Consider the following 60,948-nt stretch of genomic DNA (forward strand, 5'->3'; position numbering starts at 1 on the left):
CCCAAGGACATCTCTTAAAGAACCAGAAGCAGTCGAAGAAAAATCATCGTCCACTCGACCATAAAGCCATGTTCCACTCGACAGTCTTGAAGACACTCGACCATACGAACAACCACTCGACTACTAGAAGACTAAGAGCCACTCACTCTGCAATGGTCGGGATTTAAGTCATAGCTTTAATGGTCATTTATGTACTTTTATTACAGGCGTTACCAGTAACGTCTCTACCTTTATGTACCTTAAACCCTTTGTAACTGAGGGCGGGAGGTGTCTGGCGAACTCTATATAAGCCACCCCCCTCCTCAGGGACAAGGGTTCGCACCCCCTGTAACTCATACGTGTATAATCCAGTCGACCGCCTCCGGGCTCCGAGACGTAGGGCTGTTACTTCCTCCGAGAAGGGCCTGAACTCGTAAAACTCGCGTGTACAACTCCTCCATAGCTAGGATCTTGCCTCTACATTCCTACCCCCCCCATTCTACTGTCAGACCTAGAACTACGACACACATTACGTCGTCTTGTCCAACATCAACCTTTTAGCATGTCATATTTTAATGAGTGCTCACAATTACAAAAGATGTCCAAGATAGTATATTTATATGTGAAATCTCTCTTCCTTCAATATTCTTTCATGAATTGTTCAAGTGACCAATACAATGTTTGCTAACCTTCAATAAATTTACCACATCTACTTCTTATATGTAAAGTCATTACTCCCCATGGGATAAGCATATGGAACATATATAATTTCAGATTTATGACATTCAAATCATTGAACCATTTACTCATAGGATATAAGTGAGGCACACGAGTAATTGACAAACTACTCCAAAAAGATATAAGTGGAGATCAATGAGTGGTTAAATAATTATGTAGCTATGTGAAGACTCTCTCTCATTTAGAATTTAAGATCTTGATATTTTATTCAAACATCAATCAAAACAAAGTAAAATGACATTCTAAGAATGGCAAACATCATGTAAAGAAGCAAAAACTTAGGATCAACCGAAACTAACCGATAGTTGTTGAAGAAGAAAGGTGGGATGCCAACCGGGGCATCCCCAAGCTAAGATGCTTGAGACTTCTTGAAATATTATATTGGGATGCCTTGGGCATCCCCAATCTTGATCTTTTGTGTCTCCTTAATTCCTCTCATATCACAGTCTCCCTAAATCTCAAAAGCTTCATCCACACAAAACTCAACAAGGACTCATGAGATAAGTTAGTATAAACCAATGCAAAAACCTTATCATAATCTACTGTAGAAAATCACTAAAATTATTATTCAACATTGAATACTAAATGCCTATGCATATTTAATAGTCCTATCCTCAAATAAAATCATTAAATAAGCAAACATATGCAAACAATGCAAACATAACAGCAATCTGCCTAAACAGGACAGTCTGTAAAGAGTGCAGCAAGATCCATACTTCCCTACCTCCAAAAATTATGAAGGAACATTCCCACTGTAGTAAATTTATCATATCTTATTATGCAAAAGGTTTCAACATTTTATCACATTCTGACTTTTCTAGGGAATTTTTGCAACAGCGGTAAACTTTCTGTTTTCAAACAGCAACATGTGGACTTGTAAAATAGGCATAGTAAAGGCTATCAATGCCGCTTTTATTGGAATAAAAGATGCAAAACATTGTTCTAAATAAGAGAAAGCAAATCCTATCAAAATAAATTGACGCTCCAAACAAAACACATATCATGTGGTGAATAAAAATATAGCTCCGAGTAAAGTTACCGATGAACGAAGACGAAAGAGGGGATGCCTTCCGGGGCATCCCCAAGCTTAGGCTCTTGGTTGTCCTTGAATATTTCCTTGGGGTGACTTGGGAATCCCCAAGAGTAGGCTCTTGCCACTCCTTATTCCATAATCCATCAAAACTTAACCCAAAACTTGAAAACTTCACAACACAAAACTCAAAATAGAAAATCTCGTGAGCTCCGTTAGCGAAACAAAACAAAACACCACTTCAAGGTACTGTAATAAACTCATTATTTATTTATGTTGGTGTTAAAACTAATGTACTCCAACTTCTCTATGGTTTATAAACTCTTTTACTAGCCATATATTCATTAAAATAAGAAAACAACACACGAAAAACAGAATCTGTCAAAAACAGAACAGTCTGTAGTAATCTATAACTAACGCAAACTTCTGGAACCCAAAAAATTCTAAAATAAATTTCTAGACGTGAGTAATTTATCTATTAATCATATGAAAAAAGAATTAACTAAATAGCACTCTCCAATAAAAAATGGCAGCAATTCTCGTGAGCGCTAAAGTTTCTGTTTCTTACAGCAAGATCAACAAGACTTTCCCCAAGTCTTCCCAACGGTTCTACTTGGCACAAACACTAATTAAAAGCATAAAACCACATAAAATAAAGGCTAGATAAATTATTTATTATTAAACAGGAGCAAAAAGCAAGTAACAAAAATAAAGTTGGGTTGCCTCCCAACAAGCGCTATCGTTTAACGCCCCTAGCTAGGCATGATGATTTCAATGATGCTCACATAAAAGATAAGAATTGTAACATAAAGAGAGCGTTATGAAGAATATGAATAGTAAATTTAAGTCTAAACCACTTCCTATGCATAGGGATTTTGTGAGCAAACAACATATAGGAACAATAATCAACTAGCATAGAAAGGCAAAATAAGCATAACTTTAAAACTTTAAGCACATAGAGAGGAAACTTGATACTATTGCAATTCCTACAAGCATATATTCCTCCCTCATAATAATTTTCAGTAGAATCATGAATGAATTCAACAATATAACCAGCACCTAAAGCATTCTTTTCATGATCTACAAGCATAGAAAATTTACTACTCTCTACATAAGCAAAATTCTTCTCAATCTGAATAGTGGGAGTGTCATAAGAGACTCGGATACTATAAATTGTTTCCACATTAAAAGAGTAATGTTCAGAAAAGGGGTAATCATAATCATGACAAGTTTTATAAATATAATCATCACTACTTTTTATGGCATAAGGATCATCACAATAATCATCATAGGTAGCAACTTTGTTCTCATCATAATCGATTGAAACCTCTTCCAAGATAGTGGAATCATTACTAAATAAAGTCATGACCTCTCCAAATCCACTTTCATAATTATCATAATAAGATCCAACATCCTCCAAAATAGTGGGATCATTACTTCCTAAATTTGACACTCTTCCAAACCCACTTTCATCAATATAATCATCTTAAGTAGGAGGCATGCTATCATCATAACAAATTTGCATATCAAAACTTGGGAGGCTAGAAATATCATCTTCATTAAACATAGCATCCCCAAGCTTGGGACAAAAATTATTTGCAGCAAATATATTCTCAAACATCTCATTCTCGTCAAACATAGCATCCCCAAGCTTGGGCCTTTTCATATCATAAGCATAATCACTCTCATCATTAATAGTATGGATAGCACCGATAGTATAACAATTATCATCCTCACAATGAGTAACAGGAGCAACATAATTTGGGAGGGATACCTTTTTACCTTTGCTTCTCCGTCTTTTCTTTTTCTTCTTCACATCATGTGTGGGTTCAACCCTCTTTTTGGAGCTCCTTATTAATGAGATTGGTTGAATAGAAGGCTCCTCCTCGTTACCTAATTCATCATAAGAAATAATAGGAGGATATTGGGAAGTCTATTCCCTTTCATTAGTATTCTCTTCATCTTCTATTTGTTTTCTTTTCTTTATGTAATTGGCAATAGAAGGATTTTCAATACAATTCACCGCACAATACATATAAATTTCCTCTAGATCAAAATCAAGAAGTTTATCACGGGCAAATACTGGAAGATAGTTAGTTATATGTTTCATTTCCTCATAACCCATGAGCAAACTAAGTTCATTATGATGTGCAAGGGAAATCAAGTCATCACAATTTTTGGAAACGATTAGATCATGAAACAATTTGCATCGGATGGTTAAATGGCCACGTTCATTGCAAAGTTCACAAGTATGGCTAAGAAATTTTAAATTTTCAGCACTAACATTTAGCCTTTCTTGCAACCATTTAGTTTCTAAATTCTTATGCCTCTTGCAATATCTATCTTCACTATTTGGTGTGTACTCGCAAACCCAATGCACTCCACAAAAATTGACATGTTTATAGGAGACATTTTCATCATAACTAGTGCAATCATCATTAGTACTATGGATATTCAAGGAGTTCATACTAACAACATTGCAATCATGCTCATCATTCAAAGATTTAGTGCCAAACATTTTATAGACTTCTTCTTCTAGCACTTGAGCACAATTTCCCCTTCCATCATTCTCATGAAAGATATTAAAAAGATGAAGCGTATGAGGCAAACTCAATTCCATTTTTTGTAATTTTCTTTTATAAACTAAACTAATGCTAAAACAAGAAACTAAAATATTCGATTGCAAGATCTAAAGATATACCTTCAAGCACTCACCTCCCCGACAACGGCGCCAGAAAAGAGCTTAATGTCTACTACACAACCTTCTTCTTGTAGACATTGTTGGGCCTCCAAGTGCAGAGGTTTGTGGGACAGTAGCAAATTTCCCTCAAGTGGATGACCTAAGATTTATCAATCCATGGGAGGCGTAGGATGAAGATGGTCTCTCTCAAGCAACCCTGCAACAAATAACAAAGAGTCTCTTGTGTCCCCAACACACCCAATACAATGGTAAATTGTATAGGTGCACTAGTTCGGCGAAGAGATGGTGATACAAGTGGTATATGGATGGTAGATAAAGGTTTTTGTAATCTGAAAATATAAAAACAGCAAGGTAACTAATGATAAAAGTGAGCGTAAATGGTATTGCAATGCTAGGAAACAAGGTCTAGGGTTCATAGTTTCACTAGTACAAGTTCTCTCAACAATAATAACATAATTGGATCATATAACTATCCCTCAACATGCAACAAAGAGTCACTCCAAAGTCACTAATAGCGGAGAACAAACGAAGAGATTATGGTAGGGTACGAAACCACCTCAAAGTTATCCTTTCACGTCGATCTATTCAAGAGTCCTTAGTAAAATAACATGAAGCTATTCTTTCCGTTCAATCTATCATAGAGTTCGTACTAGAATAACACCTTAAGACACAAATCAACCAAAACCCTAATGTCACCTAGATACTCCAATGTCACCTCAAGTATCTGTGGGTATGATTATACGATATGCATCACACGATCTCAGATTCATCTATTCAACCAACACAAAGTACCTCAAAGAGTGCCCCAAAGATTCTACCAGAGAGTCAAGACGAAAATGTGTGCCAACCCCTATGCATAGGTTCATGGGCGGAACCCACGAATTGATCACCAAAACATACATCAAGTGGATCACGTGATATCCCATTGTCACCACAGATAAGCACGTGCAAGACATACATCAGGTGTTCTAAAATCCTTAAAGACTCAATCCGATGAGATAACTTCAAAGGGAAAACTCAATCCATTACAAGAGAGTAGAGGGGAAGAAACATCATAAGATCCAACTATAATAGCAAAGCTCGCGATACATCAAGATCGTACCACCTCAAGAACACGAGAGAGAGAGAGAGATCAAACACATAGCTACTGGTACATACCCTCAGCCCTGAGGGTGAACTACTCCCTCCTTGTCATGGAGAGCGCGAGGATGATGAAGATGTTGGGGAACGTAGCAGAAATTCAAAATTTTCTACGCATCACCAAGATCAATCTATGGAGTAATCTAGCAACGAGGGGAAGGAGAGTGCATCTACATACCCTTGTAGATCGCTAAGCGGAAGCGTTCAAGTGAACGGGGTTGATGGAGTCGTACTCGTCGTGATCCAAATCACCGATGATCCTAGTGCCGAACGGACGGCACCTCCGTGTTCAACACACGTACAGCCCGGTGACGTCTCCTACGCCTTGATCCAGCAAGGGGAGAAGGAGAGGTTGGGGAATACTCCATCCAGCAGCAGCACGACGGCGTGGTGGTGGAGGAGGAGCGCGGTACTCCAGCAGGGCTTCGCCAAGCACCGCAAGAGACGAGGAGGGAGAGGGCTAGGGCTGCGCCAAGAAGGAGATTGAATCGCGTGTGTTAGGCAGCCCAAACCTCAACTATATATATAGGGGAAGGGGAGGGGCTGCGCCCCCACCTAGGGTTCCCTCCCTAGGGGTGGCGGCAGCCCCTAGATCCCATCTAGGGGGCGGCCAAGGGGGAGGGGAGAGAGGGAGGCGCACCAGGCATGGGCCCTAAGGCCCATCTGCCCTTAGGGTTTGCCCCCCCCCTCCTCCCCTTAGGCGCCTTGGGCCCTTGTGGGGGGGCGCACCAGCCCACCTGGGGCTGGTCCCCTCCCACACTTGGCCCATGCAGCCCTTTGGGGCTTGTGGCCCCACTTGGTGGACCCCCGGGACCCTCCCGGTGGTCCCGGTACGATACCGATAAAACCCGAAACTTTTCCGGTGACCAAAACAGGACTTCCCATATATAAATCTTTACCTCCGGACCATTCCGGAACTCCTCTTGACGTCCGGGATCTCATCCGGGACTCCGAACAACATTCGGTAACCACGTGTATCTATTCCCTATAACCCTAGCGTCATCGAACCTTAAGTGTGTAGACCCTACGGGTTCGGGAACCATGCAAACATGACCGAGATAACTCTCCAGTCAATAACCAACAGCGGGATCTGGATACCCATGTTGGCTCCCACATGTTCCACGATGATCTCATCGGATGAACCACGATGTCAAGGACTTAATCAATCCCGTATACAATTCCCTTTGTCTAGCGGTATGATACTTGCCCGAGTTCGATCGTCGGCATCCCGGTACCTTGTTCAATCTCGTTACTGGCAAGTCTCTTTTACTCGTTCCGTAACACATCATCCCGTGATCAACTCCTTGATCACATTGTGCACATTATGATGATGTCCTACCGAGTGGGCCCAGAGATACCTCTCCGTTTACACGGAGTGACAAATCCCAGTCTCGATTTGTGCCAACCCAGCAGACACTTTCGGAGATACCTGTAGTGTACCTTTATAGCCACCCAGTTACATTGTGACGTTTGGCACATCCAAAGTATTCCTACAGTATCCGGGAGTTGCACAATCTCATGGTCTAAGGAAATGATACTTGACATTAGAAAAGCTTCAGCATACGAACTACACGATCTTTGTGCTAGGCTTAGGATTGGGTCTTGTCCATCACATCATTCTCCTAATGATGTGATCCCGTTATCAACGACATCCAATGTCCATGGTCAGGAAACCGTAACCATCTATTGATCAACGAGCTAGTCAACTAGAGGCTTACTAGGGACATGGTGTTGTCTATGTATCCACACATGTATCTGAGTTTCCTATCAATACAATTCTAGCATGGATAATAAACGATTATCATAAACAAGGAAATATAATAATAACCAATTTATTATTGCCTCTAGGGCATATTTCCAACAGTCTCCCACTTGCACTAGAGTCAATAATCCAGTTCACATCGATATGTGATTAACACTCAAGGTCACATCCCCATGTGACTAACACCCAAAGAGTTTAGGGTTTGATCATGCTATGCTTGTGAGAGAGGTTTCAGTCAACGGGTCTGCAACATTCAGATCCGTATGTACTTCGCAAATTTCTATGTCATCTTGTAGATGCAACTACTACGCTACATTTGGAGCCATTTCAAATAACTGTTCTACTTGGAGATATACTAAATTGTTGCTCCATTATACGTATCCGGTATCTCTACTGAGAGCTATCCGGATAGGTGTTAAGCTTGCATCGACGTAACTCTTTACGTCAAACTCTTTATCACCTCCATAACCGAGAAACATATCCTTATTCCTCTAAGGATAATTTAGACCGCTATCTGGTGATCTACTCCTAGATTACCTTTGTACCCTCTTGCCAGATATGTGGCAAGGCACACATCAGGTGCGGTACTCAGCATGGCATACCGTATAGAGCCTATGACAAAAGCATAGGGGACGACCTTCGTCCTTCCTCTTTCTTCTGCCGTGGTCGAGCTTTAAGTCTTAACTTCATACCTTACAACTCAGGCAAGAACTCCTTCTTTGACTGATCCATCTTGAACACCTTCAAGATCATGTCAAGGTATGTGCTCATTTGAAAGTACCATTAAGCGTTTTGATCTATCCTTATAGATCTTGATGCTCAATGTTCAAGTAGCTTAATCCAGGCTTTCCATTGAAAAACACTTTCCAAATAACCCTATATGCTTTCCAGAAATTCTACGTCATTTCTGATCAACAATATGTCAACAACATATATTCATCAAAAATTCTATAGTGCTCCCACTCACTTCTTTGTAAATACAAGTTTCACATAAACTTTGTATACACCCAAAATCTTTGATCATCTCATCAAAGCATACATTCCAACTCCGAGATGCTTACTCCAGTCCTTAGAAGGATTGCTGGAGCTTTGCATACTTATTAGCATCTTTCAGGATTGACAAAACCTTCCGGTTGTATCACATACAACCTTTCCTCAAGATAATCGTCGAGGAAACAATGTAAATAATGCAGTAATCGCTAATATAATTCCAACAGACTCTTAGCATCGCTACGAGTGAGAAAGTCTCATCGTAGTCAACTCCTTGAACTTGTCGGAAAACATCTTAACGACAAGTCGAGCTTTCTTAATGGTGATACTTACCATCATTGTCCGTCTTCCTTTTAAAATCCATATGTACCTAACAGCCTTACGACCATCAAGTAGTTCTTCCAAAGTCTACACTATGGATCCTCTCTCGGATTATATGGCCTCGAGCCATTTTGGAATCCAGGCCCACCATCGCTTCTCCATAGCTCATAGGTTCATTGTTGTCTAGCAACACGACTTCCAAGACAGGGTTACGTACCACTCTGAAGTAGTACGCATCATTGTCATCCCACGAGGTTTGGTAGTGACTTGATCTGAAGTTTCATGATCACTATCATAAGCTTCCACTTCAATTGGTGTAGGTGCCACAGGAACAACTCCCTGTGCCCTGCCACACACTAGTTGAAGAGACGGTTCAATAACCTCATCAAGTCTCCACCATCCTCCCACTCAATTCTTTCGAGAGAAACTTTTCCTTGAGAAAGGACCCGATTCTAGAAACAATCCCTATTGCTTTCGGATCTGAATTAGGAGGTATACCCAACTGTTTTGGGTGTCCTATGAAGATGCATTTATCCGCTTTGGGTTCGAGCTTATCAGCCTGAAACTTTTCACATAAGCGTCGCAGCCCCAAACTTTTAAGAAATGACAGCTTAGGTTTCTCTAAACCATAGTTCATACGGTGTCATCTCATCGGAATTACGTGGTGCCCTATTTAAAGTGAATGTGGTTGTCTCTAATGCCTAACCCATAAACTATCGTGGTAATTCGATAAGAGACATCATGGTATGCATCATATCCAATAGGGTGCAGTTATGATGTTCAGACACACCATCACACTATGGTGTTCCAGGCTGTATTAGTTGTGAAACAATTTCCACAATGTCTTAATTCTGTGCCAAACTCGTAATTCAGATATTCATCTCTATGATCAGATCATAGATCTTTTATCCTCTTGTCACGACGATCTTTCAACTTCACCCTGAAATTACTTGAACCTTTCAATAATTCAGACTCATGATTCATCAAGTAAATATACTCAACATCTACTCAAATCATCTGTGAAGTAAGAACACAACGATATCCACCACACGCCTCAGCACTTATTGGACTGCACACATCAAAATGTATTACTTCCAACAAGTTGCTTTCTAGTTCCATTTTACTGAAAACGAGGCTTTCAGTCATCTTGCCCATGTGGTATGATTTGCATGTCTCAAGTGATTCAAAATCAAGTGAGTCCAAACGGTCCATTTGCATGGAGTTTCTTCATGCATATACACCAATAGACATGGTTCGCATGTCTCAAACTTTTCAAAAACGAGTGAGCCCAAGGATCCATCAACATGGAGCTTCTTCATGCGTTTTATACCGATATGACTTACGTGGCAGTGCCACAAGTAGGTGTTACTATCATTACTATCTTATATCTTTTGGCATGAACATGTGTATCACTACGATCGAGATTCAATAAACCATTCATTTTAGGTGCAAGACCGTTGAAGGTATTATTCAAATAAACAGAGTAACCATTATTCTCCTTAAATGAATAACCGTATTGCGATAGACATAATCCAATCATGTCTATGCTCAACGCAAGCACCAATCTCGATGGTAGAGGGAGCATGTGATGCTTGATCACATCAAGCTTGGAAAAACTTCCAACACATATTGCCAGCTCATCTTTAGCTAGTCTCTGTTTACTACGCAGCCTTTTATTTCGAGTTTACTAACATTTAGCAACCGAACCGGTATCTAATACCATGGTGCTACTAGGAGTACTAGTAAAGTACACATTAACACAATGTATATCCAATATACTTCTATCGACCTTGCCAGCCTTCTCATCTACCAAGTATCTAGGGTAATTCTGCTCCAGTGGCTGTTCCTCTTATTACAAAAGCACTTAGTTTCGGGTTTGGGTTCAACCTTGGGTTTCTTCACTAGAGCAGCAGCTGAATTGCCATTTCATGAAGTATCCCTTCTTGCCCTTGCCCTTGCCCTTCTTGAAACTAGTGGTTTCACCAACCATCAACAATTGATGCTCCTTCTTGATTTCTACTTTTGTGGTGTCAAACATCGCGAATATCTCAAGGATCATCATATATGTCCCCGATATATTATAGTTCATCACAAAGCTTTAGCAGCTTGGTGGTAATGACTTCGGAGAAACATCACTATGTCATCTGGAAGATCAACTCCCACTCGATTCAAATGATTGTTGTACTCAGACAATCTGAGCACAAGCTCAACAATTGAGCTTTTCTCCCTTAGTTTGCAGGCTAAGAAAATCGTCAGAGGAATTATACCTCTTGACGTGGGCACGAGCCTGAAATCCCAATTTCAGCCCTCGAAACATCTCATATGTTTCGCGATGTTTCAAAACGTCTTCGGTGCCTCAACTCTAAACCGTTTAACTGAACTATCATGTAGTTATCAAAATGTGTATGTCAGATGTTCGCAACATCCACAGACGACGTTCGAGGTTCAGCACACTGAGCGGTGCATTAAGGACATAAGCTTTCTACGAAGCAATGAGGACAATCCTCAGTTTACGGACCTAGTCCGCATAATAGCTACTATCAACTTTCAACTAAATTTTCTCTAGGAACATATCTAAACAGTAGAACTGAAGCGAGAGCTACGACATAATTTGCGAAGACCTTTTGACTATGTTCAGGATAATTAAGTTCATCTTATGAACTCCCACTCAGATAGACATCCCTCTAGTCATCTAAGTGATTACATGATCCGAGTCAACTAGGCCGTGTCCAATCATCACGTGAGACGGACTAGTCAACATCGGTGAACATCTTCATGTTGATCGTATCTACCATACGACTCATGCTCGACCTTTCGGTCTCTTGTGTTCCGAGGCCATGCCTGTACATGCTAGGCTCGTCAAGTCAACCTAAGTGTTTCGCATGTGTTTCGAGGCCATGTCTGTACATGCTAGGCTCGTCAACACCCATTGTATTCGAACGTAAGAATCTATCACACCCGATCATCATGTGGTGCTTCGAAACGACGAACTTTCGCAACGGTGCACAGTTAGGGGGAACACTTTCTTGAAATTTTAATGAGGGATCATCTTATTTACTACCGTCGTTCTAAGCAAATAAGATGTATAAACATGATAAACATCACATGCAATCAAATAGTGACATGATATGGCCAATATCATATTGCTCCTTTTGATCTCCATCTTCGGGGCTCCATGATCATCATCGTCACCGGCATGACACCATGATCTCCATCATCATGATCTCCATCATCGTGTCTTCATGAAGTTGTCTCGCCAACTATTACTTCTACTACTACAGCTAACGGTTAGAAATAAAGTAAAGTAATTACATGACGTTTATGTTGACACGCAGGTCATAAATAAATTAAGACAACTCCTATGGCTCCTTCCGGTTGTCATACTCATCGACATGCAAGTCGTGATTCCTATTACAAGAACATGATCATCTCATACATCACATATATCATTCATCACATCCTTTGGCCATATCACATCACATAGCATACCCTGCAAAAACAAGTTAGACGTCCTCTAATTGTTGTTTGCATGTTTTACGTGGCTGCTATGGGTTTCTAGCAAGAACGTTTCTTACCTACGCAAAACCACAACGTGATATGCCAATTGCTATTTACCCTTCATAAGGACCCTTTTCATCGAATCCGATCCGACTAAAGTGGGAGAGACAGACACCCGCTAGCCACCTTATGCAACTAGTGCATGTCAGTCGGTGGAACCAGTCTCACGTAAGAGTACGTGTAAGGTCGGTCCGGGCCGCTTCATCCCACGATGCCGCCGAATCAAGATAAGACTAGTAACGGCAAGTAAATTGACAAAATCAACGCCCACAACTGCTTTGTGTTCTACTCATGCACAGAAACTACGCATAGACCTAGCTCATGATGCCACTGTTGGGGAACGTAGCAGAAATTCAAAATTTTCTACGCATCACCAAGATCAATCTATGGAGTAATCTAGCAACGAGGGGAAGGAGAGTGCATCTACATACCCTTGTAGATCGCTAAGCGGAAGTGTTCAAGTGAACGGGGTTGATGGAGTCGTACTCGTCGTGATCCAAATCACCGATGATCCTAGTGCCGAACGGACGGCACCTCTGTGTTCAACACACGTACAGCCCGGTGACGTCTCCTACGCCTTGATCCAGCAAGGGGAGAAGGAGAGGTTGGGGAAGACTCCATCTAGCAGCAGCACGATGGCGTGGTGGTGGTGGAGGAGCGCGGTACTCCAGCAGGGCTTCGCCAAGCACCGCAAGAGACGAGGAGGGAGAGGGGTAGGGCTGCGCCAAGAAGGAGATTGAATCGCGTGTGTTAGGCAGCCCAAACCTCAAGTATATATAGGGGAACGGGAGGGGCTGCGCCCCACCTAGGGTTCCCTCCCTAGGGGTGGCGGCAGCCCCTAGATCCCATCTAGGGGGCGGCCAAGGGGGAGGGGAGAGAGGGAGGCGCACCAGGCATGGGCCCTAAGGCCCATCTGCCCTTAGGGTTTGCCCCCCTCCTCCCCTTAGGCACCTTGGGCCCTTGTGGGGGGGCGCACCAGCCCACCTGGGGCTGGTCCCCTCCCACACTTGGCCCATGCAGCCCTCCGGGGCTTGTGGCCCCACTTAGTGGACCCCCGGGACCCTCCCGGTGGTCCCGGTACGATACCGATAAAACCCAAAACTTTTCCGGTGACCAAAACAGGACTTCCCATATATAAATCTTTACCTCCGGACCATTCCGGAACTCCTCGTGACATCCGGGATCTCATCCGGGACTCCGAACAACATTCGTTAACCACGTATATCTATTCCCTATAACCCTAGCGTCATCGAACCTTAAGTGTGTAGACCCTACGGGTTCGGGAACCATGCAGACATGACCGAGATAACTCTCCGGTCAATAACCAACAGCGGGATCTGGATACCCATGTTGGCTCCCACATGTTCCACGATGATCTCATCGGATGAACCATGATGTCAAGGACTTAATCAATCTCGTATACAATTCCCTTTGTCTAGCGGTACGATACTTGCCCGAGATTCGATCGTCGGTATCCCGATACCCTGTTCAATCTCGTTACTGGCAAGTCTCTTTTACTCGTTCCATAACACATCATCCCGTGATCAACTCCTTGATCACATTGTGCACATTATGATGATGTCCTACCGAGTGGGCCCAGAGATACCTCTCTGTTTACACGGAGTGACAAATCCCAGTCTCGATTCATGCCAACCCAACAGACACTTTCGGAGATACCTGTAGTGTACCTTTATAGCCACCCAGTTACGTTGTGACGTTTGGCACACCCAAAGTATTCCTACGGTATCCGGGAGTTGCACAATCTCATGGTCTAAGGAAATGATACTTGACATTAGAAAAGCTTCAGCATACGAACTACACGATCTTTGTGCTAGGCTTAGGATTGGGTCTTGTCCATCACATCATTCTCCTAATGATGTGATCCCGTTATCAACGACATCCAATGTCCATGGTCAGGAAACCGTAACCATCTATTGATCAACGAGCTAGTCAACTAGAGGCTTACTAGGGACATGGTGTTGTCTATGTATCCACACATGTATCTGAGTTTCCTATCAATACAATTGTAGCATGGATAATAAACGATTATCATGAACAAGGAAATATAATAATAACCAATTTATTAGTGCCTCTAGGGAATATTTCCAACAGAACATGGCCACCGGAGAGGGATTCCCCCCTCCGGCAGGGTGCCGGAACGGGTCTACATTGGTTTTCGATGGCTACGGAGGCTTCTGGCGACGGAACTCCCGATCTATTCTACTCCTCGAAGTTTTTAGGGTATATGGGTATATATAGGAGGAAGAAGTATGTCGGTGGATCTCCGGGCTGTCCACGAGGCAGGGGGCGCGCCCAGGGGGGTGGGCGCGCCCCCCACCCGCGTGGGTAGCCCGGGACTCTTCTGGTCCATCTCCGATACTCCATGGGCTTCTTCTGGTCCAAAAATAAGTTCCGTGAAGTTTCAGGTCAATTGAACTCCGTTTGATTTTCCTTTTCTGCAATACTTAAAAACAAGGAAAAAACAGAAACTGGCACTGGGCTCTAGGTTAATAGGTTAGTCCCAAAAATAATATAAAAGTGCATAATGAAGCCCACAAACATCCAAAACAGATAATATAATAGCATGAATACTTCATAAATTATAGATACGTTGGAGACGTATCACATCCAAACCCCGTGATATGATACACTCTATCACACATAAACCTCCTTATATCTTCCTCAAAACAGCCACCATACCTACCTATTATGGCATTTCCATAGCCATTCCGAGATATAAGGCCATGCAACTTCCCACCGTTTCATTTATGACACGCTTCATCATTGTTATATTGCTTTGCATGATCATGTAGTTGACATCATATTTTTGGCAAAGCCACCATTCATAATTTTTCATACATGTCACTCTTGATTCATTGCCATTCCCGGTATACCGCTGGAGGCATTCATATAGAGTCATATTTTGTTCTAGTATCGAGTTGTAATCATTGAGTTGTAAAAAGATAGAAGTGTGATGATAATCATAAATAGAGCATTGTCCCAAATAAAAAGAAGAAAGGCCAAATAAAAAAAGAAAGGCCCAAAAAAGAAGAAAAGAAATAAAAAGGGGCAATGCTACTATCCTTTTTTCCAAACTTGTGCTTCAAAGTAGCACCATGATCTTTATGATAGAGAATCTCTTGTTTTTTCACTTTCATAGACTAGTGGGAATTTTTCATTATAGAACTTGGCTTGTATATTCCAATAATGGGCTTCCTCAAATGCCCTAGGTCTTCGTGAGCTTTCATACATTTATAGCTATAGTGCATCTGTTGCATGGCAATCCCTACTCCTTGCATTGACACCAATTGATGGGCATCTCCCTAGCCCGTTGATTAGCCTCGTCGATGTGAGACTTTCTCCTTTTTTTTCTTCTCCACATAACCCCCTATCATTATTCTATTCCACCCATAGTGTTATATCCATGGCTCACACTCATATATTGTGTGAAAGTTGAAAAAAGTTTGAGATTACTAAAGTATGAAACAATTGCTTGGCTTGTCATCGGGGTTGTGCAAGATGAGAGCATTCTTGTGTGACGAAAATGAAGCATGGCCAAACTATATGATTTTGTAGGTATGAAATTTCTTTTGCCATGTTATTTTGAGAAGACATGATTGCTCAGTTAGTATGCTTGAAGTATTATTATTTTTATGTCAATATTAAACTTCTGTCTAGAATCTCTCGGATCTGAACATTCATGCCACCATAAAGAAAATTACATTGAGAATTATGCTAGGTAGCATTCCACATAAAAAATTCCATTTTTATCATTTACCTACTCAAGGACGAGCAGGACTTAAGCTTGGGGATGCTTGATACGTCTCCAACGTATCTATAATTTTTAATTGTTCCATGCTATTATATTATCTGTTTTGGATGTTAATGGGATTATTTATACACTTTTATATTATTTTTGGGACTAACCTACTAACCCAAGGCCCGGTGCAAATTGCTATTTTTTGCCTATTTCAGTGTTTCGCAGAAAAGGAATATCAAACGGAATCCAAACGGAATAAAATCTTCGGGAGAGTTATTTTTGGAACAAACGTGATCCAGGGGACTTGGAGTGGACGTCAAGCAACCAACGAGGAGGCCACGAGGCAGGGGCGCGCCCTCCCCCCTCGTGGGCCCCTCGTGGCTCCACCGACCTACTTCTTCCTCCAATATATATTCATATACCCCGAAAACATCCAGGAGCACCACGAAACCCTATTTCCACCGCCGCAACCTTCTGTACCCAAGAGATCCCATCTTGGGGCCTTTTTCGGAGCTCTGTCAGAGGGGGAATCGATCATGCAGGGCCTCTACATCAACTCCATGGCCCCTCCGATGATGTGTGAGTAGTTTACCTCAGACCTTCGGGTCCATAGTTATTAGCTAGATGGCTTCTTCTCTCACTTTGGATCTTAATACAATGTTCTCCTCGATCTTCTTGGAGATCTATTTGATGTAACTCTTTTGCGGTGTGTTTGTCGAGATCCGATGAATTGTGGGTTTATGATCAAGTTTATCTATGAACAATATTTGATTCTTCTCTGAAATCTTTTATGTATGATTGGTTATCTTTACAAGTCTCTTCGAATTATCAGTTTGGTTTGGCCTACTAGATTGATCTTTCTTGCAATGGGAGAAGTGCTTAGCTTTGGATTCAATCTTGCGGTGTCCTTTCCCAGTGACAGCAGGGGCAGCAAGGCACGTATTGTATTGTTGTCATCGAGGATAAAAAGATGGGGTTTATATCATATTGCTTGAGTTTATCCCTCTACATCATGTCATCTTGCCTAATGCATTACTCTGTTCTTATGAACTTAATACTCTAGATGCATGTTGGATAGCGGTCGATGTGTGGAGTAGTAGTAGTAGATGCAGAATCATTTCGGTCTACTTGTCACGGACGTGATGCCTATATACATGATCATGCCTAGATATTCTCATAATTATGCACTTTTCTATCAATTGCTCGACAGTAATTTGTTCACCCACCGTAATACTTATGCTATCTTGAGAGAAGCCACTAGTGAAACCTATGGCCCCGGGTCTATCTCTTATCATATAACTTTCCAATCTATTTTATTTTGCAATCCTTACTTTCAATCTATATCATAAAAATACCAAAAATATTTATCTTATTATTATTGTCTCTATCAGATCTCACTCTCGTAAGTGACCGTGAAGGGATTGACAACCCCTTTATCGCGTTGATTGCGAGGTTCTTATTTGTTTGTGTAGGTACGAGGGACTTGCGTGTAGTCTCCTACTGGATTGATACCTTGGTTCTCAAAAACTGAGGGAAATACTTACGCTACTTTGCTACATCACCCTTTCCTCTTTAAGGGAAAACCAACGCAGTGCTCAAGAGGTAGCAAGCGGCGACGGGCGCCGGGGCGTCGGGGGCGTCGGGGACGGTGGTGGTCAGGGGCGGCGGGGGTGGAGTGGCAATGGGCAGCGGGGAACTAGGGCGGCGGGGGCGTCTGTTGGGGAACATAGTAATTTCAAAAAAATTCCTACGCACACACAAGATCATGGTGATGCATAGCAACGAGACGGGAGAGTGTTGTCTACGTACCCTCGTAGACCGTTCGTGGAAGCGTTATATCAACGCGGTTGATGTAGTCGTACGTCTTCACGTCCGACCGATCCAAGTACCGAAAGCACGGCACCTCCAAGTTCTGCACACGTTCGGCTCGGTGACGTCCTTGCCTTCTCGATCCAGCAAGAGGGGCGAAGTATTAGATGAGTTCCGGCAGCACGACAGCGTGGTGACGGTGTTGGTGAAGAACAATCTACGCAGGGCTTCGCCTAAGCACTACGAAAACTATGATGGAGGATAAACTAGAGGGGACGGGGTTGCCGGCACACGGCTTGGTGTTTCTTGATGTGTCTTTGGTGCTAGCCCTACCCCTCTATTTATATGTTGAGCCCTGGGGTCGAAACTTGGAGTAAAAGCCTCCTCAAAGTCGGTTTCACCCGAAAGGCAAGAGTCCTTCTTGGACTCCAGGGCTAGACGCCAGGGTTCCCGGCGTCTACCCCCTAGACGCCAGGCTTCCCGGCGTCTAGCCTCTGGTCTCCAAAAAACTTCCTTTTGCACTTTCCAAAAGCCTCGTGGGCTTTCCCCTTTGGCCCAGATAAAGTGTTCTCGTGCCCAAACATTTCGGGAAACATCCGGAACCCCTTCCGGTGAATTTCGAGACCCTTCCGGATATCAAACACTACTATCCCATATATCAAACTTTATCTCCGGACCATTCCGGAGTTCCTCGTCATGTCCGTGATCTCATCTCGGACTCCGAACAACATTCGGTCATCAACATACATAACTCATATAGTACTATATCGTCAACGAACGTTAAGCGTGCGGACCTTACGGGTTCGAGAACTATGTAGACATGACTGAGACACCTCTCTGGTCAATAACCAATAGCGGGACCTGGATGCCCATATTGGCTCCTACATATTCTACGAAGATCTTTATCGGTCAGACCGCATAACAACATACGTTGTTCCCTTTGCCATCGGTATGTTACCTGCCCGAGATTCGATCGTCGGTATCTCAATACCTAGTTCAATCTCGTTACCGGCAAGTCTCTTTACTCGTTCCTTAATACATCATCCCGCAACTAACTCATTAGTTGCAATGCTTGCAAGGCTTATAGTGATGTGCATTACCGAGTGGGCCCAGAGATACCTCTCCGACAATATGAGTGACAAATCCTAATCTCGAAATACGCCAACCCAACAAGTACCTTTGGAGACACCTGTAGAGCACCTTTATAATCACCCAGTTATGTTGTGACGTTTGGTGGCACACAAAGTGTTCCTCCAGTAAATGGGAGTTGCATAATCTCATAGTCATAGGAACATGTATAAGTCATGAATAAAGCAATAGCAACAAACTAAACGATCAAGTGCTAAGCTAACGGAATGGGTCAAGTCAATCACATCATTCTCCTAATGATGTGATCCTGTTAATCAAATGATAACTCACGTATATGGTTAGGAAACTTAACCATCTTTGATCAACGAGCTAGTCAAGTAGAGGCATACTAGTGACACTCTGTTTGTCTATGTATTCACACATGTATTATGTTTCCGGTTAATACAATTCTAGCATGAATAATAAACATTTATCATGAAATAAGGAAATAAATAATAACTTTATTATTGCCTCTAGGGCATATTTCCTTCAGCCTCCCACTTGCACTAGAGTCAATAATCTAGATTACACAGTAATGATTCTAACACCCATGGAGCCTTGGTGTTGATCATGTTTTGCTCGTTGAAGAGGCTTAGTCAACGGGTCTGCAACATTCAGATCCGTATGTATCTTGCAAATTTCTATGTCTCCCACCTGGACTAAATCCCGGATGGAATTGAAGCGTCTCTTGATGTGCTTGGCTCTCTTGTGAAATATGGATTCCTTTGCCAAGGCAATTGCACCAGTATTGTCACAAAAGATTTTCATTGGACCCGATGCACTAGGTATGACACCTAGATCGGATATGAACTCCTTCATCCAGACTCCTTCATTTGCTGCTTCCGAAGCAGCTATGTACTCCGCTTCACACGTAGATCCCGCCACGACGCTTTGTTTAGAACTGCACCAACTGACAGCTCCATCGTTTAAAATAAACACGTATCCGGTTTGCGATTTAGAATCGTCCAGATCAGTGTCAAAGCTTGCGTCAACGTAACCATTTACGATGAGCTCTTTGTCACCTCCATAAACGAGAAACATATCCTTAGTCCATTTTAGGTATTTCAGGATGTTCTTGACCGCTGTCCAGTGATCCACTCCTGGATTACTTTAGTACCTCCCTGCTAGACTTATAGCAAGGCACACATCAGGTCTGGTGCACAGCATTGCATACATGATAGAGCCTATGGATGAAGCATAGGGAACATCTTTCATCTTCTCTCTATCTTCTGCAGTGGTCGGGCATTGAGTCTTACTCAACTTCACACCTTGTAACATAGGCAAGAACCCTTTCTTTGCTTGATCCATTTTGAACCTTTTCAAAACTTTGTCAAGGTATGTGCTTTGTGAAAGTCCAATTAAGCGTCTTGATCTATCTCTATAGATCTTGATGCCCAATATGTAAGCAGATTCACCCGAGGTCTTTCGTAGAAAAACTTTTGTTCAAGATCCCTTTATGCTATCCAGAAATTCTATATCATTTCCAATTAGTAATATGTCATCCACATATAATATCAGAAATGCTACAGAGCTCCCACTCACTTTCTTGTAAATACAGGCTTCTCCAAAAGTCTGTACAAAACCAAATGCTTTGATCACACTATCAAAGCATTTATTCCAACTCCGAGAGGCTTGCACCAGTCCATAAATGGATCGCTGGAACTTGCACACTTTGTTAGCTCCCTTTGGATCGACAAAACCTTCCGGTTGCTTCATATACAACTCTTCTTCCAGAAATCCATTCAGGAATGCAGTTTTGACATCCATCTGCCAAATTACATAATCATGAAATGCGGCAATCGCTAACATGATTCAGACAGACTTAAGCATCGCTACGGGTGAGATAGTCTCATCGTAGTCAATCCCTTGAACTTGTCGAAAACCTTTTGCAACAAGTCGAGCTTTGTAGACATTAACATTACCGTCAGCGTCGGTCTTCTTCTTGAAGATCCATTTATTCTCAATTGCTTGCCGATCAACGAGCAAGTCAACCAAAGTCCACACTTTGTTCTCATACATGGATCCCATCTCAGATTTCATGGCTTCTAGCCATTTTGCGGAATCTGGGCTCACCATCGCTTCTTCATAGTTCGTAGGTTCATCATGATCTAGTAGCATGACTTCCAGAACAGGATTACCGTACCACTCTGGTGCGGATCTTACTCTGGTTGATCTATGAGGTTCAGTAATAACTTGATCTGAAGTTCCATGATCATCATCATTAACTTCCTCACTAATTGGTGTAGGTGTCACAGAAACCGGTTTCTGTGATGAACTACTTTCCAATAAGGGAGCAGGTACAGTTACCTCATCAAGTTCTACTTTCCTCCCACTCACTTCTTTCGAGAGAAACTCCTTCTCTAGAAAGGATCCATTCTTGGCAACGAATGCCTTGCCTTCGGATTTGTGATAGAAGGTGTACCCAACACTCTCCTTTGGGTATCCTATGAAGACACATTTCTCCGATTTGGGTTCGAGCTTATCAGGTTGAAGCTTTTTCACATAAGCATCGCAGCCCCAAACTTTAAGAAACGACAACTTTGGTTTCTTGCCAAACCACAGTTCATAAGGCGTCGTCTCAACGGATTTCGATGGTGCCCTATTTAACGTGAATGCGGCCGTCTCTAAAGCATAACCCTAAAACGATAGCGTTAAATCAGTAAGAGACATCATAGGTCGCACCATATCTAGTAAGGTACGATTACGACGTTCGGACACACCATTACGCTGTGGAGTTCCGGGTGGCGTGAGTTGCGAAACTATTCCGCTTTGTTTGAAATGTAGACCAAACTCGTAACTCAAATATTCTCCTCCACGATCAGATCATAGAAATTTTATTTTCTTGTTACGATGATTTTCAACTTCACTCTGAAATTCTTTGAACTTTTCAAATGTTTCAGATTTATGTTTCATTAAGTAGATATACCCATATCTGCTTAAATCATCTGTGAAGGTGAGAAAATAACGATATCCGCCACGAGCCTCAACATTCATCGGACCACATACATCTGTATGTATGATTTCCAACAAATCCGTTGCTCTCTCCATAGAACCGGAGAGCGGCGTTTTGGTCATCTTGCCCATGAGGCACGGTTCGCAAGTACCAAGTGATTCATAATCAAGTGTTCCAAAAGTCCATCAGTATGGAGTTTCTTCATGCGCTTTACACCGATATGACCTAAACGGCAGTGCCACAAATAAGTTGCACTATCATTATCAACTCTGCATATTTTGGTTTCAACATTATGAATATGTGTATCACTACTATCGAGATTCATAAAAAATAGACCACTCTTCAAGGGTGCATGACCATAAAAGATATTACTCATATAAATAGAACAACCATTATTCTATGATTTAAATGAATAGCCGTTTCGCATCAAACAAGATCCAGATATAATGTTCATGCTCAACGGTGGCACCAAATAACAATTATTTAGGTCTAAAACTAATCCCGGAGGTAGATGTAGAGGTAGCGTGCCGACCGCGATCACATCGACTTTGGAACCATTTCCCACGCGCATCGTCACCTCGTCCTTTGCCAGTGTTCGCTTAATCCGTAGTCCCTGTTTCGAGTTGCAAATATTAGCAACAGAACCAGTATCAAATACCCAGGTGCTACTGCGAGCTCTAGTAAGGTACACATCAATAACATGTATATCACATATACCTTTGTTCACCTTGCCATCCTTCTTATCTGCCAAATACTTGGTGCAGTTCCGCTTCCAGTGTCCAGTCTGCTTGCAGTAGAAGCACTCAGTTTCAGGCTTAGGTCCAGATTTGGGTTTCTTCTCCTGAGCAGCAACTTGTTTGTTGTTCTTCTTGAAGTTCCCCTTCTTCTTCCCTTTGCCCTTTTTCTTGAAACTGGCGGTCTTATTGACCATCAACACTTGATGCTCCTTCTTGATTTCTACCTCCGCAGCCTTTAGCATTGCAAAGAGCTTGGGAATCGTCTTATCCATCCCTTGCATGTTATAGTTCATCACGAAGCTCTTGTAGCTTGGTGGCAGTGATTGAAGAACTCTGTCAATGACACTATCAACAGGAAGATTAACTCCCAGTTGAGTCAAGTGATTATGATACCCAGACATTTTGAGTATATGTTCACTGACAGAACTATTCTCCTCCATCTTGCAGCTATAGAACTTATTGGAGACTTCATATCTCTCAATCCGGGCATTTGCTTGAAATATTAACTTCAACTCCTGAAACATCTCATATGCTCCATGACGTTCAAAACGTCGTTGAAGACTCGGTTCTAAGCCGTAAAGCATGGCACACTGAACTATCGAGTAGTCATTAGCTTTGCTCTGCCAGACGTTCATAACATCTGGTGTTGCTCCTGCAGCAGGCTTGGCACTTAGCGGTGCTTCCAGGACGTAATTCTTCTGTGCAGCACTTAGGATAATCCTCAAGTTGCGGACCCAGTCCATGTAATTGCTACCATCATCTTTCAACTTTGCTTTCTCAAGGAACGCATTAAAATTCAACGGAACAACAGCACGGGCCATCTATCTACAATCAACATAGACAAGCAAAATACTATCAGGTACTAAGTTCATGATAAATTTAAGTTCAATTAATCATATTACTTAAGAACTCCCACTCCGAAGCACCGTCATGATCACCATCGTCACCGGCGCGACACCTTGATCACCATCATAGCATCGTTGTCGTCTCGCCAATCTTATGCTTCCACGACTATCGCTACCGCTTAGTGATAAAGTAAAGCATTACAGCGCAATTGCATTGCATACAATAAAGCGACAACCATATGGCTCCTGCCAGTTGCCGATAACTCGGTTACAAAACATGATCATCTCATACAATAAAATTTAGCATCATGTCTTGACCATATCACATCACAACATGCCCTGCAAAAACAAGTTAGACGTCCTCTACTTTGTTGTTGCAAGTTTTACGTGGCTGCTACGGGCTTAAGCAAGAACCGTTCTTACCTATGCATCAAAACCACAATGATAGTTTGTCAAGTTGGTGTTGTTTTAACCTTCGAAAGGACCGGGCGTAGCCACACTTGGTTCAACTAAAGTTGGAGAAACTGACACCCGCCAGCCACCTGTGTGCAAAGCACGTCGGTAGAACCAGTCTCGCGTAAGCGTACGCGTAATGTCGGTCCGGGCCGCTTCATCCAACAATACCGTCGAACCAAAGTATGACATGCTGGTAAGCAGTATGACTTATATCGCCCACAACTCACTTGTGTTCTACTCGTGCACAACATCAACGCATAAAACCTAGGCTCTGATACCACTGTTGGGGAACGTAGTAATTTCAAAAAAATTCCTACGCACACGCAAGATCATGGTGATGCATAGCAACGAGAGGGGAGAGTGTTGTCTATGTACCCTCGTAGACCATTCGCGGAAGCGTTATATCAACGCGGTTGATGTAGTCGTACGTCTTCACGTCCGACCGATCCAAGTACCGAAAGCACGGCACCTCCAAGTTCTGCACACGTTCGGCTTGGTGACGTCCTCGCCTTCTCGATCCAGCAAGAGGGGCGAAGTAGTAGATGAGTTCCAGCAGCACGACGGCGTGGTGACGGTGTTGGTGAAGAACAATCTCCGTAGGGCTTCGCCTAAGCACTACGAAAACTATGACGGAGGATAAACTAGAGGGGACGGGGTTGCCGGCACACGGCTTGGTGTTTCTTGATGTGTCTTTGGTGCTAGCCCTACCCCTCTATTTATATGTTGAGCCCTGGGGTCGAAACTTGGAGTAAAAGCCTCCTCAAAGTCGGTTTCACCCGAAAGGCAAGAGTCCTTCTCGGACTCCAGGGCTAGACGCAGGGTTCCCGGCGTCTACCCCCTAGACGCCAGGGTTCCTGGCGTCTAGCCTCTGGTCTCCGCAAAACTTCCTTTTGCACTTTCCAAAAGCCTCGTGGGCTTTCCCCTTTGGCCCAGATAAAGTGTTCTCGTGCCCAAACATTTCGGGAAACATCCGGAACCCCTTCCGGTGAATTCCAGAACCCTTCCAGAGATCAAACACTACTATCCCATATCAAACTTTATCTCCGGACCATTCCGGAGTTCCTCGTCATGTCCGTGATCTCATCTCGGACTCCGAACAACATTCGGTCATCAACATACATAAATCATATAGTACTATATCGTCAACGAACGTTAAGCGTGCGGACCCTACGGGTTCGAGAACTATGTAGACATGACCGAGACACCTCTCTGGTCAATAACCAATAGCGGGACCTGGATGCCCATATTGGCTCCTACATATTCTACGAAGATCTTTATCGGTCAGACCGCATAACAACATACGTTGTTCCCTTTGTCATCGGTATGTTACTTGCCCGAGAATCGATCGTCGGTATCTCAATACCTAGTTCAATCTCGTTACCGGCAAGTCTCTTTACTCGTTCCGTAATACATCATCCCGCAACTAACTCATTATTTGCAATGCTTGCAAGGCTTATAGTGATGTGCATTACCGAGTGGGCCTAGAGATACCTCTCCGACAATCAGAGTGACAAATCCTAATCTCGAAATACGCCAACCCAACAAGTACCTTTGGAGACACCTGTAGAGCACCTTTATAATCACCCAGTTACGTTGTGACGTTTGGCGGCACACAAAGTGTTCCTCCGGTAAACGGGAGTTGCATAATCTCATAGTCATAGGAACATGTATAAGTCATGAAGAAAGCAATAGCAACAAACTAAACGATCAAGTGCTAAGCTAACGGAATGGGTCAAGTCAATCACATCATTCTCCTAATGATGTGATCCCGTTAATCAAATGACAACTCATGTATATGGTTAGGAAACTTAACCATCTTTGATCAACGAGCTAGTCAAGTAGAGGCATACTAGTGACACTCTATCTGTCTATGTATTCACACATGTATTATGTTTCCGGTTAATACAATTATAGCATGAATAATAAACATTTATCATGAAATAAGGAAATAAATAATAACTTTATTATTGCCTCTAGGACATATTTCCTTCAGCGTCGGGGGCAGTGGTGGTCGGGGGCGGCGGGCGGGGACGTGGGGCATGGGGGCGGCGTGGGTGAGGTGAGGGAGAGAGAGAGGGGAAAGAGAGGGTGGGGCGTGGGGCCGACCGTTTTTAGTTAGGTTTAATTTCTTTGTCGCCTTCTAGCAGATGGCAAAGAGCGTACCTAGTAGGGTGGGTTCGGGGGGAAACGGCCGTTAGGTTGGCTATTCTCTTTGCCGTCAGCTAGCAGACGGCAAAGAAGCTTTGTCGTCTGCTAGCAGACGGCAAAGAAGCTTTGTCGTCTGCTAGCAGACGGCAAAGAAAGTGGTCGTTAGGTGGTTCTCACTAGTGGGCCACCCTCTCTCTTTGCCGTCCGCTAGCAGATGGCAAAGCTTCTATGCCGTCTGCTAGCGGACGGCAAAGAGCTGGCTGACGGCAAACAAGATCTTTGCCGGCTGCTCTTTCTTTGCCGTCAGCTTTCTGTATGCTGATGGCAAAGACCTCCTTTGCCGTCAGCTAGCAGACGGCAAAGAACTGGCTAACGGCAAAGATCCTGATTCTAGTAGTGATAGGAAGAAATTACCTTATTGTTATGTTTTATTTTCTGTATTTCTCTCATGTTCATTTCTGACTTCTCTCTGATTTCAACCTTTTAGATATCCGCCGAGTTTACCCTAGTCTTTTTGCCGGAGTTTTTCCAGCTGGATGAGACAATTCCCTTTGATACGCAGCTGGTTCAGATCACCAGGGAGTTGAAGATTGCTCTGCCTTCTATCATCGAGACCCCTATCTTGGCACCTCTAACAGCCACTCGTTGTAGGACTGTGGTGCACATACCAGGGAGGACCTTCAGAAGCTTCTCGGTGCCCATTAACTTCCAGTTTACTTACCCCACTTGGATCCTCGGGAGGAACATGGCTATTCATTGTGCACTTGGAAACATCCGGGAGGAGTACAGGGCCGAGCTCATCGGATCAGACCTCACCATGATCTCCTACAGAACTGCAGATGGAGAGATCATGTGCATCGTGAATGATGAATCCATCCTCTCATTTGTCCAAGACTTGGAGGCTCACATTAGAACTCTGGAAGTTCAGACGCGCAAAAGCATGAAGATGGTCATGAAGCTGCTGTTCCGTGAACTGCAATCGGAGAATAAAGCACGCGAGGACCATGATGAGTATGAAGAGGAAGTCAAGGATCTTCTGGAGAGGATCCAGAACTTGAAGACTTATATTTCCATAGTGGAAGAGAAGATGGACCTAGGAGAAGACCTTTATCCAAATGGTGACAGTGGACCCCTCGTGAGCAATGATGAGGACTACGAGGAGAGCACCACTGGAGGATGCACCACCGAAAGACGCACCGCTGGAGGATGCACCACGGGAGGCTACAACATGGATATCTGAGGAGGACACTTAGTTATGACCGCCATGTTATTGTTATTTTCTCGTTGATCGGTTAGGACGATGTTTTCTATTTGTCGTAAGACTTGTATCCCGAGCTTGAACTATGATTGAGTTGAATAAATGAACGATTGGTGTGTTAATGATTGTTGCATGCATATGGGTAGTGTTATTTTCTCTTTAGACCCTTGTTCTATTCTAATTCTCATCCACTCTAAAACACCATATGCCTCCAAGACGTGACCCCGGATTCAACTTTCCACCGAAGCTCACACAGCTCATTCAGCAACAGAATGCACTGATGCACATGTTGATCCAGAACTAAGACAACAACAATAACAATCCACCGCCACCACCCCCTATCAACAATCTGGCCCATTTCTTAAGGTTGAACCCGCCGGTGTTCTCTAGCAGCACTGAGCCGATTGTTGCTGATGATTGGCTCCGCAAGATCGGATGGGAGCTAGTAACTGATGGATGCACGGATGTGGAGAAGGTGCGCTTTGCCGCATATCAGCTTGATGGACCCGCAGCCTCTTGGTGGGAAAACTACACCACCACTTATCCCATTGCAACAGTCACATGGGATCAATTTCAGCATGCCTTCCGCACCGCTCATGTCTCAGCTGGTGCCATGAGTTTGAAGAAGTGTGAGTTCTGCAACTTACGCAAGGGGAATCGTACTGTGGCACAGTACGTGGACGAGTTCAGTCAGTTAGTTCGCTATGCCCCAGATGATGTAGCCACAAATGCCGCAAAGAAGGAGAATTTTCTGGAAGGACTCAATGATGAACTGGGAATGCAACTGATGGTGGCTACCTTCAACAACTTGCAGGAGCTGGTAGACAAGGCCATCATTCTTGAAGGCAAGCAGCAGCAGATAGATAACCGCAAAAGGAAGTATGCACATGGCAAGTACAACTCTGGAGCTCAGCAGAAGCCCCGCTACACCCCATACTTGGGAAACACCGGATCAAGAAGATACACTCACCACACCCATGGAGGACATACTCATGGAGGAAATGGGAGCAATCGTCACAACCACAGCATCTCCAAGAATGGCAATGGAGGCAATGGCAGTCAGCAGTGTCCCGTCCCGGCTCAGAAGGATCTGAGTCATATTACCTGTTTCAAGTGAAAGAAGACGGGACATCATGCCACCGATTTTCCGGAGTCCAAGTAGGGAAATGGAAATGGCAATGGCAATGGAAGCTCTGCAACCAAAAATCCCAATTATTTTCCTCATGCTCACGTGAACCACATTGATGTGGAGGAGGTTTACGATCACCCAGAGACTATGGTTGGTAAATTCTTGTTAAATTCACGTCCAGTATTTGTACTTTTTGATTCTGGTGCATTGCATGCATTCATATCAAGGATAGTTGTGGAAAAGTATGGTTTGCCCACTATAACCCTTAAGAGCCCTTTTCAGGTCAGTTCCCCGGGAGGTGAGATGACGACAGGATTAGGTTGTCACTCGAACCTCAACATCGGAAATCATGAGTTTCCTGTAGAATTTAAGTACAGGGATTGGACGTAATCCTAGGCATAGATTGGTTGACGAAGTATGAAGGGAACATTGATTGTGCCCGCAAGACGATTTTACTCACCACCCCGGAGCAGAAGAGGATTAAGTATGTATCCAGGCACACACCAAAGAATAATCTGGTAAATTCCCTCACGGGAGTTGTTCAGGAGGAAGTGTCAGTTGTACAAGACTTCCCCGATGTATTTTCGAAGGAATTACCGGGCATGCCACTAGACAGAGAAATTGAGTTCCTGATTGAATTATTGCCCGGCATAGTGCCAATATCCAAGAGAGCATGTCGGATGCCCCCCTAATGATTTGAAGGAAACCAAGAAGCAGATCAAGGAGTTGTTGGAGAAAGAATATATTTGCCCAAGCTCATCACCTTGGGGAGCCCCAGTTCTTTTGGTAGAGAATAAGGACAAAACCTTGAGGATGGTTGTAGATTATTGTGCATTGAACGAGGTGACTATCAAGAACAAATATCCTCTGCATGTGATCAATGATTTGTTTGATCAACTAGTTGGAGACCGAGTATACTCCAAGATCGATCTTCGATCAGGGTATCATCAGTTGAAGATTCATGAACAGGATATACCCAAAACAACTTTCACCATAAGGTATGGTTTATATGATTGTCATGTTATTTGGATTGACTAATGCTCCTACATATTTTATGAGAATGATGAACAAGGTATTTATGGAATATCGGGACAAGTTTGTCGTGATGTTCATCAATGACATATTGATATTCTCCAAGAGCGAGGAAGAACACAAGGAACACTTGTGTCTAGTTCTGGAGAAGCTCTGAGAACATCAGTTATACGCCAAGTTTAGAAAATATGATTTTTGGTTGAAGGAAGTCAGATTTCTCGGACATATTATTTCTGGAGAAGGAATAATAGTGGATCCTTCCAAGGTTGAAGTCATCACAAAATGGAAAGCACCCACCTCAGTCAAGGGGATCCGTTGTTTTCTCAGACTTGCAGGATATTATCGAAGGTTTATCGAGAAATTCTCTAAGATTGCAAAGCCTATGACGGAGTTGTTGAAGAAAGAGACCAGGTATACTTGGACTGAGGAATGTGAAGTCGGTTTCCAGGAGTTGAAGAAACATTTGGTTACAACTCCAGTGCTGATTTTGCCGAACATCCGTAAGGATTTTCAGGTTTATTGTGACGCTTCTCGTCAAGGACTTGGAGGAGTGCTCATGCAACAAGGAAAAGTTGTAGCCTATGCATCCAGGCAGCTACGACCTCATGAGTTGAATTATGCCACACATGATTTGGAGTTAGTAGCCGTAGTGCATGCACTCAAGACCTGGAGACATTTCCTAATCGAAAATAGTTATGATGTTTACACGGATCATAAGAGCTTGAAGTATATTTTCACGCAGAAGGAATTGAACCTCAAACAGAGGAGATGGCTAGAATTGATCAAGGACTATGACATGAGATTGCATTATCATCCAAGAAAGGCTAATGTTGTAGGAGATGCTTTGAGCCACAAGAGTTTTGTGGACACCCTTATAGAAGGATGATTACCCCAGGAGTTAGCCGACGACCTCAGAGATCTCCGGTTGGAGATAGTTCCAAGAGGATATGTTGCTACACTGGAGATTCAATCCTCATTGACCGAAAGAATCAGAGAAGCCCAGAAGACGGGCAAGGAAATTGCTAAGATAAAGGAAAGGATGAGTAAAGGAAAAGCTAAAGATTTTCGTGAGTATGGACACGGAACTATGTGGTTTGAGGATCGCATCTATGTGCCCAATGCCCCAGAGCTCAGGAAGTTAATACTTCAGGACGCCCATGATTCACCGTACTCGATACACACAAACAACATCAAGATGTATCTGGACTTGAAGGAAAGTTTCTGGTGAACAGGTATGAAGAAGGATATTGCCGAGTATGTAGCAGTATGCGATGTTTTTTAGGGATAAAGGCGGAACATCAGAAGCCAGCATGGTTACTTCAGCCTTTACCAATATCCGAGTGGAAATGGGAAAAACTTGGGATGGGTTTTATCACATGATTACCCAGGACTCGTTCAGGTTATGATTCTATCTGGGTAGTGGTTGATCGTTTGACCAAGGTAGCTCACTTCATTCCTGTGAAGACCACATATACAAGTGCTAAGTTAGCCAAGATATACATGACCAGGATCGTATGTCTGCATTGAGTTCCAAGGAGTATCGTATCAGATAGAGGAACACAATTTACCTCAAAGTTTTGAAATCAGTTACACGAAACTTTGGGTACACGGCTGGAGTTAAGTACAACTTTTCATCCACAGACAGATAGATAGACCGAAGAGTCAGTGAGATTCTAGAGGACATGTTGAGAGCTTGTGTACTAGACTATGGAGCTAGCTGGGATGGTATTTTACCCTATGCAGAGTTCTCCTGCAACAACAGTTATCAGACTAGTTTGAAGATGGCCCCTTTCGAGGCTCTATACGAAAGGAGGTGCGGAACATCGTTGATGTGGGATTGTGTTGGAGACCGAAAACTTTTTGGTCCCGATCTTATCAGAGATTCCGAAGAGAAGGCAAGTTGACCCATGACAGACTCAAGATAGCTTAGTCTAGACAGAAGAGTTATGCCGATAGTAAACGCAAGGAGGTAACGTACGAAGTGGGAGACCGAGCATATCTCCGTGTGTCTCCACTTCGAGGAAGCAAGAGGTTTGGTGTTAAAGAAAGTTAGCACCCAGATTTATAGGCCCATACAAAATTCTTGAACGTAGAGGAGAAGTTGCATACAAGCTGGAATCATTTGAAGGATTGTCAGGAGTTCACGATGTCTTTCACGTTTCTCAGTTGAAGAAATGCCATGCTGGGATGCCTAAGAGAATTTACAGGTCGGTGTTGGAAATGCCCTTAACTAGCAAGATCAATATGACACATGGACCCGCGAGTAAGTGAAAGTAATGTGTGACCCCGCGGAATTGTCAGAAATAGAGAGTACGGGGTGCTAGTTTCATGGATTTTGAGGTTGGGGTTTGATTGGACTTTGAGTATGAATTTAAGGTTTATTTTAGATTTTTCTGTTTCAAGAACTCCGGCGAGCTGGCCAGCGGAACAAAACGTACCCTCCCGCATGATCTCAGCTGACTGACATTTAAGCAAAATCATACTCCCTCCGTTCCAAATTACTCGTCATGGAAATGGATGTATCTAAAACTAAAATACATCTAAATATATTCATACCTTCGACAAATAATTCGGAACAGAAGGAGTAGATATTAGTCTGCTTTTTGTTCACGGATATTAAACTTGTCGAGAAAACAGGAATCCTTGGGCTCTAACGTTTATATCCTTCAGCCCCACATAACACATACTACATTCGTGATTCGACAATACTTCTAGACATAGTCTCTACGTGAACAATTTCTGAATTAGTTTCTCCAATGACCTATACTACCAGGCATCCTCCTGCCGTTATGTATCATATAATTTCATCAGACAGACGAAAGAAACCCGGAATTTCTTCAGTAATAAAGTTAAAAAAAACAGCTAGATGAAAATGCAGTGTGGCGATATGTCGATATGAGGTCAGCAGCGTGCCCGCACCAGCTTGCCGGTGGGCGGCGGGTCCATCCAGAGGGTGCAGCGCGGGTACACCCAGTACCTGTACGGCAGCCACCGCCCGAAGTTGAGCTGCGTGTGGAACTTCCCGACGAGCTTGAGTTTCACGGGCCCGCCCGCCACCGTCCCGTTCCGCCACGCAATGGCGTCCTCCCGCGACAGCGGCGCCTCGCTGACGACGAAGTCCACGGTCCGGAGCGCGTAGGTGCGGGGGTCCTCGAACAGCGGCGCCGGCAGCACCGTCGAAGTGCCGATCCTGTGGCCCTCGAAGTACAGGTCCAGCTGCATGTACCAGAGGACCATCTTCACCTTGGCGTTGGGGCTCGTGATGGCGGCCAGCACGGTGAGGTCCGCGTTGAGCGCGAGGCCGCGGGCCGGGCCGCCGGGGACGGTCAGCTCGTCCACGTACCCGGCGTTCAGGGACGCGTCGGTCACCCGGAGCTTCGGCGGCTGCGGGCGGTAGTAGAGGTACACGGTGAGCACGGCCACGCCGACCACCACCACCGCCAGCCAGAACAGGATGCAGCAGAGGGTGAAGCAGAAGGCCGGCAGCTGCCTGCGCTTCTTCCTGCCGTGGTCCGGCGAGAGGAAGCCCGGGGAGCCTGCCGGAGTCCTCCTCCCCGGCGTCCAGCGGGGACGTCCTGCCGGCGCCTGCGACGTCGACCCCTGGTGATCATGCTGCTGCTGCTGCTGCTGCGGGCTCCCGTTGCCCGGCACCGGCGCGCCCGCCTGGTAAGGCCCGCCGCCGTCGTCGTCTTGCTTGATCGTGGTGACGCGCTCGACCCTCGTGGTGTTGGTCCGGTAGCCGCCGTTGCCGGTCGGGCGCGCGCCCATCCGCGGCGCCTGGACCGGCCCCGGGATCCTCATCCTCTGCTCTCCCGGGACGCGCTCGTACCGGTACCGCGGCTCGTCGACCGCCACCGGCGGCAGCGGCTGTGGCGGCGGCCGGCCCCGCCTCTGCCACGGCGCCATGTAGTAGGGCCCGCGCCCGCCGCCGGGCGGCTGCGCCGGCGCCTCGGGCTCGTCGACCTCCTGGATTTCGCCGTGGCTCGGCCCGCCGGGGAAGCGCTCGTCGCCAGGATGGTGATGCATGGACGCGTCGCTCGCGCCGGGCTGGCGGTAGGAGACGAACTCGTTGGGCCCACGCCTGGGGCGAGCCGCCATCGCCGCCCTGCTGCTCACGGCAGCATCGTCGCGCAGCGCGGCCGCCACCGCCGCCGCGGCCGCCGCCGCCTCCGCCTCCCTCTGCGCGCCCGCGCCGTGGTGTCGAGCCGAGCGCGGCGCGGCGCGGCCACGGCTCGGCGGCCGCTCGCCGCCCGCCTCCACCGGCCTCTTGCTCATGGGGCCGGCAACGGGCGAACCACCAGCTAGCAGCTAGCTACAGGCCTGGGAGCTGGAAGCGATCAGCAGCAATGGCCAATGGCTCAGCGCGACGTGGCACTGCAGAGTGGGGGCGGGCGGGGGGTTAAGTAACCGGGGCAAGCAACGTGGCCACGGCGCAGCACCGGCAGGCACGGACAGAGGCGCTCGGGAGAAGAGGAGGAGGACGGGGGGAGAATTTTGGAGGGAAAGGGGGCAAGGAAGGTATCGTTTCTCCTGTACTGTAGCCGTTGCGAGCAAGCAACTTAGCCATGGAAGCTAGGCGCAGGGCGACTGGCAGAGGGAATTTCCGGTTGCCGTGGCACCAGAGCTTTGCTTGCCGGTGGCTACTTGCCACCTCCAAGGACGATGCTCAAAAGCGCATGCAAAACCTGCTCGAAAGTGGTCTCTGTCGTGGGGTTTTCTGGGGCGGCACAGGTGCTCGAGCTCGACAAAAAACAATCTGATGGAAAGCACCGTGGGGAAAATTGGGCACGGGGAGCTGGGCTTTCTTTTGGTTTGTTTTCTCCGGCGAGCCTTCTTTCTGAACGTCTGAGTGATGTGATGCCATTTTAAATGGGAGCGCTCGTGTTCAGGATCTCCGGTGCTCGCTGTGAAGAGGAGGACGATGCCTGCGGCTGCAGGCCCACGCAAGGTATGGCCCGGAGATGAGATGCTCGGTCTTCCTTCCATCCCCACGACCGCGGATTCCCACCGCCGTGCACCGCGGCCACCGCGGGAACGAACGGTGTCTGCCACTGTTACGTTCAGACAGATCCAATGATCAGCGATGACGATAATTCACTTCATGATTTGGAGTGCTTGTTTTTCATGTTTCTATATTGAACTAAAACCACGACAAGTATTCCCTAAAAAAACCATCACAAGTATTTCGAAACGGAGGAGTAATATCTCTGGCTTTAGCTGTCCTGTCCAAACTCCTAACCCACTCTCACACTAGATGACTTGACCTTTTAAAATCGATTTTGAACCGATTCCCTCTAGATCCTTCTCTGAGTGTAACCAAAATAGGTTTCCCTGTTATAAACCCTTCACAAGAGCTACTGCCATAGGACAAAAAAAACCTGCATTATCATAACACTGTAACATATATGGTTTCATTTCTGAAATAGAACGAGGGGCACAACCCCTATTTTGCTAAAAAAAAATAGAAGTCGGTTTTCAAACTTTCATGATTTGCTGCTCTCAACGCACCATCCAAATCAAAATCAGTTGTCATCATCGTTTCGCTGATGAAATCTTCAAACTTTTTATTTATTTATGCATACGCCCTGATGCCTTTTTATCTCCTACATCTACATAAGTTTTGCTGCATTTTAGGGCAATCTCTTATGCATGCCTTCATGAACTTCACTTTTTCATTATTATGTACTGCACTCTCACACTAATGTTTGGTTCATTTTTGGGCGACAGCCCACGTCACATTTGTCTTAAGTGTGTTGCGTTTTTAAGAAAAACTTCAACCTTGTACGAAGAGTGTGTGATGCATTTTATTAAGTAAATGTAGTGCGGTTCTTTCTCACGGAATGTCTTGGACATTCGGATTTTGAAAGAACTGCACAATAGTTTTCGAGTGAGTGTATTGTATTTCTTCATAACGGAATCGAGCCAGAAACACGAGTAAAAAATAATAAGGAAATGGAAATAACGAGAAACAAATCCTAATAAACAAAAAAGGCACCGGTAAAAACATCGTCAGGAGACTGCCCCAAAGAAAAAAAAAACAGCCCATAAACATGCAACGCAAGGTCTAGGGTATCATCTGATTTGTAGTGACAAACCGTCCGCAACCCCAGGCGGCCACGGCTCGGTGGCCGTTCGCCGCCCTTCTCCATCGGTTTATTGCTCATGAGATCAGCAATGGGAAATCTACTAGCTACAAGCTTGGAAGCAATCAACAATGGCTCGACCCGATGCCACACTGCAGAGTGGAGGAGGGGTTAAGTAACCGGGGCAATCAACTCAGCCACGGCGCAGCACCAGCAGGCGTAGAGGCAATTGGGAGAAGGGGGAGATGAGAAGGGCAGAGGAGAATTTTGGAGGGAAAGAGGGCAAGGAAGGCGCAAATGACCGATGGAGGCCGAGCTCCATGGAGCTTGGTTTAAAAATATGATTTTCTACACGGCAAAAAAATCGATTTTTTTATGAACATACATACACATGTATATGTATGTGCAAAATTTCCTAATGTTATACTTTTTTCTGCGGGGTTCCTAATATTATACTTTAACACATGGCATAAAAAGAAAGATAAATATGTATTTTCCAAAATGGGCCGGCAATTTTTTTGTTGAGACGTTTTTTTTGTACAGCATACAAATCACAGTATTTCCAAAAGATCTTTTACACATTTGTGTGAAAAACATATAAGTTTCCATGGAATTTGTTTTGAAACTTTTAAATCTGAATTTTCTTGGATGGAGCCCGTCCTTCAAAAATTCACACTCTCAAGGAAGGTATCATTTGGTCTGTAACCGTTGCAAGCAAGCAAGCAACTTAGCCATGTCAGAGGCACTGGCAGCTAGGCGCACGGCGACTGGCAGAAGGAATTCCCGGTTGCCGTGGCACGGCGGCTTGCTTGCTTGCCAGTTGCTGCTTCAAAAGCGCTTGCTCGTAAAACCTGATCGAAAGTGGCCTCTCTGTCGTGATTTTTTATGAGACTCGGGGACGCGGCACAGGTGCTCGAGCTCGACAAAAACAATCTGATGGAAAAGTGGCATGAGAAAAACTGCACAGAGATGAACAATGGCGACTGAGGTGCTTTTGGTTGTTTTATCTGGCGAATCTTCTTTCTGAATGTCTGTCTGAATGATGTGATGCCATTCTAAATCCAAGTGTTCTCTGGTGCTGTCACGCCTGCAGGCCCACGCAAGGTATGTCCCGGAGACGAGATGCTCGGCCCTCGATCCCCACGGCCGCGGCGGCTTCCCCTGCGCCGTGCGCCGTGGCTAGTGACGGCAGTTTGCGTGCGCCGGCCGGCCACCGCGGGAATCGTGGAAAGGGATCCGAGTGTGTATGTTGCCGTGACGACCAGACAGATCGGATGATCAGCGACGACGATTCTCAGAATTCAGCTCATGATTTGGAGTGCTTATTTTTAAGGTTCACGGGCACAATGTGTGGATGCATACACACACACGCACTCACACGTCGAATTGCAATTGTAAATAAAAGAAGTGATTCATATTTTTACGTTTTTCATTTCTTGTTTCACGCCTATACTATTTCTGGGTTGGGGGGCTCATCTTTTTTTTTCGAAAAGGGGGAATTTTCCGGCCTCTGCATCAGAAAGATGCATACGGCCATCTTATTAACCAAATAAAGTAGTGCCAACATGGTTCGAAAGTCTCCACAAGTAATAACGAAGCAAAGAAAGCTCACACAGAGCCAAAAAGGCTAGAAACACCCACTAGCTATGAAAAGACGCCACAACCGGCTGGCTAGAACTAGATAGGTAAACTACATGTCTATCCTATTACATGACCGCCATCCAAACCGGTTGAAGATATCCCGAGCTACCATCTCCCAGCGGAAAAACCCAGTAACCAAATGCTCTCTGGCCTCCGTCAGGGTGAGTGGCGACCACGAACGGATCAGTGTCGTAGTTCGGAATATAACCTGCAAAAAATGGATACATGATATTCTGTTAAAAACTAAATCATTTCTGCAAGTCCAGATAGTCCATAGCAAGGCACAAACTCCAACCCGAATGTGTCTCGCGAAGTCAGGCTCAATCCCATTAAACCATGTCCCAAATAACGCGTTAACAGAATTCGGTGGATTGATATTAAAAGCAATGTGGACCGTCTGCTAAAGTACTTTGGCCAACGGGCAATCGAAAAAAAGGTGTTTGATTGTCTCATCCCGAACACAGAAACTACACCTAGTAGGTCATGTCCAATTACGCTTTATCAAGTTGTCATTGATTAAAATAACTTGTTTATGGACAGACCACATAAACACTTTTATTTTCAAAGGAACTTTGACATCCCAAACATGCTTGGAAGTAGGAATGGAGTTCGAATTAATAACATCAATATACATTGATTTAACAGTGAATACTCCAGACTTAGTCAATTTTCAGCGTAATTCATCGGGTTGTTGGGAAAGCTGGACCTCCATCAGTCTCCTAACTAGACGGAGCCATTCTTTCCAACGATTGCCCGCTAGCGTCCGTCGGAACTGAATATTAAGGGGGATAGATTGAAATACCGATGCGACGAACACTTCACGTCGTTGAACAATACGGTACAAAGACGGATATTGGATGGCCAAAGGTGTCTCGCCGAGCCAAATATCCTCCCAGAAACGTGTACTAGTGCCGTTTCCAATAACAAACTTCATCCTATTAAACAAAGATTGTTTGACTTTCATCAGACCTTTCCAGAAAGGTGAATCGGTCGGCCTGACTGTAACCTGGGACAAAGTTTTTGTCTGGAGATACTTAGTACGAAGGATTTGAGCCCACATGGCATCATTCTCCGTTGAGAGCTTCCACAACCACTTGCTAAGAAGGCATCTATTCTTAACTTCTAGATTCTCAATACCGAGACCCCCTTGGTCTTTCGGTCTACAGATGATATCCCATTTAGCAAGCCGATATTTTCGTTTAAGCTCATCACCCTGCCAAAAGAAATGCGATCGATAGAAGTCCAGTCTCTTCCTAATCCCAATTGGGACCTCAAAGAACGATAGGAGAAACATAGGCATACTCGTGAGCACCGAATTAATCAGGATTAATCGGCCTCCGTATGACATGAGCTTACCCTTCCAACAACTCATTTTCTTCTCAAATCGGTCCTCGATGCACTTCCACTCTTTATTTGTCAGCCTACGATGGTGGATTGGAATACCCAGGTAAGAGAAGGGTAACTCTCCCAACTCGCACCCAAACAATTGCATATAAGCCTCCTGTTCGTCTTTGGCTCTACCAAAGCAGAACAGCTCGCTCTTATGAAAGTTAATCTTTAACCCGGTCAATTGTTCAAATAGGCATAACACAAGCTTCATATTTCTCGCCTTGGCCAAGTCATGCTCCATAAAGATAATTGTATTATCAGCGTACTGAAGGATGGAAACACCTCCATCAACAAGATGAGGTATCAATCCACCTACTTGACCATTTTCCTTAGCCCTTCCTATCAAAATTGCTAACATATCCACCATAATGTTAAACAAGATAGGGGACATCGGATCTCCTTGTCTTAGGCCTTTATGTGTCTGGAAGTAATGACCTATGTCATCATTAACTTTAATTTCCACACTACCTTTTTGCGTAAATGAGTCAACTTGTCGGCGTCAGGCTTCATCAAAACCTTTCATACGCAATGACTGTTGGAGGAATGGCCATTTGACCTTATCATACGCTTTCTCGAAATCCACCTTAAAAATTACTCCATCTAATTTTTTGGAATGGATTTCATGGAGCGTTTCATGCAGGACGACCACCCCTTCAAGGATATTTCTGTCCGGCATGAAAGCAGTTTGGGACTGTTGCACCACATAATGCGCAATCTGTGTGAGCCTATTAGTCCCTACCTTGATGAAAATTTTGAAACTAACATTAAGGAGGCAGATCGGCCTGAATTGCTCAATTCGCACAGCATCTGTTTTCTTAGGAAGCAGTGTGATAGTTCCAAAATTCAAGTGAAATAACTGAAGCTGTCCAGAGAACAGATCATGGAACATAGGTAGCAAATCCCCCTTAATAATGTGCCAGCACTTTTTATAGAACTCGGCCGGGAATCCATCCGGTCCGAGAGCATTATTGTTTTTCATCTGTGCAATAGCATCAAACACCTCCTTCTCTGAGAATGGGGCCATCAGAATATCATTATCGGCAGCCGATAGCTGAGGCACATCCTCAGTCCTGGACTAATCGAGGGACACACAATTATCCTCCGGAGGTCCAAATAACTGCTTATAATACTCGGTAATATAAGTTTTTAGGTTATCCTGTCCTAAAATAGTGCCCTCATCTTGTTCAAGCTGAAAGATACGCTTCTTTCTGTGTTTACCATTAGCTATCAGATGAAAGAATTGAGTATTCGCGTCCCCTTGGACCACTTTGCGGACTTTAGCACACAAAGCCCACTTCAATTCTTCTTCGCGGAGCAGTTCTTTCAACCTCTTCTCCGCCTTAGTTTTAACCTGAAGCTCAGCTGGCAGTAAAATAGTGGACTCGGCCTTAATGTCCAGGGCCTGTATAAGAGAAAGGAGTCTATCCTTTTCAATCTTATACACACCACTGAGGTGCTTAGCCCAACCCCGTAAGAAACTTCTCAAATGCCTAATCTTATTCTGCCAACGCTCGATCGCAGTCATGCCTCCTGCACCTCTCTCCCATTCCCTGGCAATCAAGTCCAAGAACCCCTCGCGTTCGAACCATGACATCTCGAAAGAAAAGGTGTTCTTGTTACCCACGTGGTTCGGCTCCCCTGAGTCCACGAACAAGGGTGTGTGATCAGATATTCCCCTGGAGAGAGCTTGCACCGTAACCAGAGGGAACTTTTGTTCCCACTCCATGCTCGCAAGAACTCAATCAAGTTTTTCATAAGTTGGGTTTGGCAGAGCATTAGCCCAGGTAAACTTTCTACCAAAAAGCTCAATCTCCCTCAGATCCAAGCTTTTAATAATGGTATTGAACATAAACAACCATCTGCCGTCAAAGTTATCATTGTTCTTCTCCTCTCTCCTCCTGATGATATTGAAATCACCTCCAACTAAAATTGGAAGCTGTTCTGACCCATAGATTCGAACAAGGTCTGCCAGAAACTCCGGTTTGAGCTCGGGCTGTGCGGCACCATAAACCGCCACCAAAGCCTAGTTAAACCCATCTATCTTAGACCTGACTCAAAACTTCACCGCGAAGTCACCCATCACTACACTTCGTACTTCAAGCGAATCGCATCTCACACCGAGTAAGATATCGCCCGATCTTCCTCGCTGAGGGAGGCAATGCCAATCGAAATCAATACCACCCACAAGAGAGGAAAGAAACTGGGGCGCAAAGTTTTCTCTGTCAGTCTCCGATAGAGCAACAAAATCTAATTTCTGCTCTAAAGCTGCCTCAGCAAGGAACCTTCTTTTAGCCAAGTCCTTCAGACCTCTGCTATTCCAAAAGATTCCTCTCATATTTCATCATGGAATTTTTTAGTGATTTGAATCATAGCACTCCTACGAACTACGGAATCAGGATAGATCTTCCGTTCCCACTTACGTTTTGGTTTGCTAGGCTCTGACACGCGGTCCTCATAACCGGGTTCACTTAAACTACCAGCATCATTCTCTATGGGTACATCATCGTCCTCAGACACATGATTTGGAGGTGCTAGATCTGCACACAGATTATCGAGCACTCTAACCCCTAACGCATCAATCTCATCATCATTCATTAGTTTAACCGCTGCAAGATTATGAATAGTCTCTAAGACACGTTTCGCCTCCAAATCTAACAGATCATTGACCGAATTAGTAATCTCACTATCCGTGGCACCTAGTGAAACTCCTGATTGGTTTGCATTATTTATAATCTCCTCATTAGAAAAATGCAATAAAGAGTTAGATATGTTAACGGACATACCAGAAGATAATGTAGCCTCCTGCAGCTTGGTCGCCCTCATAGCGCACCGTTGCTGCATATCATCCACCTCCGGAAACTCGTGGATGCGAGCACTCATCCGTCTCCCCGTCAAGACGGGGTCCGGGATCCCGCCAAAAGCAACAACCTCCTCCCTAGTAAAACCTGGCGCTGAGTCCCTCAAAGGATCAACCGAGGTTACCAGAGAAGGCGGCTGCGGGCTCCCAAGCCCCTCAGACAGGTGCCCCACGCCGGGGTCCACGGCCACTGGTGCGATGGGAGAGGGGATGACGGGGGCCGCCTGCCCGCGCCCTCCTCCCGCCCCACCCGCCGGTGCAGACGGAAGAACTGTCAACGAAGGAGAGGCGGTCCTCCAGACCGCCGGGGAAGAATGATGAGCCAGGGCCTCCTGCCCCAACCCTCCCCCCAACGCAGCAGATGGCGTAGGTGTCGCCGCCACCACCGGAGTAGCAGGAGCCGAGGCCACCTGCCTCGGGCTCCCTCCCCCGGCGCTGGCCGACTCCAACGTGACCGACGTCACCGGCGTCGGGATATGGAGGAGAGACGTCAAGGCCTCCTGCCCCGACCCCCCTCCCCCCAACACCAGCTCACAGGTAGCAATCCGCACCGGATCCTTGACCACAAGAGGAGGAGGGGAAAGAGAAGCGACCTCCGGCTCCCCCACCCCAACTCCATCCAGAGTCCTCGCCGATGAGGCCCTCACCAAGCGTCCAGGCACAGAACCGCCAGCCCCCTCAAACTTCAACAGTGGAAGCGTGCGCTCAAACATATCATCAGAGTCTACCCGGTCACTCCAAAGTCTGGGAGGCGCTGATGCTGGCTCAAAAGACCCAAACCGCAACGAGGTCATAGGCACCGATGGCGATGCTGCCGGCTCAACCCCGGTCCCATCCCCGGGCAACTGCGCATCTGGGCGAGATCCGTTAGACCCCTCTCGTGTGGACTCATCAGTCTGTGCCCCATTGGCTCCCGCACCGCCATCACCCTCATGCATATCAACATCATTACCATTAACCGCATCAGCAAACAGATTTGTGTTCTCAAACTCAATATCGAGTGGGAACACCTCTCCCCTATAAGTCCAGTTGACCATATCAGGCACGAACTCAATATCCAGAACACTGACTAAAAGCCGGGCCACCCCATGAGCCCGGGTAAAAGCCATATCAACTCTCTCCGTCTTCCCAACCAACATACCCAAACTGGCCACACCTCGAACATCCTACAAAGGCTTAGACGGGGCCCCTACAAACCGCAACCAGACCTGCGTAAGCGGCTTTCCCTTAGGCTCCACCTTCCACTTGTGGAACTCCAGAATGCACGATGTGCTAGGAACTCTACACAAACCAAAGCTCAACAACCGCTGCAAGTCATCCACCGTGGGAAAATCAACCTTATAAGCCTTATCCTCGAGAACCACCAGCTCCCATCGAAAGTCCCCCGAAGCCAGCTCCTGAAGCCTCCGCACGATCTGAGCCTCAGTCACCTCTCCCTGGGTAGCTTTCACAACCCCGGTGGTCAAGCTCGGGGTCTCATCCGTAATCTCTCGCGCAGCCGGTGATTCAAAGAACATAAGCTCAGCACAGTAGACTCCATACACAGTCAGCGACGGAGCCTGGTCACGCAAGAACGGGCACTCCCCCGAGGCATGAGCCGGCTTGCCGCATGTCTCACACAGCTCGGCCACGCACTCAGCAATGAAATGGCCCTTCTCCCCCATCTAAAAGCATCTACAGCCGAACGCCTCAAACGATCGGGCGAGCTATCATAAAAAAGCGACCTAGACGGGCTTGTTAAACGGGCCTCAAACGTTCGGACTGACCGCACACCCTCAGATTCAACCCAAAAATGTGGCGGATATGACCATATGGGGCGCAGAAAACACTCTGAAACCCGACGGTTCGAAGCTCGTCTCATCCGTCAAACTGATGGCGCCGCTCTGGCAAGCCGCGTAGTGCCTAGTCCGGCTATTTAAGCCGATCGTCGGCACCAAAACCCTACACGTCCACATTTACCCCCTCCCGTCCGCTGCCGCCACCACTTTTCACTCGCCGTCTCGCACCACTAGTAGTTATGCCCCCTCACCGTCGGATAAGCAGCTACACATATCTAACGCCGGAGCACCGGCTGCAGCTCCTGAGCAGATACGGGCAAGGTGCGAAGCTCGGATCGCCATGGGGCTACCTCCGGATGCGGTGGATCCGGAAGATGAATTGGAGGAAGAGGAGGAGTAGGTTGAGGACGAGGAGGAGCTGGAGGAGGATGTGAGGGACGTTGGGGACGCAGATCTGCATGCCATCCTCGATTCCCTCCGCTCGGAGTCGGATGCGGAGGCTAGACACCGTCATCAGCCGGAGATGGAGGCGGAGCACGCCACGAAAGTCGACGAGATGCTCGCGTACATAGATGAGGAGGGGGATGAGGAGGAGGAGCCGGAGCCCTCCTACGCGCCCTTCCACCCGACGCCCAACCCCGACGTCGCGGACATCTCGGATGACGAGTCGTAGCTAGCGTGTCATAGTACGTAGGTTTTTTTTTGCATGGTTTGATGAAATATGAAAGACTCAGATGTAGAGAAGCAAATTTGAGACGTGACTGGTCATTGTCCACGGACGCGTCCGGTCGTGTCCGCAGGCATTTAAGGTGTCTGATTTGTCAAGTCCGGCAATATGCTCTACACCTCATTCAAGATCAAGAATAATCTTAGGGCCTCTTTGATTCGCGGGATTTTGAAAACGTAGGAATAGAAAAAGTATATGATTGGAGTGTCATGCCCACGTGAATCCTATAAGATTAGCAAGGAGTGTTTGATTTCACAGGAAAAAGCAAAGGAATCATAAAAGGAGGTTGGAGTGGATGTTAGATTTTTTATAAAATGTAGTACTCCTATGAATCAAAGGACAAATGTAGAAAAAATTTCTATGGGATTCAATCCTATGAATCAAAGAACAAATGTAGAAAAAAATTCAAAGGATTTCAATCCCCCAAAAGCCTATAGAATCCCTTTGAATCAAAGGAGCCCTTAGCCCCTCTCTTTTTTGTCCGTTTGTTTGGTTTCCTTTAAAACAAGTCAATTTTGATCTCTCTTGCATCCAGTTTCATGCACGCCCCCCACCAATTAGGCCACACGTAGAACATGGTTAGAGCAGATTGATTGACCCAGGAACATCACTCTTCAGGAGCTGAGCTAAGTGAGGACAGTGGCAAACCTAATGGTTGCTTTCCGTCACCGACGCATCCCTGTTAATTTGTTGTGTATGGCGGATACTGGTTACTTGATCATGTCAGCCGCCAGGATCAATACAATAAAAACACAAATAATACACTCGTGCGTGTACATAAACGCACCTGTACATACGATAAAATCCAAGATGTGTACATATGCTTGCGGGATGAGCTTAATAAATTCTTGGATACCAGATTGAATAATGTTATTAGTAGTAATTAGAAGAAAAAACTCATAGATTCTATGTTAATCAGTTCGTCAAAGCATTGTTTATGCCATCTCCACATGGGTCTGTCCGGTTCTTCCTCAAATGGGCTGCCTCAATCTTTATCAAAGTTTTGGTATCTAGGCATCTAGCTTATCCAGCTACAGTTAAGGATGGCAATTTTATCCGTGGACATGGATATCCATGGATATCCAACCCGAGTGGATAGGGTTTGGATATACTTTTGTGTTCATGGGCGGCGCCCAAACCCGACCCGATTGTTCGTGGATAGGGTATGGATATACCCAAACCCGACCCGATAGTATGACTTAATGGAGAAAAATCTGCTATCCCTGCCCCACGGTCGTATGTCCCACAACAATTTTACACTTTTTTATCTAAAACATGCATAAGAAATTACACAATCCCTATCGTAACTTTTTTTAGTTGACATTCAATCCCCTCTGTAACATACTCCAACACCCCTTCCCTTATTTATACCTCCTTCTTAAATGACTTGTCATTCTCATCTGTTAGAAAAATACTAAATGATCTTAGGTTGTTAGTGGATGTTGATTTACCATAAGTGAAGCCTAGCCTACCACGAGGTGGAGAATGGAAGAGTTTATGTTAATATTGTGTTATGTCTTATTTATATGTTTCGAGAGGACCCTATGGATATCCATCGGATTTGGACATGGACATAATTTTTCACCCATGGATTTTTTCATGGGCGGGCAAAGACTGTCTTCATGAACATGGATATAGATTTGAGATTGTTCAACCCGATCCAAATCCGACCCATTGCCATCCTTAGCTACAGTATAGTATACTCCTTCCTTACTCATAGAGCTCTTTGAATCCGCTTCAACTAAATGTGTAAAATAGAGTAATTTCTTCAAAAGCCAGTTTCTTTCCTTCGCCCATAATGCTTTCGATCTTCTGGACTGCTTCGCTTCCGCCACACTTGCACTGATTTTGCACAGCCCATAAAAATATCAAAAAAGGCCGCAGCTCGTGCGTACACAAGGGGGCACAAGAAAACGAGACAACCTAACAACGCACGAAGGACCTGTGCGAGATGAACGCGTCGCGCGAGTGCACGCTACAAAAAACACGAATCTTAAAGTTCCATCCAAACAGTCTAGGAGTTAGATGTGACTTGTGAGATAGCTAATTTTCATTTAGATGAGAATTAGCAAAACTGTTTTGGGTTTATATGTCCCGCACTATCCTAACACAATCTCACATAAGATTTTTTTACTTGGAAATTGTATGACATCAAACTAGCTTTATTATATCACCATAAATATATTACTACTCCCTCTGTAAACTAATATAAGAGCATTTAGATCACTACTTTAGTATTCTAAACGCTCTTATATTAGTTTACGGAGAGAGTACTATATATTTGATGCTGTGGATATTAGCACATTTTCTATAGGCTTAGTCAAACATAGAGAATTTTTGAGTTTGGACAATGCTAGAAATTCCAATAATCATGCCAGGAGACTAATGACCTTTTGTTTGTGGGTTGTTATAATATTATGCAAATTTATTTCTCCACTTACTTAATAGATGAGACAAATCTTTTGCATCTGTTTCAAGAAAATGGCACAAAGGGGGACAAATTTTACATATTGTGCCTTTTGATTGTCATGCACTGCATTTTCACACTAATGTCTGGTCATTCATTCGATCAGTCAGCATATGGTCAGCTAGCTTTGGAGATTAAAGTCCTGATGGGTGAGTGGAAGTTTATTCCACAGAAGTTTTGTCATTAAAAAATAGATGAGCAGATTGTTTGGCAAGTTGTAGCCACACTGAATGTATCACTGTTGTTTGAGTACAGAGAGGGTCTTCATGTATCGAAGATCTCTTACCTCTTGATCGTAACTCTATAATTTAGAAATAAAACTCCTTTTACCCTCACAAAAAAATGCACTGCATATTCACACTAATGTTGGTGCATTTTTGTGCGGTTGTTCACATAAAAAAGTCAACTAGTTTATTGCATTTGTAAAGAAGTCGTCTACCTTGTAGGAGCAGTGCAATGTAAATTTTGTAAGTATATGTACTGTATTCGTGTAGTTACCCTGCAAAAAAAAAGTAGTGTAGTTTCTTTTTCTACAAAATGAGTTGGATTTTGAAAGAAATGTGCAATCCGCAGAAAAAATATACAAATTCATTTTGGTGGATGCACTGTATTTGTTGACGGTGGTTTCAAGACAGGAAAATGGAAATAAAAAAAAAGTGAAATAATAAATGTCTAATAAAACGGTAAAAAGATGCACACTGTATAAAGTATGGTCCCTTTTGATGCTTGATGAGTTTGCGCGCTCAGTACGGGCTATGCCCTGTAATCCGCTAGTGGTTTGTTAAGTTGCGCCTGAACTGCTTGGGTGATCCTTTGGCGTGGGCCGGATTGGCTTTTGGTGATGTATTAAGACTCGGTGTTGTGCTATGGTGCCTGTTGGGGGCTTTATTAATTTAAAGCCGGGCGTATCTGGCGTCTTCATTCTAAAAAAAGTATGGCCTGATCTGGAGAGTCAAGAAAGGAAAAAATGTGAACCAATATGTGGTTGAATGGTTAGAAGGACAGTGCTATCCCTAGCCCAACATGGCTCAAGTTCTAGACTTGACGTTGGTGCTCGCATATTTCTAGATGTATTTTAGTCTTTTCGGCGATGTGCGTTCAGTGAAAGAAGACATTCTCATCGATTACGAAAGTATCAGTGGCGACTTCGTCAATCTCAATATACATGTCGACTCAGTTTCTCGGAAATGCTCATAAGGATAGGGTGTGCATGCGTGTGTTCGTAAGGATAAGCAGTTAAGCACTGACAGAGGACCCCAGTGGGCAACGGGTGGCGGCTGTCGTACCTTGATTGGGTGCAAAAAAAATTAATACCAATGCATAATGTGTGACGACTGGGTAGGCTGGCTACAGTCGCGGGCGAATGTCGCTAGGATAGATGGGCCACGGTGCCACGCAGACGCATGCCCATGAACCAACTTCATAAATCAATCGCCCCTAACCCAAGACGCACGAAGCCATCCAGTCAGCGACGCACACCGCACATGCATGCAGCAGCAACCCTAGCTAGCGCGTCGGTGGCTGGCTAAGACGAGGCGACGGCCATGGGTTGGACGTCAAGCACGCGTGATGGACGGCTGATTTAGATTGTTTTTCTAGTTAAATATGTTTACATTTTAGGAAATACTTATCATCAACCGGTGGATAACTGGGCCGCGTCCGTCCCCTTCCCTGCGTGATATGTGTCCCGCATAACATCATTCAATAAACTCGCTTTTGCAACAGGAGCTATGCTTCCGAAACATGTGCAGTGTTGCAATACGCTATGACGGGTCTACGTTTTACAACACAACCTCTCTTGTGAAATTTTTCCGCAATAAGAACTCAGTTGCAAAAAAAGTTACAACAAAACCTTAGTTGCAAAAAAATTGATGTTGCAAAAGAAATCCGCAACAAGATCTGTGTTGCAGAATTAAGTCCGAAAAAGACATGCGTTATAAAAATAATTTCGCAACAAGACCCGTGTTGCAAAAATAATTTCGCAACAAGACCTGTGTTACAGAATGAAGGCACGTTCGGCCGTATGACGCGGTAAATCCGACGGCTCGCGACCCGGCTGATCTTTTAAAAAGATCGGCCGGCGGACGCGTAGCACGCCCCTTACATTTTCATTGCATTTGGTTATTATGTTGAGGATCACATGAAAACATTTATATTCATTTTTCCTGTGACTATTATGTTTTTTTGTGAAAATTGACTATTATGATTTTGCATCATTTTTTTACTTAAGAGTTCACCACACCTTATTTTTCTTCCATCCTCCGCCTCTGGGGATAAGTGTGTGTATGTACGAGTGCTTGCGTCTGCAATGTGTTAAAAAAAAGTATTGTCTCATCTGTAACCTGGGCAAGCATGTGGCATTTCCTATTTGGCGTTTCACGTGAATTGTAACCGGCGCACACGCCCTCTTCCGCGCTGGGCCGGCCCATTTCTTTTCTGTTTACAAAACGCAAAAAAGTACAAACTTGCTGTGATTTGAACCGAGGATCTCCTGTTCCGTTCCCGCTGCAGTAACCACCTCACTTGCTACGTTTTGTTACATCTTTTTCTTTTTTTTCTTGTTCCTTTGTTCTTTTTTTGGAACGGTTTTGTTTGGATTTTTTTCCTATTTGCTAAAGGTGCGAACTATTTTTCAAAGTTGTGTACTTTGTTTCAAAATTGATGATTTTGTTTTTCAAAATTGATGAACTTTTGTTTAAAATTTGATTTTTAAAAAAATTGATAAGATTTTACCAAAATTGTTGAAGTTTTTTCTCAAATTCCATATACATTTTTTTTCCAAAATTCGTGATTTTTTAAGTTTATGATCTTTTTCAAAATTGATGATTTTTTGAATTCATCATTTTTAATTTTTTTTGCTTTAGTTTGTATTTTTGTCAAAAAGTCAATGGTTGACTATAGTCAACTGGTCAACGGCGACAAGTCAACATGCGATCGAGCGACCAAGGGGAACCGGTCAAGCGTTCGAGCGCTTGCATCTGTATGGGCTGGCCCACCAGTGTTGGCGCGTGACTTGGGCCACTTGGGACCAAGTGGAGGTGCACCCCCCTTTCCCACTTGGGAAGGGAGGGAAGGCCGAATTTGAGGGGGACTCCTCCCCCTCTTGGGCGACCAGGGTGAAGTGACTTTTCTTTCCCTTGTGGCGCCCCTCCTCTCCCCTCCAACCTATATATATACTATAGGATTTCACCCTTTGGACACACAAGTTTTGGTGCCTCCTCTAGTTTTTCTAGTTCTAAATCTAGTTGATCCTAGTTGACTAATTAGAGCTAAACTAATAATTTAATCCTCATAATTAGAAGCCCCGTGTGGTTCTAATCTTCTCCCTCTAATTCTCCGGCGACGATTAGCTTTGGACGGCAAAGTGCTGCCGGATCGTGAAGGCTGCACGCTTGCAACCAAGTATAGAGGTTGTGCTTTCGGTCTTTGGTTCGAGGGATTGTTCGTGGGCGGTTCGCGGGATTTTTCATCGACTCTTCGAGGGACTCCAAATACGATCTATACCAACACGTTCTTCTTTCGGTGCAACTCGGTGATGGTAACGATCGTGATCCCAACCTATTATGCATCTTCATATTGATTATGGGTGTGTGTAGGCGTGATTTTTTTTGTTTTCTACTACATTTACCAACACCTTTCCCCGGCCACAAATCAACGTTTCTCGAGTCAAAAACAGTGCTTTCTTAAGGAGAGTCCTCTCCATGCCAATGACGAGGTCCAACAAGGATAGGCTTCTCAAGACCAGCACAACGAGAGGTACCATATAGAAGGTCTCTCTTTGGTGATTTGTTGCTCAAGATGATATCATCCATATCCATATATAAAACAAGATAGGATGGGGAGGAGGCGGTGTGACCCATTGGTGAGTGGAGGGGTGGAGGGGGGGGGTGTGGAGTTGTGTGAACTAGTGAAAAGTTATCTTGTTGGTCTGATGGTACATCTTCCCTTTTTGTGAAAAGGATCAAATCACAGAAGTACAAATCATCTCAAACATAATAAAAGTTACATCAAAATTCTGAGACCACTCAACGACCATTATTGTCGCTCCCTTACCGAAGTCGGTTTGACCTTATCTATGATAGCCGAGAAGTCTTTGTGCATGTGCCCCTATGGACCAGTGCCACATGACGAGAAACCCTAACCTAACTGCCTCAAGGAGACGACATGAATCTACATCGAGCTCCATCAACTACATCCAGATGGACGAACTCGAGGAGGACCGGAGCCTGGAAGACAAACTCAAAGAAGAAGAATCGTCATTTACCCAAGCGGCGCACCCGCGAGGACTAAAATTTGTATCCTAAGCTACTAACCCGATCGGAGGCACCGGGATTCCCCTCCCGGCCACCAGCTGCTGGAGGCAGACAGAGGAAAGGCGAATCCACAAACTCGCCGGGAAAGTCTGAATGATAGAGTTTAGCCTACCCGCTTATGGTTAGGGAAGGAAAACTAAAGGAATAGTGATGTATTGATGTCACTAAGGACATCTCCAACGCTGACCCTAAACCGCCTGCATATGTTCGAACCACGCGGTCCGGACACCGGAAGCCATCTAACACGGGCTTGTATTGATCCACCGAGCGGTACGGACCATGTTTTTCCAACAAAGTGGAACCAAAACGTGGGGGAGAGGGGGAGGGGCTTTGCGGTAGTCCGCTCATCCGTTTGCCCAACCAAAGGGCACCACATGACTCTCTCTCAGTCTGAATGGTGGAAAGCCGTTGCTAATTTTGTTTGTTTGGCGAAAGATGAAGGCAAACATGGGGGTAGGTCAAGTAACGTCAAACACGTGTGACATCACTTTCCGCCATTCACATCTCACATCATGTTTGGCGGAAGCACTTGTTTCATTTTTTTTCAGGAATACTTTTTATTTTCTTCAAGTGATTTAGTACTAGCATATCAGCGCGGAAAGTGAAAGACATGACTATTTAGGATGGCGGAAGGTTCTCATTTCGTGCTTATTAGCACGTACAGTCCGGCTTGTTCAAATTTGTTTTGAAATGGATGGGGACAGGGTTAGATGGCTGGCTCGTGTATCAGTAACCGGATATCGTCCCAGACTGATTTTCGAATAAATATTGTGTCTGTTTGTGGGTTAACGTTGAAGATGCTCTAATGGTACACCTTTAACGTGACATAGCAAACTGCTTGAAATGAGTCGGCGAGAAAATCCGAGATGGAAGTTCACTATAAAGATTTTCCCAATAAATAATCGACGAATAGGTTGGAAAATCTCCCCTAAAAAAAGAATAGGTTGGAAAAACACCTTCAACAGTACGAAACTCGGCCAAGGCGATCGAAACTCAAAAAAAGATGATGGAGAAAACACGCCTGGACCCACTGTCATAGGCCGCGAACACGACGGGCCGCCGGGGCGAAACCAACCAAACCCTCGGCCGTTCCATTCCATAAACCCGAGGAAGCACCACACCCCTCGCCCCGCTTCCCCTCCCCCGCTCCCCTCCGCAGCGCGGCCACCGTCTCCGCCAGAACCCTAGGGAAATCACGGGGAAGGCGCGGCGGAAGCAGCCGGCCTCCCTCGCCCCGGAAGATGACGGAGAACCACCGCTTCTGGGGTGCGTATCCTCCTCCCGAACCCCCCGATTTCGCCCCCGATCTGCTCGCGCGGTCCAATTCCGGTGCCCCCGTGCATTTCGCCGCATCTGATCGGCGGGGGGTAATTCCGGCGGTGGCGGGTTCCGTCCACCGCTTGGGGGATCTACGCGGCCTGTTCCTGCCTAGGGTTCCTCGTTTCTGACCGATCCCTGTTTGTTTAAAGTAGCGCATTCATGTCCGTCAGGGACCCTACAGTCCATGTTTCGCATGTCCCTTATTCCGTTGGCTCACGAGTGCATACCGTGTGTTGGTCTAGGGAGAGTGCTGTGGCTACCCTGTCTTGATCTGGATGGAGCATTGTGGTTTCCTGCTTGTTGTTCCTGGGTCTGGGTTTGGTTTGTCTGAACAATAGTCTCATGGATATCTGGTTGGATGGTAGTACTTTCAGTAGTCATAACCTACAGTAATGTGTTGTCAGCTTCGGTATATGTTGTGCTGTGACCTGCATTTCTTCTGAAGATGAGCATGCTCTGGTAATTGTTCGTGTAGCGCCGCCAATGCATTGTTTCTGTTCTGTGTGAAGAAATATCCCCATTCTGTTTGCCGTAATAATGTGCGGTGCATATTTCTCTGGGGAGCTTCAGGAAGCAACAGATATTTGTGTTTGCTAATTTCCATATATTTGTTAAATGACTAATGGCTAGTCTGCATGAATGATAACATTTTAGGAGTTGTCGTCAAGCCTGGAGAGACAGTGAAGTGTGACCCAGGAGATTCACATTATCACATTTCGACGGTGTGTTTTACACGCTTCATTTATAAGTGCTCTTCTAGCTTATTTGTAGGCGGATCAAGTTTGCTTACTCTTCAGGTATTTGCTTTTCTCGTTTACTACAGATAGCATTGGAGCCTGGCAAGGCAGAAGAGGATGTGCAAGTTTTTGTCAAAATTGATGATACAAGGATTATGCTTGGCACACTTTCAGTTGATAATCATCCTCATGTTTTAGCTGATCTGGTGTTCAAAGAGGAGTTTGAGCTGTTCCACTCCTCAATGACCAGCAACATCAGCTTTATGGGCTACAAATTTGATATTATCAAAAGATATCCTTCCACATTTCTTTCTTCAGTGTTTGCTAAGTAGCTTGAATATACATTTGTGTTCTTTAACTGTTTTCCTGTCTGTAGTCACATTTCACTCATGTACTAAACAAGGTAAATATTGTTTTTCATTTTAGTATTGGGCATCTATGATGTTTTCTTTGTACAGTTGATAACATGGCATAACGTCCGTATATCTGATGTTTCAGGTGCTGATTCTGATGAGGAGGTTCCATTGGCTATTCCACTAGACATCAATACAGACGGTATATTCTTTTCCTATGCATAACAGTTGTTTAAGAGTTCTAGAATGAAAACATGCCGCATTGACCCTTGGCATGTTTGACATTATTTACTTTCAGGTTACAAAAACAATGAAGCTACACATGGTGCCAATAATCTTCTTATTGCACCAAGGCCTGCTGATGCTCCATCCTCTATACCAAAGGCTAAAGTTGAGGAAACAAATAGTCCTGGAAAGCAAAAGGGAGATGATAAGGTTTGTATCTTTGTTAAGAATAATCAGCCATGGGTTATGATGGAGCTGTTGTTTCCTGTATGATTTATTTTCTTGCTCTTGTTGTTCTGGAGTGTGCAGGGAGAATGTTGGTAAATAAGTACAGTGAACATTCTAACATGTAACTAAAAATAGTTAACATGGACTATGCATTCATTTTGACAGCTTTTTTTCAAGTACATGATCAGTGTTTCCATGTGTGCACATGATACTTACTTTTATGCAACCTACCACATTCAATTCTAGTTGGATGACAGATCCACAAATAGTGGTTGTAGGTTGTAGCAGCCCAATCAGTGGCCTAGGGAGTTGATACGTTGTTGGTTGTGAAACCTGACATGGATTTGGTAGGTGTGAAAACTAAAGTCCCCTGATGCTGAATACGTTTGCAGGATAAGACTGGTATGCAGAATTCCAGTGATGGCCTTGATAATGAGAGTTCTGATCAAGATGTGGATTATCCTCGAAAGGTGCGAGATTGCTCAAAGAGACCTGTTATTTTGATGCCTTATCATTTCATAAAATCCTGAAACTCTTTCTGTTTTGACATGTTTAGAGAACAAAGGACGATTATAATCCAATGGAAACACCTCTGAATACACCCCAGGGGAAGAGGGCAAAGATAGCAACACCAACTACGGGCAACAAAACTGGTGTGAAGTGATCTTTATTTTATACTCCCTCCGCCCCAAAATAACTGTCTCAAGCTTAGTACAACTTTGTACAAAGTTGAGACACTTATTTTGGGACGGAGGAAGTATTTATTTAATCTGCTGAACTTGCATTGTTCTTTTAAAGGCACAGGAATCTCACTGCTTTATGAATAACTTGTGTGCAGGCTATGTCCATGTCGCGACCCCTCATCCAGCAGCAAAACAGGCCCGTAAGCCAGGTGACCATGTCCACGTTGCGACCCCTCATCCGGCAGCAAAACAAGCTGGTAAGTCAGGTGACCATGTCCGCGTTGCGACCCCTCATCCGGCAGCAAAACAGGCTCGTAAGTCAGGTGACCATGTTCACGTCGCGACCCCTCATCCGGCAGCAAAACAGGCTCATAAGTCAGGTGACCATGTCCACGTCGCGACCCCTCATCCAGCAGCAAAACAGGCTCGTAAGTCAGGTGACCACGTCCACGTCGCGACCCCTCATCCAGCAGCAAAACATGCAAGGAAGACGCCTGAAAACAACGACGACAAGTCTAAGCAATCCGCTGGCCACGTCTGCAACTCATGCAACAGGCAAGATCTTGTTCCTTCTCTTTGAATCTGATCCTGTCTGGAGCAAATGCTGCTGTATCCTCGCTGACACACTTTCCTTCTTCAGGACTTTCAGCTCCTTGAAGGGTCTTGGAGATCATTCCAGGGCGAAGCATGGCGACGCCAAGTAAGGTGGCCTGAGATATACCGTGGACAGGCTCGAGTGAAGTGTTATCTTAGGGGGGATGCTGGTGAACTGAATTTGGGTATCCGAGGCAGAGATGATGTGTAAAGAGGTCGCTTCTTTGGGTATATCGCTCCCCACGCACGATCAGGATGTTCTCTCTCTTTGACACCGTTTTAGACCGGTGTTGGTGTGCTGTGCTATGCTACGAAATGCTGTTGATTGTGCCGGGATCCTGGAATCACGTGGTTAATTATTATGGCTGGGTACTACTGTCTTGTTGATAAACGTTGTTTTGTGCCGTATGCGTTTTTTCATGATTCTTCATGCTTGTAAGTTGACCCACATTAGCAGGGTCTGCAAAAGAAACATTACAGAGTAAACACCCTCCGGTGCTGTCAAAGAACAGGGGGGCGACTAGGCGCCCATCTTCAGATAGGGGCCAAACGCTGCTGACAGAGGTGGCGGAGCTGATAAACCCGGTAACAGAGCAATGGAACGTTCGGCTCTGGGACTGAAGTCAACACAACACAGAGATGCAAGTAGTCAAGTACTTCAGCGAACACACAGGCGTCCTCCCAGAAAATGATCTCCGGAGGTTGCACGGCTGATCCTGCTGAACCAACCTTCCGCTGCTGCCGCCGTTGAGACAATCTTCACGCAAAACCCTGAAGCTCAGCGTCACGTAGGGGGTACTCTTGTGGGACCGCTGAACGCCGGGAAACAAGATCAAAGGCGGGAGAGAAGGTGCGACCGCTCAGGATGCTTGCTTCACTATCACCAAGCACCTGACAGAGTTTGGGGGAAGAAACGAAAGTCCGAAAATCAGGCTGGTGCTGGTGCTGCCGTTCCAAGATGGGACAGACCTTAGCTGGAGATTGTCAAGGTAAATTTCGATGCGGCTCTCAAACAAGAATCGGGTGACGGCGCATATGCCTGTCGGAATCTAAGAGTCGAGGGCCTGCACCAGGGAGAGGGCGTCAGACTCCAGCGTGAGCTGATGAACCCCAGAACTGGCTGCCCCATCAATCACAACAAGACATGTCATTGTTGGGTCAAACCTTGTCTCCGAGGCATGCATGCAGCGGCGGCAGCAGCAAATACTTTGCTAGGAAGTGAGTAAATTGCAAAAAACCACCATATTAAGGGACGTTAAAACAGAAAACCACCGCTTTTCGTTTTTTTTCAAAAAACCACCACGTTTGAGCTGACAGTTTTCAAAAAACACTGATTGCACGGTTTGGCGCGTCTGAGTGAAAAACTAACCTGTTGGGCCCAATGTCAGGCGCCACGTGGACAGGGGGAGACGGCGCCCGTCACGCGCGCCGTTAGACGGCGTCGCACTGACCTAACGAGCCGGCCCGACCCAGCCTGACCCGTTCGTCCATTCCCTTCTCTCTCGGCCGCCTTCTTCTCTGTCTGCGGCGCGTTCTCCACCGCCTCCGCCGTCCATTTGTCGCCGCAGTGATGGTGTCCTGGAAGGACGGCGAAACTAGCAGCGAAGATTCTGTGTCCCCCCTCTTCAACTCGCACGCGGACGAACCTACGTGAGTATCATTTCTCTTTGACTTAGGGTTAGGGTTTTCTTCGATTTGAGCTTAGTTTTAACGGATTTGAGTTGGGATTTGAGCACTGTTGCAACATTGTAGATCCCACAGACCATTGTTGACCCGGAGTGGTGCGGTATTGTTGCCGGAGGACCGATGTGCTGTCACAACCTTCCTGTTCATAGGGCTATTGTGTTCCAAGGAATCAACACTGGCCGTAGGTTTTATGGATGCGGTAATCAGGTTAGTGGCAGGTCCTCTCTTGTACATGTACATTATACAAATCCTTTTTTGATGCTCAGTGAACTGAATATAGGTTGATATGTCTGTGAACTGAATATAGTTCTGTACTTAGTTTACTGAAGATGTTGTTTTATCAGCTGTTTTGAGGGGAAAAGGTGTCAAGTTTAATCAATGCTTAACTGAATGTGTCTGGTTTTAAATGACCTCAGTTAACTAAATATATGTAGCTATTAACTGAATGTATGTAGCTGTTTAACTGAATATATGTAGCTGTTAACTGAATATGGTGTTAACTGACTTCTCTGAATGTGGTTGTTAACTCTGGTTTTGTCTGAATTATTATAGGAAGGTGACAATTGTGGTCTGGTTCAATGGATTGACCCAGAATGGCCAGAACCCATGAAAAATGCACTTCACAAACTTTGGGATATGTATGAGCAGAGTAGCAAAGAGAATGATGCTAAAGAAAAGCTCATACTCAAGCTAGGAGAAGAGAAGAAGCTAATCCAAGAGAAGCACCACAACCACATCAAAGAAACAAGCAATTTTTTTGCTACAATTCACAAGAATGTGATGAGAGAGAATTATCAGAAGATTATGCAGGATGGTGATGTAGAGAGTGATGTAGTTCAAGCCCAGGAAGAGAAGGCTAAACTTGAGAAAGACAATATTGAGCTTAGGACATCACTGCAAGTGATTAAGCAGAGCAATGATGAACTTGTTAGGAATTGGAAGCAACATGTAGCAGATGGAGGTGTTCAACAGATTGAACAGATGAAGAAGGATAAGCAGAAGTTAGAGTATATCATAGCTGATTTGCTTAAGGATGGGGAGGCAAACAAGATGAAGATGAGGAAAATCAAAGAAATATGTGATGAGTGAGTAATTTGTTGGCATAATGTATGAGGGCAACAAGGTTGAACTAAGTTTGGTTGGTTGTATTGTGTTGAACTATGTTGTTTCTGTTGAACTAAGTACTCTATTTTCAGTAATGGAGTTAATCTAAATCTTATTAGTATGTTGTTTAGTTGTAATGGATTATGATGTAAGATGTGAACACTAAGTTGTTTGTTGGATGTGATCAGTCTGGTCTAGTTTGATCTTGTTGATGGAATTTTATTTATAAATTATTGTTGTGATGGAATGAAATGATTGACGGTTGTCGAGGGTTGTCAAGAGGATAGGTTTAGCCTAAAAAGGTTGGTGCCTTTCGTCGATGGTTGTCGAGAGGATAGGTTTAGCCCAAAAAGGTTGATGCATTTCGTCGACGGTTGTCGAGAGGATAGGGTTAGCCTAAAAAGGTTGGTGCCTTTCGTCGACGGTTGTCGAGAGGATAGGGTTAGCCTAAAAAGGTTGATGCATTTCTGTGACTCCCCCGATTCAATCGTACACTAATCATACACGCAAACGTGTACGATCAAGATCAGGGACTCACGGGAAGATATCACAACACAACTCTACAAATAAAAATAAGTCATACAAGCATCATATTACAAGCCAGGGGCCTCGAGGGCTCGAATACAAGAGCTCGATCATAGACGAGTCAGCGGAAGCAACAATATCTGAGTACAGACATAAGTTAAACAAGTTTGCCTTAAGAAGGCTAGCACAAACTGGGATACAGATCGAAAGAGGTGCAGGCCTCCTGCCTGGGATCCTCCTAACTACTCCTGGTCGTCGTCAGCGGGCAGCACGTAGTAGTAGGCACCTCCGGTGTAGTAGGAGTCGTCGTCGACGGTGGCGTCTGGCTCCTGGACTCCAGCATCTGGTTGCGACAACCAGAATGAAAGGAAAGGGGGAAAAGGGGAAGAAAGAAACCGTGAGTACTCATCCAAAGTACTCGCAAGCAAGGAGCTACACTACATATGCATGGGTATCAAATGGAGTAAGGGTATCATATGTGGACTGAACTGCAGAATGCCAGAATAAGAGGGGGATAACTAATCTTTTCGAAGACTACGCTTCTGGTAGCCTCCGTCTTGCGACATGTAGAAGAGAGTAGACTGAAGTCCTCCAAGTAACATCGCATAGCATAATCCTACCCGGCGATCCCCTCCTCGTATCCCTGAGAGAGAGCGACCACCGGTTGTATCTGGCACTTGGAAGGGTGTGTTTTATTAAGTATCCGATTCTAGTTGTCATAAGGTCAAGGTACAACTCCAAGTCGTCCTGTTACCGAAGATCACGGCTATTCGAATAGATTAACTTCCCTGCAGGGGTGCACCACATACCCCAACACGCTCGATCCCATTTGGCCGGACACACTTTCCTGGGTCATGCCCGGCCTCGGAAGATCAACACGTCGCAGCCCCACCTAGGCACAACAGAGAGGTCAGCACGCCGGTCTAAACCTAAGCGCACAGGGGTCTGGGCCCATCGCCCTTAGCACACCTGCACGTTGCGTGGGCGGCCGGAAGCAGACCTAGCCTAGTGGCGTTCCAGTCCAATCCAGCGCGCCGCCGCTCCGTCGCTGACGTCAAGAAGGCTTCGGCTGATACCACGACGCCGGGATACCCATAACTACTCCCACGTAGATGGTTAGTGCGTATAGACCAAATGGCCAGACTCAGATCAAATACCCAGATCTCGTTAAGCGTGCTAAGTATCCACGAACGCCGAACAGGGCCAGGCCCACCTCTCTCCTAGGTGGTCGGAACCTGCCCTGTCGCTCCGCCTCAAAGATCCACACAGAGGGCCGTTGGGACAAAGGTCCTTTCAGCCCCCAATCCGTGAATCACTCGCGGGTGCTCCACAAGCCGACCCGTCTTTAGTCACCACATGTATCATGTATAAAGCATATAGTATATACCCGTGATCAACTCCCGAGTGATCACGGCCCGATAGTATAGCATGGCAGACGGACAAGGATGTAGGGCCACTGATGAAAATGCTAGCATCCTATACTAAGCATTAGGATTGCAGGTAAAGGTAACAACAATAGTAGCAAGGACAAGCTATGCATCAATATAGGATTAACGGGAAGCAGTAACATGCTACACTACTCTAATGCAAGCAGTATAGAGAAGAGTAGGCGATATCTGGTGATCAAAGGGGGGGGGGCTTGCCTGGTTGCTCTGGCAAGAGAGAGGGGTCGTCAACTCCGTAGTCGTACGGGGTAGCAGCGGCGTCGGTCTCGGTGTCTAGAGAGAGAAGAGGGGGAAGAAACAATAAATATAATGCAAGCATATGCATAGTGATGCATGACAAGACAAGTTACGGCGTTAGAGGTGCCCTAACGCGGTAGTAGGTGATACCGGTGAAGGGGGATAACATCCGGGAAAGTATCCCCGGTGTTTCGCGTTTTCGGACAGAGGAGCCGGAGGGGGAAAGTTGCGAGTTCGATAGGTTAGAGGGGTGTGGCGGACGAACGGGTTGCGTATCCGGATTCGTCTCGTCGTTCTGAGCAACTTTCATGTACAAAGTTTTTCCATCTGAGCTACGGTTTATTTTCTATTCATTATTAAAGATTTAAATCATTTTTAGGACTAACAGAATTAATTAATTTAGGAAATACAATTATGACATCAGCATGATGTCAGCATGATGTCAGCGGTCAACTCTGACCGTTGACCAGTCAACTGGTGGGTGGGGCCCGTCGGTCACTGACTGTTATCTCATTATCAGAATTAATTAGCCTAATTAGGTTTAGGTTAACTAAACAGAATTAATTAAATTAATTAATTATCCTAATTAATTAATTATTATAATTCCTTTTTTTTGGGGGGGGCATGGGGCCCATATGTCATAGGCTCATAGTAATTAAATAGGGCTAATTAGCTTTAGCTAAATGATTAGGTTAATCTAATCCGCTTTAATTAATTCTCTAATTAATTAATTAACATTTTAATTATTATATTTATTATTTATTTTTCTTTTTTTTGTTAAAAGCGTTCTGGTCGTGGGCCCCCCTGTCATAGGCACAGGGGGCCTTAACGGGTTTTGGGCGCCGGGGCGATGGTTGTCGCCCGAACGAGCGCGGTTGCGGGCGCCGGGTCGCCTGGACCTGGGCGGTGCCTTGCCGGCAGCCATGGCGGGGCACGATGCCGGCCATGGAAGGGAGCGGGCCACGGCGGATGCGGCGGTCGGTGAGGACGGCGCAGAGGGCGCGGTGAGCGCGTGCTCACCGCAGGCGCACGCGTGGGCGGTCTAACGTGCGGTGACCGCGAGCGAGGGGCGAGGCAGAGAA

General features: G+C 45.1%; 2 protein-coding genes across 2 annotated transcripts; one reads left to right on the top strand and one right to left on the bottom strand.

Annotated features, from left to right (window-relative positions):
- Positions 1-32,058: 32,058 nt before the first annotated feature.
- LOC125548973 lies at positions 32,059-34,161 on the bottom strand. Its single transcript, XM_048712478.1, has one exon. It carries the CDS (start codon positions 33,747-33,749, stop codon positions 32,376-32,378), a length of 1,374 nt encoding a protein of 457 aa, XP_048568435.1. The 5' UTR covers positions 33,750-34,161; the 3' UTR covers positions 32,059-32,375.
- Positions 34,162-51,798: 17,637 nt separating this feature from the next.
- Positions 51,799-55,260, top strand: LOC125548974 (histone deacetylase HDT1-like). Its single transcript, XM_048712479.1, has 10 exons — positions 51,799-51,995; positions 52,704-52,771; positions 52,873-53,078; positions 53,167-53,189; positions 53,285-53,341; positions 53,438-53,574; positions 53,985-54,062; positions 54,149-54,245; positions 54,431-54,830; positions 54,916-55,260. Exons 1-10 carry the CDS (start codon positions 51,971-51,973, stop codon positions 54,977-54,979), a joined length of 1,155 nt encoding a protein of 384 aa, XP_048568436.1. The 5' UTR covers positions 51,799-51,970; the 3' UTR covers positions 54,980-55,260.
- Positions 55,261-60,948: the final 5,688 nt, after the last annotated feature.

The sequence above is a fragment of the Triticum urartu genome, chromosome 3, assembly GCF_003073215.2.
Source record: "Triticum urartu cultivar G1812 chromosome 3, Tu2.1, whole genome shotgun sequence".
NCBI lineage: Eukaryota > Viridiplantae > Streptophyta > Magnoliopsida > Poales > Poaceae > Triticum > Triticum urartu.

Coding starts and splice junctions, on each gene's coding strand:
- LOC125548973 (XM_048712478.1), bottom strand. CDS start 33,749: ATGAGCAAGAGGCCGGTGGAGGCGGGCGGCGAGCGGCCGCCGAGCCGT.
- LOC125548974 (XM_048712479.1), top strand. CDS start 51,971: ATGACGGAGAACCACCGCTTCTGGG. Junction 53,342..53,437: donor ACTAGACATCAATACAGACG/GTATATTCTTTT, acceptor ATTTACTTTCAG/GTTACAAAAACAATGAAGCT. Junction 54,063..54,148: donor ATGTGGATTATCCTCGAAAG/GTGCGAGATTGC, acceptor TGACATGTTTAG/AGAACAAAGGACGATTATAA.